Source organism: Anopheles coluzzii, chromosome 3 (genome assembly GCF_943734685.1).
Source record: "Anopheles coluzzii chromosome 3, AcolN3, whole genome shotgun sequence".
NCBI classification, from domain to species: domain Eukaryota; kingdom Metazoa; phylum Arthropoda; class Insecta; order Diptera; family Culicidae; genus Anopheles; species Anopheles coluzzii.
The window spans coordinates 15544010-15616098 of NC_064671.1; the positions used below are offsets into that span (position 1 = coordinate 15544010).

General features: G+C 44.4%; 1 protein-coding gene across 2 annotated transcripts; it reads right to left on the minus strand.

Annotated features, from left to right (window-relative positions):
- Positions 1-4066: 4066 nt before the first annotated feature.
- LOC120957362 (homeobox protein B-H1) lies at positions 4067-37100 on the minus strand. Of its 2 annotated transcripts, XM_040379541.2 has the most exons (5): positions 35503-37100; positions 15437-15613; positions 6588-6697; positions 6354-6500; positions 4067-6278 (listed from the first exon to the last, which is right to left on the minus strand). In XM_040379541.2, the coding sequence occupies exons 2-5, from the start codon at positions 15611-15613 to the stop codon at positions 5126-5128; spliced, it is 1587 nt and encodes a 528-aa protein (XP_040235475.2). In that variant the 5' UTR covers positions 35503-37100; the 3' UTR covers positions 4067-5125. The 2 variants fall into 2 exon arrangements, with proteins under 2 accessions (XP_040235475.2, XP_049465841.1); XM_049609884.1 differs by lacking the exon at positions 15437-15613.
- Between the last annotated feature and the right edge of the window lie 34989 nt (positions 37101-72089).

Genomic DNA, 72089 nt, shown 5'->3' on the forward strand with positions numbered 1-72089 from the left:
ACCGAGCGAGAAACAAACATTCACTCTCGACAGGCGCCGATACCGGCTTCCTTGTGCTGCATTAAACAGTATCCCCTTCACCGAGCATTAAAACGGTACAGGGAACTTTGCGCCACACTGTGGATTGGATGGGAAAAGTTTCAACTGCCTTATGGCAATGGTTTCCCCTCCCCCCAGGCTCACTAGCCGTTGTTGGGTGCAAATGCAAATTCAATGTCCAAAAGCCTGTTTCCACTTTCCATCGAAGGATCGTAGTTCGCTAAGCTGCTACCATGAGCAAAATGCGAATGCACCGGACCAAAGTTCGTAAGCTCGTGGACAAAATCCTGCCTCGGACGAAAGTTGAGAGCCGAGTTCAGCAGCACATAACACGCGATCGTCAATCGCGTCAACAACCCGCGGTGTACCGCGGTGTGGGTTGTGCAACTTAACATGATTGCAGCAACTGCAGCACAAGCTGGGGGAGCCGACGCGAAGGAGCTCCGGCCAGCACCAAACTCGAAGGTTTTCTTTCACGGTTGGCTGGTGTAAATTTGAATATAATTATTCCTTTTTCCACCCAGTGCGGTCCCGTGCGCTCTTGAGATTTCCCGAGCACGGGAAAATTCCGCCACCGTTTGTTAGTTTGAAGAGGTAACTACACTGGCACGGGTACGAACGGTAACGATCGGAAACCCTTGTTCTGGTTAGACGCCCGGGTAGACTAATTGGTAGCCACGGGATGGCTACACCACTTGAAAACGGTCGCAAACGGTTTGCCTTGCCTTCATCGACATAAATTGAGACAAGTGTCGCCGGAAAAGTGAAACAACCCGAACCCTTTTTGCGCCCGGTCCGGCCACATGTTGCCGCAGCGGTTTTTCGGGGTTGTGTGCATGTTTTTGGAAACAGTCACCCGCCCCTGTGCCACTTGGGTGAGAGGTTTTCACTGACTGATGGAAGGATGCGTTGTTTGTTGTTATTTGGCTATTAGGATGATAAATAGCAGCAACTGATATTGAACATCGCTTTGAAATGTGACATGTTTTTGTCGAGTGGGTTTCGGTTGTTTGAATCAATTATTTTGAAAAGTTAACCCAAATGGTCGTTGTACGTTGAAGTTGGCGACGAGAATGGAAACTCTGGCACTAGTCATTTTGGCCAGCTGTACTATCTTACTATTGACTTGCTTTTGCGTTGCTTATTTCTGAGAGTTTTGGGAAAGTTTCAGACTAAGCGATTTAATCAATTATTAACTAGTTTTAGTGCTAGCTACAAACTACGAACTAGAACAATAATATTGGAACTGGATGAACGATCTGCTCATGGCTGTTAAATGATCGTCTGATCCATAATTGGAGCGACGACGGGGGATCGCGAGCAGTAGACGTGGGCGTAGTGGAACCGTTGGGGCATATAGGTCATGTTGCTGAAGCAGTATAGGGCTGTCAATGTTACCAGTTAGCAGACCTGCTACGAATAGTTTCTGAGTTGCAATTTGGCGCCTATCCTTCAGCTGGTGAAGGCAAAGGAACACGAGACGATCCTCATATGGTGGATGCTGACTGCCTGGTTCCCATGGTAGTAGTGAAGCTGCTTAACGGGAGAGTTTACGTTGGATGAATTCTGAGTCTGATAGGCCCTTGTTCGACGGCTTCCAGACCACGCTGGCACACTCGAGCACTGGTTTTACGATGCTGCGATAGAATGCCTTAAGACACATTGGGTCCTTAAAATCGTTTGCCATACGAAGAGCACATCCAAGAAGTAGGTTTCCGCGTTGATGACTTCTTCGGCGTGACGGTTAGCTTTGTATCCAACACAACACCAAGATCCTTAATATAGTTTGCACGTTCAATACAGATTCCGCCAATGTTATAGTTGTAGTGAATAGCATCGCGAGATCGGCTGAATGATATCACCTGACATTTGTCGATACACAACTTAAGATGGTCTCGGGTACACCAGTGGTAAAAGACGCTTTAGTGTTGCTGGAGTTCAAGATGATCAGCAATAAAGATCTAAACTAGATCGAGTACATAATTGTTACCGTGAACTAGAGATTTCAGGCTACAGACAGAAGTTCCTGTGAACCTCTACCAATCCACAATTGAAAAAAAAATCGTCAACTGATAGCAGAATCAATACAAGACCTGTAGTATGCAATCTTAGAAATCCTAAATGAAGATTCGGAACAATAACATTGATCGCAACATGATTGGCCGCGCATGACAGGCATAATCAATCAAGCAAATTGTATCCTTTTTAGAGTGGCTAATACATTTATGAGTAACCTAGCACCAGGATATTAAAGCCCTTCAGACGCCTTCATTCTAAAGCAACGTGATTTTGTATTGGTTTTCATTATTCCATGAAGACCTGGTGATGCCGTGCCATGATACCGGATTACTCCAGACGATGCCTATTGCTAAATCTGAGGTCTAACTCTCAACAAGACGAAAAACTCCCACCGTTACTATGTAGCAGGTTTGATCAGGAGACATATTGATGTGCCAAACTTGCTCAGGGTTGTTACTCCGTTAAGGAATTGTAGGCCTAGCTAAAGAATCATCGAGTCGTATTATAGAATTAGTTTTAGTCGGCCGGACCAGATAATCCGTATGATGGGAGCCTTCTTTGTTTGAGTATTAAATTTGTATGATTTTGTATGAATGTCTAAGAACCCGTTTTGAAGAGTTGTACTTGGCAACACAAACAACTGCTGGATCTTCGGGATCGTCTTGTTCATCTATACGTATTTTTTTAAATAAAATAATTATCCGATGTGTTGTGGACAGACCGCTGCCTCATCCTGAGGGCTCGTCGTTGACAGCAGGGCTGTCATCCGGTGACGTCCTCAGTGAGGATCGCGGCGCGAGCAGGACCAGTCGTCCTCTCCCCGCATTGCGTGTGTGTGTTGCGTTTATATTATTTATATACGTGTAATACAATAATACCAAAGAGTAGTGATAAAATATAATATATTCTGTTTGTGCCGTACATCCGTCTCATGTTTGTTTTGTGCGGACACAACAGTGGCGACGAGGATGGGATCCTCCTCGCGTAGGGGGGGATCCTACAAAGGACCGACGCAGCACCGAGACCACCATCGCGGTTCCACCATCGCGCAACCGCCATCGCGCAGGATGGGCACGCTCGGGCTTGCGCGAAGCCCCAAAGAGGATCCTCACTCCGCTGCAGCACTATACCGGACAAAGCGAGGGGACATTCCGCTTTGGACCGTCGTCACACGGCATCACCGCCGCCCGCTGCAGCGTCATCGGACACACTGGTGCAGTATTGTCGTGCGCGGCATCACGGCCGCCCTTGCTGCACCAGCATCATCGCGGAGCCCGATAAGGCACAGTGCTGAGGCATTTCGGCTGCCCCCTGTGGACCTTCATCGCCGGCGCTCCAGCTGCACAGGTGCGTCTCGACGGCGACACCACTGTCGCCCCTGTGCAGCACCATCACATGTGTCCCGAGTGCACAGTCGTCGTGCGCGGCATCACGGTCGCCCGCTGTGCACTCGCATCGTCATCATCATCACCATCATCCTGCGCGCCCTGCACAGCAGTTCACCGGCAGCGACATCACGGTCACCCCTGTGCAGCGGTACCGGCTGAGCGGTCCAAGCGCGCGCGGCATCACGGCCGCCCCCTGCTCAGCCGCACATCGACGCCCCAACGGCAACAGCATCCGGAGAGCTGCATCATCAGCATCATCGGTGTCCGGAGCAACAACAACAACACCAACAGCAACACCAACAACAAAAACACCGACAACAACACCGCAGCGGCTGCAACGGAACGAGCGAGTGCAGCGCATCGGCTGCCCCCAGTTGCAGCCCGCAACGCTCATCCAGTTTGAGCGTATGAACAGATAATATGACTCTCTGGAGAAAACGTAAGAAAATAAAAGTCTAAAACATTTAACACAAGATAAAAGACTGAAAAATCCAAACGGAATTGTATAAAAACGGATTGTCAGCTTCAACCTTCCATTTCAACCATCGCAACTAGAAAAAACGTGACATTTTCTTTCTTTCATTTCCAATACACAATAAACGAAGATACCAAAATAATGCTTCATGCTCATAATATCTTTACTTTATATTTGAGGTTTGATAACTTACTTACGAGTTAATAAAATACATCTGATAGACACTTCCATTGCATAGGGAAAGATAGAGACAAAGTGTTTATAAAATACATTCGAACGAGATAAGCGATAGAGTGTTTTTTTTAATGTTCTAAATGTAACAAATACAATTCTTCGAATACAGCTCCATGCATAGTGGGATCTTTCGACCAAGTGGGTATATTAAAAAAATAAACAATAATTTCATGCACTTTTCATGAGACAGCATTAAAGGGACAGTGTGGATGTGTGCGGAGAAAAACAATAGAAAATCATAGAGAAGGCAAACTGTGAGTTCGTTCGCCGCAGGACACATTCATTTGGTATTTCTATAGTTTTGCTGGCTGGCGAACGGAAATCCGGGCCAGTACCGGCGCTCTGCATATGTCGCAGCTTTGTGTTCCGTGCCGTGCGCACGTCGTTTGATTTCGTTGGCTTTGGCTAATGGTGCACATATGATTTGTAAAACTAAACGTACGTACGCGGGCTCTGTCGTGTCCTACAATAATTTCTTATACATTTACAGCGTTAAAAACTCTTTGGCATGCAGCACAACACGCCGGTTCACCATCCTGCCCGGGTTGTAATGATTGTTTCTGCCTTTCTCGCATTTCCCAACAAAACCCTTTACCTTTCTCCTGTTTCGTGAACCGTGCGTTCGCCTTTCTGTCTTTTTTCCTTATTTGGCTTCCTATAGCTTCTCGTCCAACCTGTGGTAAGTTCTGTACAGTGGTGTTTCGATTCCGGCCCTGTGCCAGCTTCTAGATACAATACAATTGCTTGCACGAAACGGGCGCACTTTTAATGCTTCCATTCACCGGGCCCGGGGAAGCCATTCCGTGCGGATGATGCTCGTTTGTTTACGATTACAGCTAAGACTAGGATGATAGCATTCAACATTTAAAAACAAAACAAAACCGCTCACAAAACCCCACTCGTGCAAACACGCGCCGGCAATAAAAACTAACTCGTTTGCACCCCCCACATTGCCGACACGCCAAAGCGCCTAAATGTAGACAAAGTTACCGACACCTTTCGCCGGGTCGGTGTTGACGATCTCCTTCAGCAGTGCACCGTTACTGCTACTGCTGCTGCTGCCCCGCGTAGGACCACCCTCGGCAGTGTTGGGCGCTTTCACCCCGCCGGCACTGCTCCGAATGTTGTCGGCCAGCTTCTTGTCGATGGCGAGCGCCGCGAACGACTGACTGATGGAGCGAATTTCCCGTATGTTGTACACGGGATTGTACGAGGGGGCCGCCAGCGTCGAGGCGGGCAGGAGCGAGGTGGGACGGGCCAGTGCCGCCAGCATGGTCGACGATTTGGCTGGCCGCGGCGGAGGCTGCTGATGTTGCGCACTGTTTTTGCTCTTCACCTCGGGCGGTGGGGGCAGCACGGGCGTGTCGTTCACGCCAGCCGTGCTCGACTTTTCCGGCTCCTCAAAGGAAGAGTCGGACGAGAGGGAGGAAAAGGAGGAGCAGGACGAGGATGATTCGGTCGAATCGTTCGAGTCGGTCGAGGCGGCCGAATCGTCCAGCGAGGCCGGACAGAAGGTGCTGGTCTCCTTTAGCCGCAAGCTTTTCGCCTCCGCGGGCAGATCGTTCAGCGAGCTGAGACCATCGACAATGTCCGAGATGAAGGTGTTGGTGGGCGTACCGGACGGTCCGAGCGAGAAGCTGCCCGAATGAAGCGACAATCGATGATGATGGAGGTGATGATGGTGATGGTGTTGTTGCTGCTGGTGCTGATGATGCAGATGGTGGTGAGCGGCCGGGTGGGATGCGTTCGACGAGTCGAGCGATGTGTTCAGGATAAAGTGTTTCGATTCGGCAATGGTGGCCAGCAGTTGCCGGCGCCGGGGGTAGTTGGGATTGCGGCGCACGAGAAAGTGCATAATCTCGCCCTTCTGCTGGCGCTGGAGTTGCGTCTTGAGCGGCAGGTCGTCCGGGTGCAGTTTGCGCTGGTACTCCTGGCCGGGGCAGACCTCGTAGAGGGAGAACTGTTCCACCGGCTCGATGGAGTTGTAGCAGGAGAGCAGCAGCGACAGCAGCTCGTCGGACGTTGTTTCCTCGGAGATGAGCAGCGACTTGTACTGGGAGTTGGGCTGGAGCGCGGAGGTGTGAACCCGTATCAGACCGCCGGGCTTTTGCTGAAGACAAAACCTGAACAGAGGCGGAAGTGGACGAGACATTTAGTATTGTGTTTAATTTGTTGCACCAACGCTTTGTGACACTTACCTGGAGTCACCTTTCGGGTGGCAGGCTTGTAGGAGCGCTGGCCGTGCCTCGTCATCGAGCTCCAGCACGGACTTGACACCCGGTCGACGGACGGTGACTTCCATCGTGAGATAGAAGAGCCTCGGGTCACGATGGCGCATCTTGCACCTGAGAAGAAGAGAGTCCGAAATCAATATAAGTCCGAAGGACCTCCAACAACCTGAAGCTGTCTCCCGCTGGCAGTACGATGCTTACCTTCGCAGAACCTGCTGGACGACGCTCTTGCTGGTGGCATCATACGAAATCCCCAACGTTTTGTACTCGATGTCCTGCCGCAAACAGGCCGTGTAGATTTTGATTGTCGTCTGGGGAAGATACGAGCAAGAGAAAAAAAAAGAAGATCAGATAAAGGAATCAAACAAACCAGCTCAAGTGTGTCCAACACACCCGAACAAAACAGATGTTTTGAAAACAAAGCAACAAATTCCCACCACAGTATGTTTTTTCGCTCCAAAATTTGTAAGCCCATCCCAGCTCTAATGAACCTCTTCGCTTCCCCATGTTCTGTACCGTTACCGACAGCTTAGAGCAGTTTATGGCCGGTTTTTGGGGTAAAAAGGGCGACCAATCCGAAAAGGACATTAATCTCGATTTTTGCAGGTAACGCTCAGGCTGAATAGGGAGTCCCCTTTGTCCCGCTGAACCTCTAATCCCATCGCCCATTGCCAAACCAAATAACTGTTCACAAAAAGGGCAAAAAGGGTAACATCAAAGTGGGGCAAGCTTAGGGTATTTTAGTGCGGCCGTGTACACCTTCATTACGACATTCGGCTCCGAGACAATTCCGATCCGATTATTGGTTCGGGGGATTGGAGGGTTCCGAATGGATTTAATTTGCACAGGATAACCTTTTTCCCCGGGCGGGCCCTTTCCAAGGAACGTTGTAATAAATCTTTAACCGGGGAGGTAGTCGTGGATAAGACGATACAGTTGTAAGCACAGTTAGTGCTATAAACGCGAGTTTGCTATAAAATTTAAAATGTTGAGATTTATTCGATTTTTAAGAGTTATGTCCTCTTCGAATCTGAATTACTCCAGACAGATGTTAGTAAAAAAGACACTTAACAAAGTTCTGCATTGATTGGATGTTGTTAATTAAAACATTCCAGCCATGAACCTTAGCTTTTATAGGAAGTTGAAGTGCCAAGTCTCCCTTTGAACAGGCAGTCACTGAAAGACATATTAAGTAATTGTTTATTTTCCACCTCCAATGTTTTATGATGCATTCTACTTGGGCGCACAGTTTTTTTTTCCATGAAACGGATTTCCCATGTTTTCCTCGCACATTCAAATGATATCCTGGCTAAGGTTCAAGCTGGTTAATCAGCGAAAGCGGTTCCCATAACACTGCAACCTGAGCAATTCCTTATCGGAGAAGCTCCCAGACAAACAAAACACAAAAGGGGAGACAATAAAACAAGTGACTGTTTGCACTGAAACCGCGAGTTTTGCTAACTTTCCACGGAGCGGCTTGTGAATTATACGCCGGCCCGATAAGCTCCGGAAAGCTGGCCAGTTCCGGGCGGCCAGGCGTTACACGCCTTGCACGCTCCCGTAAATCTTCACACATTTATTGCCCGTTCCGGGGCGCTCGGCGAGACGAAGATCAAGCGCGATCATGATCGACCGGTGTGCGTCTTGTCAGACCCCAAGAGAAAGCGCGGGAAACGAATCCACCAGCACACGAACGATCGTCGACCTGAAAGGAATCGCGTGCCGCAAACTGTACGCGTGATCATGCGCAAGCGGAGGCGATTGTGTGATGCGCGCACTGCACTGTTGTGATTGTGAGAGAGCCTTTTGTTTCTTTCCTATTTTGCTCCCAAACCCAAACCGGGTGTAAAGGGAAGGTTGTGTGCCTCGAATTTTTGCCCATCGGTCGGGTCGAGTCGGGTGCAATTCCGTAATTTATTGTCGCAATAATCGCACCCCGCCCTATGCCGTCAAACATTCCACGCGCGTTCCACAGCGTGAAGTTTGCGTGTGATATAGAGGAAAACACAATAGAAGCAAACCGCAGCCAAAGGCAGCAACTGGGAAATGGAAGGTTGACTGAGCCCGCAAGGGAAAATGCTCGAACTTAATTAGACACATTTCCCCGGTGGCTAAGATCGGATGAGCAAACTGGAGAGAAAGAGAGACAGAGAGACAGATGGATGGAATGGGATAATTGTCTCCAACGCTTCGAGGCAGCTTTTGGTTGCCGTTGGAGACCTTTACTCGAAGAGTCACATACTCGACACTCAACACTTTCACCCTTCCAAGGCCAACTTGGGGGGAGATAAAAACTGTCACCCCGTTCCCTAGTCGCTGTAAATCCACTCAAACTCAACTCCGGCTAAGATGGGGGAAGGAGTTGGCAGAAGTCGTCATCACTTACGTTCAATTTTCGCACCCATTTCCACACCGCGTACTACCATGGGAATACGTTTCAGATGGTGCGTACGCTCGCAGGAACAAAAACACACTCCCGCTAACGCGCTCAATCGTTCGACTGGAAGAACGCGTGCTGAGGCTTTTTTCTCGCCCCAACCCGTCCCCCAAATCAACTGAAGCAATGCATCAGGACCGCGAGTGGTTCAAGGAAGGCAGGCACGTTTCCCCCCCGTTTCCACGAATCTTAAAGTCGGCACAAACGTGTGCCGTTGTTCCGTAGTGGGGACGAAGAGGCTCGTCAATTAGGATGGCGGCAACCGACAGCCAGACAACAGACCGATATGCCCAACCCTCCCGGCTGTTGGCCACACAAAACCGGCGCGAAACGCGGTGGTTCGTTTTTCGGTGGAAAATGATTTTCCATACGGTTGCTGCACGGTACGGTTGAAAGCCATTTTTCGCTTCCAGTTTTGACAACGAATCTCGCTAAAAGCTGCTATCTTTGCCGTTCGTCGTGCTGCTGCTGTCGCGCTGCTGATAACGCTTTTCCTACACACCAAATGAGCATTTTCCATTTCCGAAAATATCCAGACCAGGCAACAGGTTGGTCGGTGGAAGAGGAGAGAGAGAGATGGGGGAGGACGCGGTAAAAACAGCCACAACAAAGCACCTTCTCGGGGAGGAGTGTTGGGTGTCGAAAATGGGCAAGGGAAATGGTTCACGCATCCTTTTCGATTTAATTTCCATTTTCCAAGCTGGTGCGCATCATCGTTTGTCAAGGTCTGTAGGAAGGTGTTGTGGTGAAGGAAAATGTGTTTTTTCTTGGGGTGGAGCTCATTCTTTGTGTGTCTTTGAGATGCTGTACCGTCAGCTCATCGACCAGAACGCTCTTAAAGTGCGATTGAATCACGCGAACCGCGTGGCTGTAACCGTGTCATGGGCTTCCCTTTTTTCGGTGTACTGTAATATTGATAACCCGCGTACTGGTGGAAAGCAATTCAAACCTGATTCGAAGTTACGTTTACGACAATCGCAATCAGTACGTTTTGTCTGAAATTGGTGAAATTGTTTCTAAAACAGTCAAACAGTGAGCCAGCAAGTACACTACAGTGTAAGCAGTAAAACGTAACGACCCTTACCCACTGGCTGCGACTTTCGTCCTATAATCATCACGGTGTGTACTTCGAGAAGGCAACCATAAGCCACATAAACTCTTATCAAACCACGCACACACAGACACACCAACCACTACAGGTAAATCCCGTCCTATCAAAACGAATGTGTCTGGCAAAAAGGACATCGTGTCGCGGCAAGCAGAAACCTCACAATGCAATCATCGGCGTTCGCACCCTCCTCGCAGTCCAAAGCTCGTTTAAAGCATTTCGAACCCGGTGGTGGCAAGTTCAAGGATGTACTTTAAGCTCAACAGCAACTACAACAAAAAACCTCTGGAGTCTGGAAGCTATCTGATTGATTGGTTTTAGGTCTCTTCAAACCGTCACCACAGCACGGTTAAAGGTGTTAAAAATAAATCTCCTGCCCGGGTGTTGCTGTAAGTTTATGCCTTTTTGTTTTGGTTCCTCTTCTGCGCGCGCCACGCGCAGACATATTGCGTCGTAAATTTAAGCCCACTAACGGCATGAAAATAAATCGCTGTCTGGGATGGAAAGTTGTAAAAGCTTGAAACGCGCAAAAAAAACGGCACGTTTAAGGGTACGTCAAGCGGTGCCCAATATTGTGTTCGATCTTTTGCCTTTTTGAAATGACAAAAAATGAGAGTGAAGTAATATTTTTTTTCTATTTTATTGTTTTACTGTCCAATTGTTATTTTCAAAGTTTCTTTGAATGATTAAAACAAACAGCAATTCCCAGTTGAATTTGGGGCATTTTTTTAGACAAAACAAAACTGTAACATAGAGCCGAACAGTACGCTGTAACACAAAACGCTGAATACAGAGTGTGGAAAACGCTTTCCCCAACACCCAAAGGATCAATTCGAAGGACGATGACAAATGAAAAAGTGCCCAAAGTCACAAAACTAATCTGTTTCACCGTGTGCCACCGGTTTTCTCCCCATGCTAGCTGTCAATTCGGGGGTTGAGAGAGTTGAGCTTTTCTATCGAAATGAACCTACTATTTGAGATACTTCATTCAGCTTTTAAATGTTTTTACTTCCTACATTTTATTCATTTTTTTGCGATACACACATCCCCATCAAGTGAACTCTAAAAAGAGAACACACAGACAGACAGAGAGCGAGAGAAAAACGAGTAAAGTTAAACTTAAAACAACGCCTGTTATCAAACAGCAATTTATTTGAATCGCCCAGTTGGGGAGGATGTTTTTCTTTTGCTTTCGGAAGCACCATCGTGCTTCTGTTTTTGTTGCTGCTGCAGCTATTGCTGTTGCGTCTCTCTGTTTGCAGTGCTTTTCACTTTTTTGGGTGTTGGGTAAGTTCAGTTTCACGCATTTCGTGTCCAGTTATCTATGTTTGTCTTTGCCACTGTTTTTTTCCCGCTTTTATGCACAGTTGACAAGTGAACACACACACACACACAAGCACAAGCACAGGATGTTTGGCTACTGCAATTGTATGAAAACGTGGAAAAAATGGAAGCTTTTGAGGTTGTGGATTTAGTGCCCTTTTTTAGCACTATTTGTAACATTAACAGGTACGTTGATTTAAAACATTAAAGACATTTACAATGCAACGGGATCGTTGCTGATCTGATGACGATAACAGCATGAAACTAGTGTAAATCAAACTAAAAACTTTCAAAATTAATATTTTTAGAAACAGAGTTTTGAGAGTGATGGTATGGCCGCCGGCACAAGAAACCCCCGAAAAAGGGGTGTGTGATAGTGAGAGTGATGATGATCGGGGCTCGCCCCGTTTGGGCCGGATGCACGAAGAGAAAACAGTTCGATTTCCGGTGCTAAGCTTTAGCTTTAGACGGAGAGGAGTTCATCGCACATGCCCCGAGCTCTGGTCCAAAAAATTAATGAAGCACCGGTGGTCATATTTTGTGAACCGGCACTATACACTCGAAATCGAAAATTGAAACTGAAGCTCGCGCATCAAAACAAACGCGAGGAACCGGAGAGGAAAGCAACGAAGGAGCGATCGGGCCCCGCGAAGGGCGGATACCGGTATCGGTACCGTTTTGTCTCGGTGGAATGCGAAAAAATGCACATTTCCGAACTAATTTAAATAGCGACGATTGGGGTTTGGGGGGCTACCAGGCCTTTCGAATTTCTTTCCCCAAAAAAGCGGGATATTTGTTGAAGTTGGAATAAAAAGGGGAGCTGTGTTGTCACTCGCATTGCAACAGTTTGGAATCATTTTGTGGAAGTAAAGAGGGTATGCAAAAATGCAGAATAAAATGTGTTACAACCTACTGTAAAAGCGATATTTATAAAAAAAGGGTTGTCAATAGGCTTTGTCTTACTATTTGAGCTAAAAAAGTAGCAAAATTCACTCTCTAGCAGTAATCCAGCTCTATGATAAATGGCTACAAACAGTGGGTTAACCATGAAACTCATCATTTGGACAAACAGAACAAGCTGACTCTGCACATTGGCAAACGTTTTTCTCTCGCCTAAAGCAACTTTCAACCATGCGTTTTTTGTACAAAAATTAGTAAAACACAAACAGTATCTTCTTTTACCCTGCTCTGTCTTGTTAATAAAATGCTTTACATAGAAAAAAACAACCACGAACCACTTTTGTGGCCAAAGAACACCTTTCGCTTTTTATTCTTGCCCCTAATTACCCGCTCGAAATGAAGTGGGCTGCTGGGCTACGTAAAGCGTTGATTAAAATAGTTGTCTAATGAAGCTCTGTTTGCATTGCAGAGCGCTTTTACATCCTCCCGAAAGTAGCTCCAACCGGCAACCGGCCTGCTGTAAGGAACTGTTTATGATAAAAGTCGGAATTAAATACAATTCTCCTGGGCGCACACATAAAACCCCGGCAACGAGCCCAACCACACCGGTCTGACCCGGAGCATATCCTGCAGCCGCGTGTGCCTCTGCTGCGGTTGTATTAAGAGACTAAAACCGTCCACTGAAAGAACTAAAAAAAAAAGTGAGCAAATAATGAACCGCAAGTAATGTTTATCCCGTGGCAAATCGTATTGTGTCCCTTTTTTTGTTGGGTGAGCACCGGTACACTTTTCGGTTTCGGTGCTGTCCGGTGGAGGGACATTCCATTCTCACTTCAGAATACTTAATGAGCAGCGGAGCGGACCTTCTGCTTTTCGGGGCGCATCCTTTTTCGAACAAAGAAGGAAAATCACACTAAAATCAACGCCAAAAACGGAAAGAAACAACAAGCACCTAGATCACCTAGAACACTCCTTAAACTGTTTCTGTAAGCAACCGGAGCGAAAGGTAAAGAACAAGTTCACCCCTCATCCCACACCGGCGCACGGTAGGACCTCTTTTCGTTCACTCGAGTGAGGTTTTGTGCCCGAGCATCTTAAGCTTGTTAAACATTTTCCATTCAAGAAAACCGCGTAATCGCACCGCTGCGCTAGGCACTACGGCCCTGCTGAAAACACGCTCTCCTTTGCCTGCCAAAAAAGGAGCATGCGAAATAAGGGGGCGAAATCAGCATTAAAACGGAAGCAAACGTAAAGTTCGCTCCGCCGGCACCGAGCAAAAGCCACTTAGAAGGTTTCCGTGTGGAGTGTGTGGACTCATAAGCAGATATTTTTGGTGTCTGTGTGCTGCGCAAAGGGCGTACTTCCGGGGCACGCGAGTCATATGGTGGTGGGTTTCGGGTTACCCGGTCGCGGCGACGCACTCGAAAGGAAGTAATTCCGAAAAAGGACGGCCTGCGGCTCTGGAGGAATAAGGGGCACAACGACTTCCGATGAAATGTTTCCAGAAATAGGTAGAATGTGTGCTCGGGAAGCAAGGAGCACGTTTGTTGAGTGCTTTTTTGGAGCAAAATTAAGCCTCTAAAGCCTCAAATTGTTGTTCACTTCAGCATAACAGTCTCCTGGTAACAACACCAAACATCAATCTTCTCTATGATTAAATGGAAGAGAAATGTTCTTTTACATCCCCCGAAAGGGAAAAACTTTCATTTTCTAAAATGAACTGAAGCCCTTCACACCAATCTGCTTACAGTAACCTCTCAAACCATGACACATATTCGCAGGGAAATCACATCATCACATCCATAACAGTCAGTGCCGTGCTTGATGCATTACAACCTTTAAAAAAAGGTCGAAGCTTTAATTGCCCACCATCACTGTCTGTGCTCTATTGCATGCCAATCCAGCACATCAGCTGCTGCATGCGTGTGTACTGTGTGATTCCCAATAGTGCACACATCGGCAACACACGCAACGTGCAAGTCGAGTTCTGCTCTCCCACAACAAACGGCTCGGCGGCTGGGGGTTTTGCATACCAACAACAGCAACGGTACGGTTCAACCCGGCAGGTTGTTGGCGCCGCGTTGTGGCGTTACAGAATTTAATTAAACCCGTGCCCGTGGCTTGCCCTGCACCTACGGGGGCGTGTAACGCTACACAACGCTACACAGTTAGAACGGTTTTGCAAGCCCGCCGCCCGGTTGCAACCAGCGTGCGTTCCTATCGGGCTGTTCCTTGCGTTCCCGTTGTTTGGTTTCGTTGTTTTTCGCTCTCCTTTAAAACAAACCATGCAAAATTCACCTCCAATACGGCGTTAGTTGCAGTTTCGGTTTCGCGGTTACGTTGCGATATATATGTATCGCGGAATATCTGGCCCACCAACAGATGCTGCAACAAATAACACAGGCAGCAACCGTTCGGTACCGGGCGACTTATGGGAGAAAAGCATGTGCAACACCGCTGCTCGTATGCGGGGGAAGTGTGTGAACAATCTTAGGAAAGAGATAGAATGAAATAGAGAGAGAGAGACGGAGACATCACCACAGCAAGTGAAAACTTCCAGCACACGCGTTCGGTACACACGGTATGCCCGCTAGCATAAGCCCAAACACAATACTTCATTAAAATGAAGATGATTTGCTAACCACCATCGCCTTCACCCACGGCGGGTGGTTTGTTTGTGGTTCAGAATATTTCCCATCCACCCACCTTAGCGCTGGGACGCAGTATGTTACAACCACGCGGCTCTGTGAGAAGGGAGGGAGTAATGACAATAATTATGGTCCCGCTCTCCCACCACCCCTCAAAAACACACGGAAACGGCAGCTTTGCGCCGTGGTTTCGTCAAACAGTCGACAAAGCCTCCCGAAAAATTGGGTGTCGAACCACTTCATCTTAATGAGCACCTCATCATCATCAGCAGCAGCAGTAGCAGACCGCCCTCAGCCATCGCCCGTTAAACTTATTGAAAGATTGGCAAAGGGACAGGGCCTCGGACAGGGCTACGGAGCGCAGGGAATGAGAAGAGCAAATAATGAAGTTTTCGGCAAATTTCGCTCGCTCGCGCGGGTGTTTTTGTGTGCGCCCCAAATCAGGCACACTATTGTTGCAAGTATTTGCGCCATTTTATGCTGTCGCAATTAGATGCTGTTCGCGCATAGTTTTTTTTTGTCGTTTCGTCGTTTGCCTAAACTCTTAGTACACAGTCAAGTGAGCGGAGAGTCAGATTGGGATTAATTGAATTACAGTTTGAGCGGCGGCAGCATAAATGAAGTGACCACTTACCTGGGGAATGGTTTCGTTCAGGCTGGAGTAGCTGGACGCTCGCGAATGGCTGCGAAGCGGATCGCCCCCGGGTGGCTCCGGGCTGCCGCACAGCGACGACGCACAGGACGTCGACGACCGCATGGACAGTGAGTCGGCCCGGCTGCGCATCGGCGAGATCTGCACGTGCTTCAGCATCTGCAAGTGTGGAAGAGAGAAGGAAGCCGTTCGATTTGCGATTAGTGGGCTGCTGTGGAGGAACTGGAACATTGGTGCGGCGGTAATGATGGATAATTTTCGCTCAAGGTACTGTGATGCGTGATCGAAACCGATCCAGCGAGGTGTGTGTGCGTTTTGAGGCACCCGGGCACCCGGCCGGACACAGCTGCGGCCGCGTGTGCTCGAGTCGGAAGCTAATTGATCAATTATTGGACGTCACCGAAGAAACACAGCGTGCGCTCAGTTTCCGACGTTCATTCACCGTTTGGCCCGGTTTGTGAGTTTTTAGTGCTGTGCGTCTTCTGGAATAGTGCGAATATCCAAGACACAAAGATCGCTGAAACTGTGTGGCCTGATAACTCCCGGTGTCCCGTTCTTTGTCCGTTAGAGTAATATGGACGAGCGCAGCAGCTTCGATGCAGGAGTTATGCAAGATCATTCAGAAGAACCGTACGCAATAGAAAGCAGCACACACATAGACAGCTCGATCGATCGATCGTTCGTTTCGATCGATTGATAGCGGGCGCGGAAGTTAAACAGACATTAAAGACCCAAGTCCCATCCCGAGACGAATCGCGCAAGAATTTCACTTCTCACACGGCTGACGACTGACAACTTTGTTGCCACCGTTAGCACAAGCGAGTGTGGGATATCATCGGCATCGGAAGATCATCACCGCTCTCGAGTCATCGCTCCCGAAGGGGCACTGTGGTGGGTCTGCGCCGGACAATGCGCCATGTCTGCGGTCTGTACAACACTTCCTATTCCCGGGCTAGTTGCGCAACTCGCACGGGCACCCATTACGTGACGATTTACGTTAATTAAAATGCTTCCTTTTTTGCCTTCCCTCCTCAGTTTTGGTGACGAGCATCGAGCAGCAGCACCAACAGCAACAACCAAATTAGACAAGCCCCAACAGAGGCTCTAAAGATGTGGGCAAAAAAAAGAGAAAGATAAACTCTGCCCAACGCACGTCCGAAAACGCGAGGAGACACAAGGGAAATAGATATGCCAGTGTTCAAGAGATAGCAGAGGACGGGCTGAGACCCCCAAAAAGAGGAAACAAAATAATAGAGTCAAGCGATAGGAGTATAACATGATCTTTCTCGGCGGATGATGATCCTCGGTGATTTCGTTTCGAGTCTTCCAACAAAAAAAAACTGGCGTCTTGTGGATCCCAAGCTCGATGGCGGCTCTCCACGAAACGACCTTAGAAAGAATGCGTCGATCTCGGACCACTGGAATCCTCATTAGGGGCCTAGCAGAGACCGTAGTTCGTGTGGTAGGGAAAGAGAGAGAGAGAGAGAACGAGCAAAGAGAAAGATCATGGATGGCGCACGGGAAACGATCCCGTTGTGTGTCCGTCGCTGCTCTACATGATTACGACATTCTTGCGATGGTTCACAGCCGGTGGACCTTACACGCATTCCAGGAATTGGATCGTCCATCCGTTTGGGATCATTTTGTTGCGCCCGTGTGCGTGTGTTTAGTTTTCTCATCCTCCCTTGAGTTTAGTCGGAGTTTTTTTTAAGTCTATCGGATCACACTTAACATCGCACAAGGGACGCACACTATCATCTGGCTAAGAGGTCCGGGCAGTGAATTTCGCCAGATTTGCGAACGGATGTCGGACAGCTTTCTCGGCTCTTTTGTGCGAGAGAACAGGTCAGGTGGATTTTGTTTATCAGCGTCCCGTGTATGCAGGGGAATCGATCCCACATGACCCAGTTACTAGCTGTGTTGCTGAAAGAAGGTTTCGTTTGACCTTCGGCCGAACTCCAACAACGCAAAACTTCCTCTTTGTTGTGAAACAACTTGTCCAGAATTCTGTTCACGGTTTCAATTACTTTAATGTGGCAGGCTTTGCCTGCTACGCTGCGTTCCCCAACGTCATACAACCACGTCCGGCTAGAATGTGGCTTTGCGTCCCTCAGTTCACCCGGTTTCCGGTTGACTTAAAACCGATCCCTCTCTTTCCACTGTACCCTTGGACCTGACCACTTCCCACCGACGACAGCGCAGAAACCTTCAGAACCTTATTCGGATATTTGGTTCCCAAAATTTACAAATATGTAAATATGCGTGCCGGAATCGATCGCAAAACATCGAGGGAAGGAAGAAAGGGACAACCCAACGGCAAACAAACTAACCACAACGGCGTGCGGTTTTTTGTTTTGTTTGCACTCCCTCTCCCCGGTACAAAACGGGGGCCACTTGTGGGCTTCGGGAGGGCTTCGGGATTTCACAACAATGCCAAGCTAAAAACGCCGTCAGACCTCGAAGTCTGCGGGCGGTGAAAATCGTGAAATTAAACCTTTTCCAATAGAACACCGGATGCGTTATCGGTTGATTAACAGCCGGAACGGCCCGGAAGAATGCGAGACTGGACCACGCGGAACGGGAAGCATAGAACACGGCGCACGAGACGGAAGCTGTTGTGTTTTTCCGGCTGTGTGTGGGGAGTGGGAGCTAGAATGAGAATGCCAGGAATCCGGAACGGGAAAGCAACGAAAAAGCAGGAAGCCGTGTTTTGCGGTACGATCGCGCCAACCATCGCTTCATGGGAACGGAGTTAGCAGGTTCGGGCGTTTCGGTTTCGGCTAATGCCGAGAAGGAATCGATTTGTGTGTGTGTTTGGGAGGGATTGGATGTACCATTACCGGGGAGAGAGGCCTTCTCCAAAGGGTTCCGGGGCACAATCATCAACTCCAGGTTCATGCTTAGGTCCAGCCGAAAAGGGGGCGAAATTCTAACAATGGAATGTTGAGCTGTGTTCTACGGGCTGCTGGCGCAAAGGGGAGAGCCATCTCACTTAATTAAATTAATTTACGGTCATTCTAAAGAAGAACACAACAAAAAAAACAACCCACCCTTCAACGGAGAACCTTTGCTCCAATGCTCTCGCGGTGAAGTATTCGCCGTTCTGTGAGGGTTTGTGTATGTGTGTATTACGAATAGAATAGTTTTTGAAGATGTTGGGATGATTCTTGCCGCTTTTGTGTTCTTTGCCGGTCACTTGTTCTAGGGAGAGAGAGAGAACGAGAGCCATCGAAGGGGTTCGGTCAATGGGGAGACTTGTTAAGCAGGCAATAATTATTCATTCAACGTCCTCAGACCTCCTCCAGCTCAGCCACTCGTCACTGCTTTTCCTTCTCTTTCTCTTCGTCGTGTGGCTGGTGTGAAGCCCAATCGTCTGAAGTTCTGCCTCCGTTGTTTGGGATGCCTGCCCTGCAAACGCGTGCTCGAGAGCCACTGAAGCGTGAATTGGATTGGAGGAGCTCCACTTCATAAGCTCAACACACACACACACACACACACACACACACACACACACACACACACACACACACACATACAAAACCCCCTCCCACTAAAGCTCGCGACCAGTGCAGCAGAGCGCTAAGATGGCTCTTTTAATGGGCAGCGATAACATCGTGCTTGAGATTAAAAATTAGGATCTTTGATAACAAAAAAACGGCTAACGTTTGAAGGAATAAAGTTGGATTTGTTACTTGCCTTAAGGTGAGAAATTGAATACGTTTTCATGTGCATTAACCTCAATGCTCTCGGGCGGCATCAAAGGTCGTTCAAACGTCAGCTAGCTGTCAGAAAGCGTCAGGCTAGCAAGCGGCTATTAAATACAACTGTCAAAAGCACTGCTCCCGCATGCACTACACGGCGAAATCGAAACTGACACTTTCGTTGACATTGCCATTTCTCCCACTCAGGCACTCTTGGGGGGAAAATCCAGCACACCGTGTCCATGCTCATACAAAAAAACGAGCAAATTTGTCAACCATCAGGTAGGTGAAATTGCATTTCATTTCAATCAGACAGCTCGTTCGGCGTTGCTAGTGCGACTGAACTCTGTAGCCGAGTGCTATAAACGTACTCTGGTGGCAAAAAGCTCCACTCAACACATTCACCAACACCAACCCCATTCTAGAACGCACACACAATGCTCATTTTCACAATACAGAAATTGCTTTATAGTTGCTTTTTGGCTGCCACCGGGGCTGACGGGACCGTCAGCTCTCCCAGGCGTGCACCGAATGGTGACACATAAACAAAAGCACCTACCACCCCACAACACTCACACACACACACACACATAATCTGTACAGTTTCCCTGCTCAGTTCGCTGGGAAAATAAAGGCATCAAAGCTTGGGCCCCTTCATTGCTTATTGTGCGCCTTTTTAAACTTATTTCTCATTTATTAATATCCCGTGTGCCTGGTTTTTCCTCTGCAAAAGAACAGTGAGCGGCGGAGGCCCCTTGGAGGCCACCCGGGGAAAGGGAGGCCACCATCACAGCTGAAGCGCTGGGAAAACTGGGGCCGGGCGGATTTTGCCATTTGCCTTTGTCCGGTTCCCGAAACGCGCAACACACCGTGCACACGCAACACGCAGCAGCCGCTGTCGTACAGCGGAGTACAACACAATGGCCACAACTCCAAATGGGTGGGAGACTGCGGGCAAGAAATGTACAAGACAAACCAACCAACCAACACGACTGGGTGGGCAAACACACAATCGTTGCGCTTCGTTGTTTGGCAGTGCCGCTATGTCACCAGGCGCGTCGGATGGACGCAAAACCTTGGAGTGCTCACGCGAGGCGCTCATCGAGGAAGCGGACGACGAAGACGAAGACGACGGTTGTACGCTATTGTTTCATCGTCAGCCGCCTCTCTGCCTGCGGGGGTGACAGCTCCCTGGGAAGCCACGGCCGTCGGAGAAGCTGCTGATGATGATGCAAACCCAGGTAAGTCACATTGTCTTCCAATGGCCGTCCGCGGCATTGACGCAGGCTCGTTTTCTCACCGAATCACAAAAAAAAACGGAAGCATAAAAGGTAATCCACTGCGCTTGATAACTTCATCCCGAAATCGCGTGTCTTCCCCTGCCACAAAATGACCCCCCTCCCCAGTGAGCTGCTGATGAATTGAAATTAGTGTCCAATTTCCTCTTCGTAGCAAAATGCGAAACCATCATTCATGCCCGCCGGTGATGTACACTACTGCCCTGTGCGGGGTCAGGTTCTCATTAGAGAGCAGCGCCCCCAGTGGCATGCAGGGGGAGTCTTCAATTGCAGTGCAAGTGTGGATCGTTAGCAGTGGAAGCTGGAAAGCTGTGGGTGAAAGTGAAAACAGAATAATTTCACCACGATCTCGTTTCATGGACCTCCCCCTGGGCGCTGGATGGTGGTGCAGCGTAAGTAGTATTGCTTTACTTCCTCATCCAACCAAACTCATACGGTACACATACAGGTAGGTTGCGCATTTATGCAACCACGTTTGTACCATGTGCGGAGATCTTCGTTCGTTCGGTTGCTCATCTCCGGTGCATCCGGAAATGATGCATTTTTGATTGCGCAGCACGGCGAGGTTCGTTTCAATTAAAACTGCATCTTTGTACGGTGCTGTTGTATGGAAGTCAGTAATCTAGGTGGTTGTATGTTTCGGAGGTCGTTACCGATGCGAGCACACAGCTGGCAGCAAGAATGGATGCACATTTTTAATCATTTCTCGAATGGTTCTGTGTAATGAGCGTTTTGTTTCTCGTATCCATCCAGAATGATCGAGGCAAAAATTGGACACAAATATCTTTTTAATAACCGCAACCAAACGCAATCTCAGCCTTGCACTGAATTCTTCAATAAGTCTTAATACTTAAATCACCTTACTTTATCATTCCTTGACTCATTAACAATTTCACATCATTTAATTACAACCTTCTTTGTAGTGGAATTCCAACAATCATTCGCACCAATCGAGCTTTCTATTAAATCTTCAGGCTGGACTTTAAACACCTCCAACGACAAAACATCACACGCTTTCCCACGCATCTTGAAAGCAAAACGCGCTCTGCCTCACTTTTACTGGGCAACGGCGATGGCTAATTAAACAATGCATCAAAACAAAAGCTGCTGGGACCGGATGGTGGCGACGATGGTGAGAAGCAAAGCGCCCAAGAAAGGAAAAGTGACCACGTCACCCACCATTCCAGCAACGGGCTAATGAACGGTCCAGGTCCAATATTGATGCGGATGTGCGCATCTCGGTTCGGCTCGGCGCGGCTTCTCCATCATCGCAATCGGCATCACATCACAGCGCCTTCCAATCATAGCCCAATTCCGGGGTTATATGCTTTACAATCTGTCTGCCTCCCTTCTCTGCCTCCGATGCTTCTCAAACATCCGCGCTATGCGCCAATTCGTTTGCAAATGCATCGCCCAGCACTCGGCTCGCTTACGTCTACTCCAAAATGATAGCCTTAGCCGTACCCCGTCTGTGGGCAATAGAGGGCCGAATTTCGCTTCCGAACAAATGTTTGCTATTGATTTTTATGCTTCGCCAAGATGATGCTGCCCGCACCCGCACAGACGAAGCAGGAAGAGGAAATATTTTATATCCAAATCCAACACTCACACACGCCCGGCTCGAGCATGGGCGAGCTTTACAGGGCAGAATGTGCGAAATCGGTGAAGCTAAGAGCTATGTTTTTAATCGTTAAAAATATCCCGAAAGGCACAATGCAACGAATGTTTGACAAATGGCTGCTTAATGAGCCAAGGGAGACCTACTATTTGAACCGATGAACCCCCTCACGGGAGAATGTTCCTTCTGCCGTCGATTTGACCCGAGGCAGGAGGATGCATAACTCATGCAAACGCTAATCACACACACCGACAAACCATAAGAGACACAGATACACACACTCTCCGACGAGCGGAAGCTGGTTAACCTACTTTCCAGCCAATCTCCAATGAAGATCTCAACGCGCTCGGACGCACTCGGACGATCAGGTGCGTGCTAACTGTCCCTTCGCATTATGCATTCTCACTCCAACCAAAGAATGGAAAGGGGGATATGGCAGAGGGCACCCCAGTGTGCATCTTCCTGTCCTACTGGGGAGGGGGAGTGAATGGTAGAATGACGAGGGATGTGTGTGTGGATGGGATGTATAAATTTATAAACCCGTTTTCTGCGACCCTCACAAGATCGCTGGAGATCGTGAGCGAGCTCGAGGGTGAGATAGAATTCCACGGATGCATGAAGGGTATCGTTTTTTTTTTGCGCAAAGACACAATCAAGACAAGATCCCGATTTTATGGTGCGAACATTCCTACCAAAGGGGTTCGACCTTGCACAGACGAAGATCTTGAGGGCTGACAATGATGATGAGCTTGGGATTGTAGCACTCAAAATCCCGTCTCCGTTGGGTTCGGATTTGTCGATGGGCGGATGAAACCGATCGCTTGCATCCGTTCCGCAGGCTCTGTTGCTACTGTGAGCGTTGGTTGGAGTACACCAAGCAAAGAGAGGTCGTGTTTGTTTCGCAATAAGCAAAAAAAAAAACATCACACAGCTCACATGCTAAACGAGTCGAGGAGTAGGCCTCACGGGACCTTACTTTTGAACTCTTGCTGCGACTTGTTGCCCTCGTCCCAAAGCTTCCTCCGGCGGCTTGTAATACGGCACCCCTCGGCAAATAATTGCCGCTCAATCGAGTGTGTGTGTCACTTCCAGCGAATACAAAACTGAGGCCCTTGCAGAACCGGAAGGATGCCATCAGCGAAAGATGACAACCTCGGGTTGTTTGCCGCCTGGAATGAAAACTCCCGCCCCATGGGTTGTGTTTTTTTGTTTTGTTTCGCTCTTCTTTCTCTTTTAATTAGCTCACGTCATAAGCAGACTAACACATTGAACACTTCATAAAAAAGCAGGCTGCTAGAGCTTCCGGAGCCTATCAAGAGTTAGCGTGCCTTTGTGCCAAGAGGGCGCACCACTCCCTTTGTAGCAGTCAGAATTGACGACCAACCACGGCTACCGTTCTACACGGTGACAACGAAATGGAGTGCTCTCGGTGTACAACAGTGCCCATTGACGAAGTGTGGCTTGCTTTAGGCTGGGTTGGGTGGTACGACGACAACATTACAGCTTCCGGTTCAGGTTCAGGAGCTTCATTGATCCTCCGGTTGCGTTCAGAAGCGCGATTGTTTCAACAACTCGTTTCGGCTTACTCCGTTCGCAGGGACAGGGAAAGGGCTTTCCGGTTTAAAATTATGATTTCCTCGCCATAATTCTGATGCTTCCTGTTGCTTTACCCCCTTTACAACCGATGGACAGCTCCCGCTTTTCCATGCTGGAAATAAAGTTCCATTTCATCCACACACACACACAAACACATGCGTGCGTTTGGGGCGGATTTAAAGCGAAACAAAACGCCACAAAGGAATGCGTCCCCTTTCAGCGCGTGTTTTGCGGAACTGAGCGGAACTGATGGAACGCGATTGTTTACAATTAAATTAACATAAAAATGTAATGCGCACCCCATACATTCTTTCTCTCTCTCCCTCTCTACCCTTTCTTTCCGTCCCAAAAGAAAGCCATCCCTCGTACCGGAAACATTACACAGCCACAGTTAGAGCCCCGTACCGGGGCGTTGCAAAGTTCTTTTCGGGCAGCGGTGTTGCTGCCGAGACTGTGGCTGTTGGCAACTCAACACCGGATACGGCAATAGAACTTTCATCATCAACGTCATGCACGTTCTGAACGGAACATTGCCTGGTTGTGGTTGTTGGTGGCGAGTTTCATGCCCGAATGGGTTTGCCGAGGAACATAGAACGCGCCCAGCCCGACTGTTTGGGATTTATTGAAATTATGAAACTGCACCAAACCCCCAAAAAAGGCGTCCACTCATCCATAAGCCAGATGCGTCCGTGTTTGTGTCCAGAAATGGCGGAAGGCCACACCACCGCGAGACACCGTTTTGATGAGGCCATTGTTTATGTTTCGGGGCGCTTCCAGCGTACCAGCCCGGACGCACTGAGAAGCTGAAACGCACGGAAGCGTAAAACAGTGAGCCGGTCGCTCAGTCCATAGTGTTCGCTCTTCAGAGAACTACCGGAATTTGGGGAGAGGAAGTACCCGTTAAACAAAAGCCTGAAAAGCCGGAAGTATCGTATTTTAAATCTCCTACGAAGGCATTGCCGGTGCCCGGCGCCCCATCGGTGCTAGATTGGGACTTCCTCTCGCACGGGAGGATTTGCGCTTGACGGAGTTTGAATAGCTCGTTCGATAGTGGACGTAGGCACGGTTTGGCTTTAAGCCTCTCCATGGCATCGACCGAACTCTGGATGTTCTGGAGCTCTCGGGAGCGTCTATGTGTGTGTGTCTATAGGAATGATCAAATTAACATGCAATCGATATTCTGAATCTGGAGCCTGCCTTGAAGGAGAAGCTGTGCATGCAATTCCAATGCTGTCAGCACCAAAAACACATGCCACCGAGAAGCAGCTTCAGGAGACATCTTGAACCGTACAACCGGTAAGAAAGAGAAGAAACAAAACATAGGAAAGCTATTTTAAATTACATTCCAAAGAACTGTCTTTCCACTGTGCCGGATGCTCTTTCACATCCGTTCCCTTTCTGTTGCCCCGAACGCTCCGAATTGAAGTGTCCTGTTCACAGTTCGCCATCGCCAACTGGCTGCGCTTGGGTGTCAGCTGGTGCATCGCACCCTCTCACGGCAAAGTGCTTCGTTTTTTTTTTGCAAGGAAACAAACAAATTCAAGCATATAAAAACGAAATTCCCATGCGTATGCTCTACACGGTCCACGGGGAAGGGTCAGAGCATTGGTGAGCATACACGTACAAAAGAAGTTCATGTTAACAGTGCCAAAAGAGCGGGTTTGGAATGTGGTCGGGCTAGAGCTCAGCTCTGGTTTCGGTTGGCTGGACGGACGGACCGTACGGAGGGTTCTGAGCTTGCTGTTTGACAGCAAGGTGGAAGGTGAAAATTGCATCACCTCAACGCGGTACAGGTAGGTGAACCAAGTAAAGAATTTAAATTAATGCAGGTGTTGAGAAGCCATTGTTGCTTTTTAGCCTGCGCCGGCTTTTGCACACAACAAACGCAAGCAGCCTGATGTTTGTTCACCCGATGTATGTGCTCTTTGCGTGCAATTGGGAGACATAAATGATCTCCAATGCTGGAATTGAGTTCGCAAAGGAGTTGTGTCGTGCAAAACCATTCCAGTAAACGATAAGAAAGCGATACATTAAGGCATTAAGGCGTACTACACTCTCGAAACGTTCAAAACTCATCGACCTTGCCCCGTAATGCGAATGGCCTCCCTTTCTGCTTCCAGCAGGTTCATCAATCCAATGCGCTTTGCGTTTGGAGTTCGTTGTCCGAGGTTCATCCTTCCAAAACGCACCCCGAAGGAATACCGAATCAATTCACACTCGGGTGAGTTTGCAAAACGATTAAGTCCGCTAACCCAAATCTTAGCTGCTACTCCGTCTTGGCAGCTTTCGAAGGTGCACCGGGCAGCCAACCTTGGGATACATTATTCCTTGGAGAGTTGCCGACCGGGCAAGAAAAACGAAAACAAAAAATGATAAACAACTTTCCGAGGGATCTCAATGAAATTGGCACTTCAACTGTTGAGTTTGTGCTAAACCTAAAATCGGGTGCAAGTTCGGGTGAGGTGATTTATACGTTTACAGCCTTCTCAACCCGTTCTGTCTGGCGGGTTCCCCCAGCTTTTAAGTGCTCAATCAAAGACGAATGACTTTAACAACAGCAACAACAAAACCCCATCTCGTCAAGCAGAGCGAATCCTATGGGTACTGATGAACGTTGTTCAAGATTTGAAATCAAGCAGGTCACCGCGAAAACCCGAAACCGTTTCGGTGGTGACTACCCACTAACGCCGTCCAGTGCTTCTTTTTTTGGCATTAAAGTCTTGCACAATGTTTCTGGGCCCTCACAATTTGCACCCCATTTTTGGTTCCCTTTTCTGGAGCGTACCGAGAAGAAAGAAGAAAAAAACACACACATACAAACCGAAAGTTGATACTTTTGCGCAAAAGTGGCCACAGAAGCAGCGCCGTCATCCGATGCCTCCCTTGCGGCGGCCCGTACGATTTTCGGGAAGGGCTTAGCAGAGAGGGATCGTTAGCCAAACACACGGGGACGTAACATAACCGCGCAACAGCGAAAAAAGAAAACATGCCTTTGGTTAAGGAGGAAGCAAAAGAAAACCATAATTCCTTGTTGACCGGTGGAAACCTTCCTAGAATGCAACCGCGAGGTGGCGTTTTTTTCATGCGCAAACAAATTTCGCTTGGGAATGCAAACATCGTAGAATGGGGATGGATGGACACGCAAAAAAAAATCGCCCATTCACACACACATACAGAGGGACTCTCAAACTCTTTGCCCCTGCAGGCTTCAACGCGTGCTCCTCTGTCCAACTGGCAAGGGGTTGGCGGGGAACCCAGGGAGGGCACCACCCATTGTACAAACACGTTCATCCGTGGAGGGCCGTTATGGCGATTGATTTGATTTATGACCCTGCCCGACCCCATCCACACAGCTGTGTGTTTGTGCCGGTTCTTCTGCCCCTGCTTGGGAGTGCAACACTCGCAAAAAGGGCTCCACCGATCGACCCAATCCGCAATCCGGTAACCCAACTCCCCGCGTTCGTGTGGTGGTGATGTTGCACCGAATGCTATGCAAATGGTATGCTAAGCATATGCGCACGCTGTCGCTGCTGGATTTTTCTCCCTTATTGAGCCGCTTCTTATTGTTTTCTTAAGTAATTTCTACACGCTCGACTGCACACACTCGGGACTCATGGTGGGTTAGGATTTGGCGTATTGCTCGGTAGAAACGATGGAAGCCAAAGGCGGCAGCAGGAGGGCAAAAACAACGCACCTACACACGCATTTGGCCGGGCACAAAGCACACAGCGTACGGTGGGAGTGCCATCAACCCGAGCTCCTTTTTGCAGGGAAGCTCGAAAAGGAGGTAAGAAAGGCAGGGAAAGGGTTTTGGTGAGCTTGATTGGAGTGACACTGCGATGTACAACATCTCCATCGGTTTGAGCGACAATTAAGTTGTATAGGGGTAGGGCATGTATAAATAATCAAGAAGCTGCACCTTGGGACGGAGACAATCGCGCAAGCGAAGGAAGAAAGCAGACAATCCGTCCGCTTGCTGCCTTCGTTTGCATCGACTTGCCGAAGCCGAAGTCAGAGGTCGAAAACGTATTAAAGAAAATGATTTAATTTTCATTAATTTTTATGTCACGCAACAGCGACCGTGTGGGGTGACAATGTTTAGATAACAGATTGTTATGTTTATTCAGCAAAACTAAATACATTCAATTAAAGGTGTCGCTGACGAGAATGGCGAAAGCAACACAAAGCTTGTCAGCGTCTGAAGGTGGGGATGAAATGAAAATGTTACAATAACAAAGTGAATTGATTACGACAAAACTAACCCCGTGGTGTGTATTGCGAATCAAAGCTTTGTGCGTCTTTTTTTCTTTCTTTTCTCTAACTTTAATCAAAGCTTGGAGTGAAAGTAAGCTGCTCGAGTTTAGCCCACGAACAAACATTTCGCCCTCTGTCTGGTCTGCCTCTTTTTCTGCCCAATCATCCTCAATTCAAACTACGCCAAAGTCCACACCCGCGAATTGAATGTCGTCTGACAGCCAACAAAGCCCCTACGAGCTGAGGTTCGAATTTTCACCTTCCACGAGATTAAGTAGCCTCTTTTCAGCCTCCACAACATACACATTTACACACTGCTTTTGCGACCGATCCCGGCGTTACAAATGCCATTCAAATTACGTTCCCGAATCGGAAGAAAAAAAAAAAAGAAATAATGGGAGAGAATGTGCGACGGTAAAATTGAGCTTCAGCGCACTCCAAAAACCTCGTGGCGTATGTGTTTGCGTATGTACTCTTGTATTTTTGGGGGAACACTTTTTTTTCTTTTTCACACATGCAATCTGCGTACTTCGCAAACACCAAAAAAAACCCCTCACAAATGCGAGGAAAATGGGCGGAAAATGACATCGATCAACAAGCGTGCACGCGGGCGCGTAGCTTTTGTACGGCACACACACACACACACCCGATGGAAATGATCCATTCACCAAGTTCCACCGGGAAGGCTTTTAGGGGGCCTTCCCCAACAAGCACACCATACGGTGCTGTAAAAGGAGCGAAGGAGGAAAAAAACGCACAGAGTATTTACTCCATCACACATTAACGATGTAAAAATAGCACCATTCCTCCGTCCCCACCCGAATACGGAAAGGGTGAAAGGGACGCAAATTAACTTCGGCTGTCGCTTCCCCGGCTTCCCATTGGCATTGTGCCAGAGCTTATCGATCGTTATCGTCATTTCGACAGCCGTGCTGCGACGCCGCGACAAGTGCCAATGCAAAAACCCAATCAGCTGTCAGTCAATGTGAGGTGAGCGCCTTTTTGCATGCTACACGGAACATGGAAAGCCACGTTTTGCACGCGTATCGGTGGTGTATTGTTGCTCTGCTTGCTTTGTTGTCGCTCCTTAAGTACACACACCGAAAAGGGAATTAAATTGTTCACACTTCCTGTCTTTACGTGGCCTGTTGGGTGGCTTGTGGGTGATGTGAGTGGCTCAGCAAACATCCCGGGATGCAAATGCGGGCATTAAATTTAGAACATTGCGCAAAATACACGCCATATGTACACCCGAGCAACATATGCCAGCATTGGGAGTAAAGGAGCCAAAAATAAAGGATTAAATTTTGAGAAATACACTCAGACGTGAGACAGAAAAAGGAACCAAAAAAACGGGAACTCGTACCTCCCAGAAGGCGAGCGCAACCTGCGGGTGGTTTCACTACTGTTCCTCCGGTTAATTACAGGATTTGTGTGGCTGTATACGGTTTTGGAAGGTTTCATGTTACAGGTAGCGGCGTGAAGAGGGTGATTCGGAACAAAGCGTTTCCTTTCTGCCCGAAGTCCCGGGAGGTCCCGGGTCGCTTCGAACGGGGTGTGAAAGACCACACGAAGAAGATCATCATAATGATGATGATGATGAGGACGCCGATCCGATTGCTAGAGGGCACCCAGTAAACCCCGGCCTGGAGAGTGTCACATTCAGTTCCAGATAATAGCTGGGACGGAAATGGGACCCTCTCGCTTCCTGCCTCACAACGGTTTGATACCAAAAAAATGCTGGTCCACAGAACGGAAGTTACTCGCGCACTGGTTGGCATCTCCCAAGACAGCGCCACGACAAATGTGTCCGGGATTAAAACCATTAAGGTTCCGGCGGTGTGTCTCTATGGGTGTGTGCGATACCTGATTTCTCTTTGCAGGCCAAAAACACACGCTCCTCTTCCACGCTCGTTCTCGTATTGGTTCATCTACATAAATCCCTGCCAGCCCACTAGCTGTCCACACATTTCCGGCACACATTACCCCCCCGGCCAGCTTGGGTGTGTGTCACGAGAGGGAAGCAAAAATGGGGAAATGGTACCTTCATCATCTCATTTGTAACGTTGCTCTTGGGTGCTTTTTTTTTTACTCGCTTTCCACAATGCTGCTCACTGATTATCTTTTATGCCATTTTTTTGAACCAATGCTGCAAATACCGAACCAAAAAAAGACCCGCCCCGGAAAGCATACGCTATGGGAAATTGTGTGATCATGTGTGTGTTTAAGGGGGAGAGAAAGGAAGACCAAACTCCACTGTGTTCCTCAGCATAATATAAATCGTCGTCACAGGCGGCTCTTTCTGGTGTATGTTGGCATGTGCGAAAACAGCTGTAGCCAGAGTCATCCAAGCGAGCCCAAACACACACACAGACAAAAAAGCGTACACCTTGAGAACACAAGTAGAGCACCACGGCCTACGGAGAGGGCTTTGGTGGTCTAGCAGCAACTGGCCACTTGAAATTCGCACCCCTCCCCTTCCCATCCCCTTGCCACATTGTGATTAATGTGCAGACCTTAATGAGACACACGTTCATCCGGCAAGTGGCGGTGTGCGCTACTCTTGTTTTTCCATTTGCAGCGGAACGATTTTCCCTTTTGTGCGCACTTCCAATCTTTGTTTGCAAAACCGTTTAGTGTGGTGGAAAGTTTGCAACCCAAATGAGTTGATCGCGAAAAAAAAAGAAGAATTGTGGAAAAATCCACACCGAACCAAACTAACCAACCATCAACCTTGAAAGGGAAAAAGCGCGATGCAGTGCGAAATTTATCTCCCTTTTTGGAAGTTGTTTCTAATGAGCGTCACTTTCCGGAGGAGTGGGGATGTAGGGAAAAGAGGGTGCCAAAATTAGGCGCGGCACGTGGGAAGTGATCATAAATCAACACACACACACACATGTACTCCCTGTCGCATGCGGGATGAATTCAAAAATCTAAACCCCGGTGCAGAAGACAGTACGACGAGGGACCGTACTAACGAAGGAAAGCTAATTTTCCTCCGACGGGGCTTGATCGCGTGGAAGATTTTTGGGGTTCGGTTGCTAAATTTGGCCCCCACCTGAAAACGGGACTTCTGCTTCTCGGCCTAATGGGAGGAAAATGGGTACCCTTTATACACACACACAGGCACAAAAAGGCGCCCGCCGAGTTCGTTCCTTGACCTCTCGCAGGGTTTGGCTCAAGGTGGAATATGGACATGAAAACTTTACGCACCAAAATCACGGAGCCGATCATTAGAATAATTCCCTACTCTCTACCCGGTGCTGGGTCGAAAACGTTCCGCCGTGAAGCCCGAAACGTTTGCTCTAATAATCCACCATCGCCGAAGACGAAGAAATTCGGGCTTCATTTGGCCGGTGGGATACAGACCATGGCAAGTACCAGCGCCTCCCCGCACCTCCCAAGAGAGAGCCAACGCGAGAGAGAGAGCGGGGCAATCATTATTATCGTCATCTTCATCGGCTTTCTACCGTGCTTCGCGATCATAATCAAGTGGAATTGTCCGCTTCCTCCCGCAGCTGATTCTTGGCTGGTTTTGTTGTGTGATGTGTGTGCGTTCTGTCCAGCATTCCAGCAGTGCGCGTGTGTCTGTGTGATCTCCAGTGCCCCGTTCTTCTCCCTCTTTCTTTCAGTCGCTTTAAAAGGCCCTCACTCAGCTACAGTGTTTTTCTATTGCGACTTCCGCCTAACGCTAGTCCGAAACGAAACGAAAACGGAGGAGCCCCGAAAAACTCTTCTCGCTTTGGATGAGAAATTGGAAAACGGGCCCCGGGAATGATCGTAAAGATGTTTAATATCAAAATTCCACCCAATGTTCGCTCTATCTCTCTCACTCTCGCTCTCTCTCTGTTCTGTTCTCTTCTACTCTTTCTCTCATTGTCTTATGAGGTCGATCGCGCGTTCCTGCGGGACGGAAACGAAATCGATAAATTTCCAATAACCCCGCCGGAACGCTCGAGGCAAACGCACGGGGCGCGTTTTCGTGTGGTTTTGGGAAGAAATTCCAGCAAACTCCCCCTTCCCGTCTATCTCAAACTCAACCCAGAGGGGACACAAAAACCCCACCGAAAACAGTCATTCCACCCTTTTCTTTCCGCACCGCCCTGAGAAGGTGGGAAAGTCCGTCCGTGCGCCCGGGAGCCTTTCACGGTAAAACCTTGTCGAAATTCTGTCCCAATCGTCACCAAAGTCGTCGCTTTGGAGCCCATGCCAACGGAACGGAATGGAACGAGTGACACGAAAATCCGTATAATAATAAAAGAAAGAAAGAACGGTTGACAGGAAGTTCCAATTTATAATTTACATTTCTACACCCTACACCGTCCGGCGGGGCAGGCGACATTCGCCGCATCGCGTACGACTTTCCGTCCGCTGGTGGCGTTCCAGTCTCGTTCGACTCTTTTATTTTCACATTCTTGCTGTTTTATTTGTCACCCCGAGTACCCCAGGGCGTAAGTTCTCGTGAGCTGTCTGGTTGTCCGGAAGCGGACCCGGATGGCACAATCGATTGGCTGGAAAAGCTCGCAATCCGACACTCCTGCTGACAAGTGTTTTTGTTCTTTTCGATTGCCCGGCGCTTGGAGAGCGGCCGGAGCTCCATTTAGATCGGTAAATGCAAGTGATTTGCCCTTTTTGTAATGATAATTGCTGTAGAAAAAAACCAAATGTGCCCACTCACACTCAGACTTCCAGGTAGGGAAAGCATTAGCCACCCAAGAAGAAGCCTGCTCAATGGAGCCATCCCAACCACAAACACTTTCGACCGAAAAGACGTCGTAATGAAGCGGAACGATTGCCTTCTTTTCCCGTAAAATCGAACGATCGTTTATCGTGTCATTACGGAGCTGCTTTTCGTATTCTAAAAATATGCACACGTGCATATCGCGGAAGATGGATTGGGAAAAATGCAAGTCCCTTCCCGCCTGCCTTCGACTTTTCTTCGTACGCAATTTTCCTCGGCTCTTGCTGAGCTCTAAAATCCTAACACTCCTAAATCCTAAAGCCTCTCGAGCGTCTCGACCGCAGCATAGACGCCGCTAGAATTGGAAAAGTCATGCCACTTAGAGGGAAGGAATTTTTTAATAATTACCTTCGAATTTTCTCCCAAGCAAACGAAGAACCGAGGAGCACGGAAAGAAACAAAAGTGTTCTTGAAAGAAAATAAAAAGAAGAAGGGAAAAAACAACAAAACCCCGGAATTGGAATCGATAATTGAAGCGAACCGAACAGCGCGTTTTGGGATCTTTTGGGATTACGGCCTGCACCGACTGGCTCTGGGTACAGCATCCAATATATCAAATCGTCGGCACAGTTGTGTCGGCGGCTTCTTCGCCTCCTCTACCCAACAAAACACATTCCAATGCCCATTTTGACCCATCATCATCATCACCATCATCAGCAGCAACTACATGAAGCTCATGAAGGCCTCATCAGCGCCACTAGAGAGGGAGAGAAAGAATAGCGCCAGGTCAGAAGTTAAAACAAATGACCGGAAAGGAGGTCCGACCGATCGGACGATCGATCGTTTGGGCAACCACCCCACCAGCAATACGAAAGAAAATGATCCCAGAAAAAGAAGAACCTTAAACATCTTCTCGAGAGATGTAAATTAGAAATCGTAACCGATGAAATCGTTTAGCCGGGCCGACGAACCATTAAGCGAGTGGAGCGCGAGTACGGAAGAGAATTCTGGTGAATCGTATATGCACATATATGCGGATCATCACATCCCCTTTCAATGATCCGCAGGCAGGCAGGCTGGTAATTACACTCGCACACGGTGATCGCGCAGCGGCCAATTTCGACATTCCACTGTACGCGCTCGCGTCCATTTGTGGTGTGCGTTCAGCGGCAGATCACCGGTTTTGTGCACTCTTTAACTCCAAATTTCGACGTCCAAACGACGCACTGCCGCAGTTGCAGTGCCAGTGACCTCCGAAACTTTGCGCACCATCTAAGGGTGGCCATCACCGAGCGATCTTCAATGGAAACCAACAAACAAAGGTTGAAGGTCAACTCGAGTGTCTTCGATTGCATTCGATTGCTTGCGTCACTCCGGTCGAGCGCATTCGGTCGGTCGAAGGGCAAGATCGAGAACGAACGGCGGTGCGTGTTTGTTCAGAATTCGAACGGATGTGTAACACCTGGAGTTGAGCGTAAGGGTACCGATCAAAGGGTTGCGTGAGCGCTCGACCACTCAACACTCTGCCCAAGCCCGAGCTCCCAATTAAAGACGGCCACGGCTTTATTTACACCCCGAATGTTTGAGAATGTTGGAAGCAGCGAACGCTGCGGGCGTCCATTTTCCACGCTACCGATCCTCGAGCAATGGATAGATTGATGGATCTTCCATTTCTTTTGTTCGCTGGGAAGGGGCTGCGTCTTTGAAATATGAGGCAAGATTTACAAAAACATTGCCCAAAACAGGGGGCGAAAACACCAAAGACACTGTTTAAATAACAATTTACCAACAACTTTTTCTTTAAACCATCTCAATGTCCGTTCGTCGGGAAGAAAAGTTTTTGAGGACCATTATGAGCAGGGTCGTACTGCCGACAGCAATCAAGAAGGGCTTTGAGGGCGGCCTCCTTTGCGTCCGAAACTGGACCATAACGTTCCGTAATTTATTCAATCAACACGCGTTCGTGGGGCCCACGGCTCTCGGACACCTTCGGACAACTTTCCGGCGTCTTTCTTCACGACATGCTCCAGCTCATAACGCTCCCCACCACTCTGGAGCACTAGAACCACGCGCAAACGGGCGTAAAGAGGCCACGCCATCCAGATGGAGAGATTGGCGTGTGTTTTATTGCATTCCGTCCACGGTTCACGAACTTCAACCGGGTGGCTGGGACGCACACATAGAGAGTGTATCTGTCCGAGAGAGAGAGTGAGACAGCACGCGTTACATCCGGTGAGGCCACTTGTTCGTTCATTTTCTAATGAAAACTGCCCAGCACCATCGAAAAAAAAACCTCATCCGCAGGTGAGTTCTACGCGCTCTCACTAACCTCGGGCACACGAACCTCGGCGTTCTTTTGGGCCTGGGATGGAATTTTGGCCCCGCATAAATTACCCATAAATTACGCACCAAACACGACATGGACACACATTCCTTCGGAGCGGAAAGGTTCACCTCCAACCGACCACCGACCATGGTGTGTCCATTGTCTTAAGTTCTCGGTGCTTGTGTTCTACCCGCTGCCACGCTCGCGTCTTCAATCGAGAAAGAAACCACCACGGCTCACGGCTCGGTACCAACGCGACGGGGCGTCTGAGAACAGTGAGAAAATGAAAAACCAAAACTAACAGAAACCCATTCCACCACGAAAACCGCAGCCGGCGCACGATGTCATAACTTCGCGCCTCAACCCATCGGCAGGGTCTGCTTCGCGGCTCGTCTATGTGCAGGTGTCGTCATACTTTGCACGGTGGCGCGTGCGATACTCACAGAGGCCAGACAGACAGACAGACAGACACGGCCGGACAGCAAATAGCGACATGATTCAGCTTCCGCGCAGCTTCCGTCCCAATAAGGCGCAAATAACATAACAGCCAATCGTTCGTGGCAACATGACTCACCTTTGTGTGTTGTGTTGCTGCTGGTGCTGCTCCTTCGGGTCTGGTGATAGAAACCGTTTAATTGGCGGCTTCGTTCAAAGCCACTTTACGCTTCGCTTCGCTTGGATGTTTCGGATGGATCACAAACTGCGGCTTTTTGATAACACACAGCTGTGGCCGCACGACGAAAGTAATTTTTCAACAATTTGTTCTCTTTTCAATTTGGAACTGAATTTGCGCACTTAAATCGCGACTTTTTTTTTTGCGCACTTTCGCTTCTCTTATCAGCACAAAATTAGAACACTTTGCTGGTGTTATTGTACACTTTTCACACCACAATCAAACTGTAACTCACATCAGGGAAATTTTGCACATCCGTTTTGATAACCTTCACTTTGGGATGGTTACTTTATTATTACTGTGTGTGTATTGTTGTAATATGATTTCTTTCTTTCTACACATCGCTCGATTAGAGTTGATTGCACACAATTGCTTTTTTTTTTATTCTCTTTTTAGAGGTATGATTTTTTATCAACTGTTTGCCAACTCTCCCTTGCTGTTTGATTGTTATGTTTCACTTTGATTTTGGTTTTGGACAAACAATGCACAAATACACAAACACTCACATCACCCGAAAGGGACGCTCCTTTCAAATATGTTATTATTTCTAGCCAACCACTAGCGGGGCGATAGCGATTTTCACCAACATCTGCTGTACAAACAGTGCTTTTTGTTTTACTTTTATGTTTTTTCTTCTTTTTTCTATTCGTTTTGTTACGTTTTTTTAACTGCACTTGTTCACTCTGCTGCGATGTCACCGCAACAATCGTTGCCTTCTTTGTTTTCGGAGCACAGCTCTGCAAAACAAACTGTTATAGAGCTTTGGTACCATCTACTTTTTTTTGCTTTATTTTCACTCACTATGTTGCACTGATTTCTTGCCTTTTGTGGTCAGTTTGCTTTCGACCGGTCTGCGACCGGCGCCGAATCGGTGGGCACAACGCCGATCATCAGCAAACACCAGCCACCGTATCGAAGGGCAGCCTCAGCAGCAACGTTGTTCGCTCACCCTTATCGCTCTTGGACACTGGTCTGGACCTTTATTTTCCGTTTTCAATAACCACCGGCAGAACTTGCACCCCGCACAACCTTACACAGGACACACAACTGCTCTTGCCACGGAACGGGAGCAACGGGAGACAACCGGGAAGGTCAGAGCGAAAATAAACTGCAACTGATAAAGTGTGCAGCGCGCGCCCGGCACAGACGATACAGTGCAATTGTTGCACACTCATAGAGGCAGGCGCCACCCACTGTCACTATCGCGTTACTATCAGAATGGAACGCGAACGGTAGTGCGACTTGATAGTGTTGCTTATTTCTTTGCATGCAATTAAAGCACTCCATTCAGCACACTTCCGCAGCAAAACATGATCACACGCACTGTACACCAAACGCACACGAGAATCGAGAATGTTTCAATAGCAAAACAAACGGTTTTTGTAGTCGCTGCCCGTTGAAATCGTTCGTTTAGTTGAACGCGCGCGCGCACATATACACGGACTCTACGCGGGCACGTTAGCGCGCTTCGATCGACTTAAGAGGAATGAGGATGGCTTAGCTGGAAAAGCAGGCTTAGCCCCGGGCCCGGCTGCTCGCCTGCGAGTCGGCTCTCTCTGTCGAGTAAGGGCTCGCTCTTCGCTCACACACCTCGACTCAGCAGGCTCGCTACGGTAGCCGTAGCGTTGTGGAATTTTTGTATGTTGCTTCTCCGCTCTTTCTCGTTCTCTCCATTGCTGGCTTAAACATAAAAATATGCTACCGAGCATGGATCGTTTACGGGCAGGCGTGAATGCAAAGGGAACCTGAAAGAGTGCAAGAGAAAATGCTCAGCTCTTTACTTCTCTCTTAATCGATTTTTTATTGTTTAATTGCTTCTCTCCCTCTCTCGCTCTCTGTCTGTACCGGGCAGACTAACATGCGTGCGGTTTCATCGATTTTGGAATATGGGGTGCACTATGCTTCGTGTACAGGGTAAATTCCTTAGGTTCCATTTGACTTTTAGGATTGAATTTTTCTTAAAAACTCAAGCTATTTGATTGTTTTTTTATTAGTTTGTTTTCATCCTTTTGTATTTAATTTATAAAATTACCTAAACATTAATAGGACAAGAAATGTGTTTTTGAAAGCTATTAGAATATAATCAATGGCAACTTTGTTGTCAGTCAGATTTAAAAAAATACTTGAATTTGGTTTAGAGCATTATTTCTTTTATTCATTTTTTCATTTCCAGAATGGTCAGCAACTTTTTAACTTATTTTATTTCTTTTTTGTGTACTTTTCTCAGTATAGTTTTTATTTGTTAATGCAATTATTGCTGTTATTTGTTTTTTTGTTTTATTTTTTTAATTTTTTAATATATTTATTAATTAATTAAATTTAGTAAAATTTTAATTTAGGTTTAATTTTTTAAATATTGGTCTTATAGTTTATTACTTTAATTTTCTTTCATAATTTTCATAATTTTCTTATTTTTATTTACACAATACAAGACTCCTTACAAGACTGTTTTCTTTATTTTATTGTTTCATTATTTGATTTCCTTTAAATGTATTTTATTTTCTTTAGGTTTAGGTAAATGACACTTACACATTTTTACACTGCCTTTAAATTATGTTACAATCATCTTAAGCTTATATTGCTGTTGATTTATATGAACAATTGAACACTTTTTCCAATGCTTTTGATAAATCACCGAGCTTTACGAAATAAAAAACCGGCTTTCACATTCAACTTCGCTCGTAATTATTTTAAATTGAAAATTATTATTCGCTCGTAGCTGCTTCATATGCCGGGCTTGACTTTGCCGCTGTGTATTGCAATGAAAATATGATCCCATCAACCCGGGCTGGACAGATTTTCATGATAAGTTTATAATGATGCCGGCTTCATCGTGTGCTCTACTGCGTTCAACAAATTTATCCACCGGTGTTTCCGGTTTCTGTCCGTTTCGTCTGACGACGACGACGATGACAACAGAGCGGGGACAGAAATAAAAATTGTCTCTCTCTCTCTTTCCTTTCCTTCCCACTCTCCCCCTCTGTTTGAGATGGTTGCGTGCGTAAACGGCGTGGAAAATACCGGGTCTCCCGAGTGTGCTGTGGTATTTATGTTTTCTCTAAACCGGGTATGGTGCACATATGCGTCTGTGTGTATGTGTGCGTTGAAGCTCATATACCATCATTCTAGAAGCCATTCTACCCGACCGATAGAAGCCCTGTTGGGGATAAACAGACGGGGAAGGCAGTAACAAACCAACACAAACACACACGGCGACGTGCATTGCGTGGCATATTATAAAACATCTTTCCACAACAAGTGCGCATATGTGCAGTCACCCCCGTCGCATGTGCATAAGCAGCGCAGCTCGCTGCACTTGGCCGCACTGGCAACTCCCTCGTCACATCATCGCTTAAACCGGCTGCTGCTGCTCTGATGTTTGCGTGCAGAAAGAAAGGCACTGGACAGAGAAGAGAAGCAAAAAATGACAACAAAAACATGAAACGATGTCACTGCCACGCATTAACTGCCCCGGCCGTCCCGGGCACCGATGGCATGCGAGGAAGGGAACCTCCAAGCAGCAAGCAGAGCAACGCACCGCACCGTTCGCATGCCTTTGACATAATGTTCCAATTTAGATTGACGCTGGATTAATGGCGCATGAACTACCGCAAAACAATTTCGCCCGGGCCACGCCACTACTACTGCCACTGGGCACACACCGCCTGATGATTGCCAATCATCTTTTGCGCTTTTCGGTGCGTCACTGTGCGTCCGATTTACTCCAGCGCACCATCGGCTGGGGCGAGCCGGTGTACGGCGATTTTCGTGCAAATTGTTTCGCCTCTCGGACAAAATGAGCCAATTTCGGTGCTTTATAGGGCAGCGTGGCGAGGCAGCTTTGTAAGGTCTCGGCAGGGGGAGAAAAGTAGTAATCAAAGTGGGAAGATTTGAGAAGAACAGCTTACAAGCTAATTGGAAAGCATTATGAGCATTCCGAATGGGAATCATTAGTTAACTGTGCTGCTTTAGCTATATTCAATCGCACTCAAACACAGCTTTTTGATATACAAAAGCGCTACAACGTTATCAATAAAAGACCCGTTTATAAAATTGGGCTTACTTAAATGGCCATCCTATCCGCTTATCTATCAAACAACAACTCAGCTCGCCAGCCTCCAAAAAAAAAGCTCATACAAATTAACTTCCAGCTTATGGCAGCTGCGCGGAGCGAGCCGCAGGATTTACGTATCGAAGATCTTGCACCATGAACGCGCGCAACCATTAAACGCTGAATGCGCGCTGGCCAGGTCCAGCCCAGGGCTTATAATAATCAAAATCGGATTATCGTGTGCATGGAGAAGGAAAACAAATAAACTTCACCCACTGTTCCGCCAGGAGAGTTGATGTTACGGTTGTGTTTTGGCAGACGAACCCCATCACAGCTGTTGGGACATAAATGTAGATTTATCACTTAAAGAACCTGTTAGAGAGTTATTTGGAGGTAAAAATGACTTTTTATTGACAAAATATTATCAATTTAATGTTCTCCACTAATGTAATTTCTTTCCCTTCCCTTTCACGTTGCAGTAATGCAATTAGTCAAATTAAGCTTCCCTTATCTCTCTCTGCAGCATTTTGTTTATTAAAGTCGCGATCTTCCCCCTTTTTGTTTGTTTGCTTCGTTGGAAAATGGTTTTCCTTTACTTTCAACGTTTGCGTTTGCCGAACGTTTTCGTCTTTGTTTTGCCACTTCTCACTTCACTGGCACGCCCTTGGTACAGGTAGGGGATCCCCCACAGTGGGAATACATGAACCCACCCGGGATGTTTACCCCTCCAATCGCACACACACCCATTAGAGGAATTGGTTTGTGTTTTCTGTGTTTTTTCATTTTCCGGGACGCTCCCGTTCGAGCGTGGTTTTGGAGCTGGATTCGTATTTCATGCTTCACGTGCCATCGCACGGGTTTTCCCTGTCAGTGCGTGCAGTGTTGGGAAGCGTGCCCGAAAGAGGAGCATGTCCCGAAGGGATTTCCCTGCTTCCCTTGCTTCAACACAAAGAACAATCCTCCAGTGTAAGATAAGACCAAACTAATAATATTCCTCCTGCTTCAGCTTTATCCAGTTGCAAGGTGCGGAACTGCAGTTCCGGCCCGCAATGGATCCGGATCGCTTGTGACTGAGCACGTGACCAAGCCCACCCGACTGTTGGGCGCGTAGGCAGACGGATAGAGTAATTAAAGCCCACGCCGAAAATGTCGTTGACGTCGCCGTCGCCGTTGTCTAGCCCCGTTCCGGTGTGGTGCGAATGATGAAAACAACAGCACAGGGCACATCACCGTGGGCACATCTGTTTTCATCTCCCACGTCCGCCCGCCAGGCACATGTGGGCTCGCCTGCTCTAAGCTCCAAGGTCGGCGTAGGACGATGTGCTGACCCCGTTCTCGCCCCCGGGATGCATTGACTAATGGTGGGTGGCCAGCCTAGGTGGTTTGGATTATGAAACGGAAATCTCCATCATTTTGGGAGAGTAAATTTTCCGTAAGGTGTTAAGCTTTGCATGATCATCATGGATGTTGGGACATGTTTTCAATGCGATCAGCAGGACATGTGATTTAAGGTGAAGGGTTTTAGTGAATCTAAATAAGTAAGAGACTTTGATTATAATCTTACAATCTTGAATCTTCTTAAAATGGCTTTCAGGCGAGATACAGTTCCACTTTAACTATTATTGGCTTTAAATATAGAATACACCAAAGCATTTTAAGAACATCAAAACCATTCACTAGTTTAAAATTTCCAATTTTTTTAACTAATTCATACTATTATATACCAATTTGAAATCTTGGACCACAGGAAAGTTATTATTATCTTTAGCTTTTTTGATCGAATTCACGCCTTTTTTTTAATTTTTTTATTCAGGAGTAATTTCACGCCTTTTTAGAGTTAAAATCAATGTTGAGAAACATTGCCATATTATTCTAAATACCTTAAAAAATGGTAGTTTTAGTATTACTTACAAAATCCTTTTTCCAACATGAATTATATTTGCAAAAAATCACTTTCACAAATCAGAAGGATACACCATTTGACAATATGAGTAATTTATTACGTTATCAAGGATGAGTTGAATTTTTTTTGCCAAAAATGCAAATTTATCTTATGAAAGTTGTTTTCGAATTTAGAATTATAAAAATGGAAAAATAATAACATTTCTATCAATTATAATAGATTATCTTTGACAAATGAATTTGTCATGAAAAATAAGAAAAATGGAACAAATTGAAAAACACTAAATTTATTTCAATTTACAGCAAACAATTAATTTGTTGTAAAGGCACCACAACATTGGTAAACACGGGAATGAATTAACAAGGCTTAAGGCACTTCCATTTTATTTGCAATCAATCGAGAATAAATTCCCCCGCAAAGCTTTATTCTTATCATTAAAACCAACCGTTCGTAAATCTCACCCGCCTTAAACCAGCCCACAAGTCCCACTGTAAAAGCTCCATAAATACGGAACCGAGTGGCAATAACACTGTGAACGACACGTAACAGTGCTACCCGAACTTGTATGGTAATTTATGATATTGGTAATAAAATTATTTCATCTCATCTTCGTCCCAATCGAACGCGGGAAGTCCATCAACTAGTCCCGTACCGTACGAACGAAACCATTCCAGTAGGTCTAAAAGCTAATCGGTTCCACCCACAGCATGACCGCAGCCGGATGACGATGCGTTGATAATGGCCATAAAGATGCTCCTTCCCATGACAAATCACATCGCAACAGACGGGACAGGAGAGCAAGCTAAGGAAAACTCACGCTGCATACCGAGATTGCTTATTGAAAGCTCATCGCCAAAGCTTGGCTGACATATTCCAACCGTTCGCATACGACTTTAATCTACTGCCTGTGTAGCTCATAATCGACGATTAGTTACGCCTGCCTGTGGCTCGTGGTGGGTGGCTGGAATGGGCCGACAGCACGCCCTCGGCCCTCTGATGGACTTTTATGATGAACCCATCGGTTATGCTAATCGGGCTCGGGACGGGTCATCGCACGTGGGTTGTTCCGACGGCGGGAGCTCCGCCACAGTAAACACGGACACACCCAGGAAGCTACCACGCTGCGGAAGGTGTCAAACGTGCTGACTTGTCAAACGCCCTCCCATCGTTCCGTGCTACAGTTAACCGATCGCCGAGCGAGGCATGCTTTATGCTGCCGTTTGCAATCTAACCCGATGCCCGAAGACAGAGCCGATCGGGTTTGGCGTGAGATTTGCTGATGGATGGAAACATTTTTCGACACACCAACAGGGTTGATCTTTTTGTCGGCTTGTTTGTATGCTTTTGTTTTGCCCGGTTTAAGACGTTTTAGGATTCGGGTGTGGTGTTGCTTTATTTTTGTTTCTTATGATCTGACTCCCTTCCTCCCAAGCAAAAATGGGTGCCAAACTGCTGACGTTCGTTTGCACCATTTGCCATTTCGGCGGTAATTATATGTTCATTTCGCCGCTGCTTACGCGGTGCCCGGTTTGTTTGCCGTCAATTTTCAATTTTAATGTGTCCGACGGCATTGTCAAACGTTTGGCTGGTGTTTGTATCTCCCCCGGTGCACGCTAGTGTGTGCGGCGAATGTTGTTTATGTTTCGTTTCGTTAGCTCTTTTGTTGCGGCTTGGCACCAACGGCGCAATTTTGACGGCTTTCGGCGTGGGTTTAGAGGTTCACTTTATTCGCCGACTGGTTGATGAAATCATCGACCACTGGCGCCAAGTGAATCTATCTCGGGTGTGGGAACGTGCGCTTTATCATGTATGATATCGCACCAGCGCGGAGGATTCGTGAAGTTTCGTGTTCCACCCACCAGCAGGCTATGGTGAACGGGCGTATGGGGGCGAAAATCGAATGACAATAGCTCAATTTAAGTTTTGACGTGGGTTTTGAAGTATATGCAGCATACGCGCAGGATTTGGTGAGCTGGATCTATATTCATGCATATCGGCGTATTGATTTTGCCACTAAATGTTGGCTCTAAAGCATCCCATTTTTACAGTGCGCATTAAGTTTTGGCTCAACGACATTTTTATCTGTAAGGTAATAATCTCTTACTCTTACAGAAAGCATTATAAATTTGCAAGGTATTTGAGGAGTTTTATGACAACTGTAATTTCACAAAAAGCTTCAAAAATTATATGAATTGTTTGTTGTGTTTTTATTTTCAATAATAAAACTTAACATAATCTCAAGACCTTGATTATGCCTGAAATTACAATTACAAATTGTCATCTTTTTTCACTTACTGGCATAACAATTGTTAAATTTAAAAATATTTCATTTAAATTATTAACCACTTATCTTAAAATAAATAATACTAGAACGAACAATTTCAAACATTAGCTATAACTTTCTTTAAAAAAAAAACAATTGACACACTACGATATTGTAAAATGTTCTCTAGCCTTTTACCAAGGATTTAAAAATGAAATGGGGCCATTCCGTTTCTTAGTGACCGAAAAATACATTATTTTGTAAAAAAAAAATCCAAAATCGTTAGGATTTCATAACGATACTCATATTTTTGTTAACGTTCTAAATGACCACATAACAACGCAATTATTAGTTTTTTAACATAATTGTTATCAAATGATAATGTTTAATTCATTGGCTTTTGACCATATTTACGTATCTTTAAGTGTTTTTTACGATAGTGCCATTATAGGTACTCCAAACAGGCATGTTCCTATAGTGGTCCTAGTTCTAAAATTAATAAAAACAGCTAATTTTAGATTTTTTTCGACGACATTTTAGACATGTCGTACTGTTTTCATTAAAATAAGCAACAGAAATGAGTTTTCTGTAAGTATTTTACCAAACAAAGGCCCAAATTCGCTTATTTGGCTGAGTGAAAAATCGACTTCAAATCAAGCAAACTCTTCTGGGTATGGGTTGACGACAGGTGTTATTCAGTACTTTAGTCAATATTTTCATCAACCAAATTCATACATTTTTTACGATCAAATTACGTAAGAAACCAATATTATGGCAGTAATCCATGCTATTCATACGAAAACAGCTTCGAAACTAAGTTTCATTGATATTATACACGGTTTTTTATACATCTTTGTTTACCACCACTATAGGAACACAATACGACGACTATAGGAACCATACCACCATTATAGGTACAACGAAGCAGCCACAAAAATTTGTATTTTTTCGTAAATTTGATGTATATCATGGTAAAAATGGTTGTGATTGCGAAGATAAAACATATTCCAACTGTTATGTGTTAAAATATTCAGAAATTGTCATTCCTGACACTAAGTCCATTAAAATTCATCTGTACTACCACAAATTGCACCACTATTGGTACATTTACCCTATATGTCTAATGCCTTGCAGGGATCCTTTAAGGTTTAATTAATGTTTTGCGTCTCAATGCGAAATGAAGAGATTAGAAGAGCATAAATGTAAAACTCCACGCAAATTTACATGTGATTATTTTTTAAGATTGTTAAAGTTTGAATTTGAACAAAAATTCAGAAGTTCAAGTTTTCACAAAAAACCGATATCGTTTACTTTAAATATTGAAACAGTTTTTAAATAATTTCTCCATGTTATAAATAATTTCTTATTTCTTTACACGAAATATGAACCAATTTTTAGTACATCATTGAAGAAAACTTTGAATTACAACATATTTACTATTAAACAACGATTCAATACTTAATTTATTTCACAATCCATCATACTGAATATGAACTCGGCTCCTGCTGCGCCACTATCTCGCGCATTTATAGAAAATCAAAAAGTAAAAGCATTATAAAAATCAATTGAATTAAATTCGATGCATCTCACTGTTGAAACATTTATCAGCCAGTGGCAGTAGAAAAAAAAACATCAAAATGCCAAAAAGCTATCCCATCAAAAGTAACCTCATTTTACCAAGAGCTGGGCAGGAAGAGAAAAAGCTGGCAAAACGAAACATTCCCCAACATGACCACACATATGGGCTGGGGCAGTCGGTGTAGTTGATGCAGTGAATAAAACCACACCAAACATACACAGCGGCAGCAGCAGCAGCAGCAGCAACAACACACAGTGATGGATGCACATTATCGCATTCCCTTCACCCTGGGTCAGAGTATTCGACCGGTTGATGCACATTTTTGCAACCGTTGGCTATAAAAACTGACCAATTGCCAAAACCTGGCTTCCCATTGCTTTCGCCCACCACCGGTTTGGAGCAGCAAAAACAACGCAAACGTTTTTCGATGCACGTGTTTATTCACCTGAGCCAGCAAAAAACAGGCAGTTAAAGAACAGCTCGATCCATCGGTGGGTGTTTGGTGTTTGGATGAAGAGGGAAACAGGAGTTGGAAGGGAGAACCATTGCACCATCACCAAAGTTAAACTATTCGAAAACACCAGCAAAAAAGTGGTTCTACCAGGCAATGAAACTCAACTTCGTTATCGATGTTCGATAAACCCCTGACCTCCAGGGCTGAAGACGTGCCTGGACTCGGGTTTAATACGTTCTGGTTCGGCAATAAAACACACCTTCATGTAAAATGAATGCAACAATTTAAATAGCACCTACCTGTTCCCATTCTCGATCACTCACCGTAAATGCACCGGCATACATTTTGAGGCAAAGGAGAGGAATGCTTTCGTATCGACAATGAAACCTGTTCCGAGCGACATCTCAATTTCGACACCTCCAACTTCATTCGCTTTCCTACCTGCACATCAGGACATGCTCCCGTACTACTCTCTGGGAATCTGACTATCTGCCCTCTGTACGTTGCTGCGGAAGATGGCTGCGGTTTGCCACAGAGTACGTCCGCCCGAAACCCCGAACGCCCGAACCAGCCCCAGCGTAAAACCAATGCCAATTTAAGACACTACCCATCGAAGGACGTTCCCATTCACACCGTAGAACAATGTGCCCTAGTGGGGCAAGAGCGTGCAATCCTATTCTAGAACGCTCTCCGGTGGCAAACGATAACGGGGACTGATTTGCTTCCCATAGGCAGCAGAAGCAGCAGCACCACATCGGATCGGACCTGATTTCGCACGAATTATTCGATCAGGGTAAAGGAATGCGAATCGCTTGGTTTGGTTTCTCGGCCTACACACACACTCACACCGGTAGGTAGCTCCCGGTTTGGTTTTAGTCGGACAGATGTAATAATAATACCGGTTTCTTTACAAATTTGATAGGCTCCGGCATCTTTCGCTTTCGTTCCGTGCAGATGCTGATGCAAGCGTATCGATGAACAAAAGGGCTGGATTATGTGGCAGCGTATGCCTCTTACGTTTGTCCTACTGATTGGGCTGATTAGATTGGGAAGCAGTAGCACATGAGTAGCATGGATTTTTATAGGTATTTTATTCATCTGTAAATATGCTGCCTCATCACTTTGTTCTTTGAAGGGGTTGTTTCTATCTTAAAATGGAAATATTTGTTTTATTAAAGTATGATGTATTCCTGAGATTCCTGGGAATTCTAACAACTGTAATGCCTAACAAAAGCGTATGCCTCAGATAGTATATGCCTTTGTCTTATCTCACTGTTGCGGTATTTGCGGGTAGGTTTGATGCGATTTTAAATTGCAACGAAAAGTTTCATTTGCCGTTAAGTTTGGGTAGAATTTGAAACTACTGTCACTTATCGTATGAGAACAAGATCGCTGGCCTAAATAAACATACATTTTTGGGAACGGCCCGTTCTTGAGTTCTTCGATAAGCGTAAGAAACACGGACAAAGCGTGAAATTAGGAAAAAATGCATGCGGCACGAAACGTGCATATGCACCAGGTAATGAATCCTTTCAGTTACCAATCCAAAGCGAGGAGGTCCTACAATTTCAAGTTAGTTTAGGATCAATCTAGAATGCGTGGAACTGAAGCATATACATAGCTGCATACGAAAACGTAAGGAATATAACATGGAATAAGGAACATGTATTTCCGGAAAAAGGCACAATATTTTCACACGCACTGGCACCAATACATTCAAACAACGTGTACGGACACATTTCAACACCATCAAACATGTTAGTATATAAGAACCAATTTTTGTTAAATAAACGTTAGATCTATTTCAGAACCTGAACGGAGAACGTCTCGATTTTCTTTGAACGTCTTGGCCTTTCCTAGGATTTGCTTTAGGTCTCTTCCGGGCCACTCTGCCACATCCGAAAAGTTATTGTATCAATTGTGCCACTTTTGCAGCATAGATTCCAACGAACCGTGAATACTAGCGGAAAGTTTAATGCACAATTGATTATAATAACTGCTTTCGGGCAGAAACCCATCTTTTCCAATAATTTTGTTTTCGGTTGAAACTTAGGACAATGAAGGTCTTTCCTTCGCGTGGCCTGGCCCGAGTTCCGCCGTCAACTCGGTTTGGTCATTTTATGTAAAACACTGTCAAATCCTCGTATTTGTTAAGGTAGTTAACCAAGTGAAATAAAGGCAGTTTTGTTGTGAAGCTCTGTCAAAATTAACAATAAAACAAAAACATATGCAGGACATGCAGGATTATAATTGCTATAATAAATGTAGTAAATGCCTTAATGTGTCTTCAATCCAGCTTTTCACGGCAAAGCTAGGAAAACCTTGCATACATTGGCACAAACCAATGTAATACTGAAGGATTCATTGGCTAAATCACTACAACCCCACAAATCAGAAGCAAATGATTGATCCTTCATATCCTAATCTCAATATATCCCAAGCAGCTGACCACTTCCTTTCGAACTTACTTCAACATTACTACCAGACTGTTACTAACTCACGCATCACGTATGAAATTTTATTTTCTTCAATCAATGAACACTCCAAATGAGCTGGAAAAAGTCTGTTCTGTTTCATTTTCGATTTCGATTTTCTCTTTTGATTGATTGCATATTCCTCGACAAAAAAAACTTCCCGTCTGCACCGAAGCACCACATCCAGACGACATTGAAACTCATAATCAAACCGAAAGCCGCCCAGCGTGGGGTGATCGATTTTACTCCACAGGCTTGGGGCACAGGCACCGCAGCCGCATCATCAGCTCTATCGCATCACGACGATCGCACATAAACTTTGTCAACCAGAAACACAGACGCTCTTGCGACCCTTCGGTACGAACTCTGCCCCATAATTGGATCGAATGCACTGGCTGTGGGTAAAAGTTTCATCTTCGTCTTGCAGCATGTGCGGTGTGAGTTGTTTTTGGAGGAAGAATTTCTCAGCCCTAAGACCAGCTTCCTCGTCTCCAAGAATGGAATCCACCATTCCACACGCCTACTCGCGGAAGAGTTTTGTGTTCTATCATAGTACCAAACCCAGAAAAACGGGGCTAAAATATTTCGACAGAAAAAAAGGGTCCAGTTTTTTGTCTCTTGCCCACCATCATCGGCAGACATCCCTTTACAGTAGAGCGGGAGGCTCAGGTTTCGGATGTTTTTAAATGTATTTCTCCCCAAACTCAGAGACGAAAAAAAACCAACATGCTCATCCCTTTCTCCCTTTCGTTTGACCCAATCTCAATCGCTCCTCGTCGCGGTTTAACCCGTTCACTTCCACTTTTCATTTGCGGTGACGGAGACGACGGCAAAGAAAGATGCTTCGTCTTGAAGTCCGGCCGGGGAGCGACGTGTTCTTCAGTGTTCCGGCACATCATCGACGGAGATGTAATGCAAAGCCGTCAAATACGACCCATAAGAAGGGCCATCAGGGACCGACAACCACCACAACAACAAAAAAGCAAAACACGAAAAGAATCTCATTCCATTCGGCGCTTTTAACTCGCTCAGCATTCTTCCCGCTGTTTTTCACTGCGCGCGGGAGCGGACATTGCGCCATCTCACCATCCGCAGCGTGTCCCTGATCGTGTCCATATTTTGGACGACAAGAGCGCATCGCTCGCTGGCAACTTGTGGCCCCACTTTGCTTCTTTTGGGGGGACTTTAGCTTCCTCTTTTTCCTCATCCAGCGCGGCTGGTAGATTTTAAATATGAGAGAGCAAGTTGTACGTATTCTTCGATCCCTGTTGACCCGCGTTTGCGACCGCATTACGTACGGAGCCAGGGGCGTAAGCGCAAACCACGCTAACTACCGCGCTGGGAAATTGGTTGCCGCCGGAATGCTTACCCTTGTGCGACAAAAGGGCACAATGAGAGCGAGAGCAAGAAGAAAAAAAAATGTGACGCGTTTATTGCAAACGCGAATGTCGCCCAAGATTACGGCCAAGAGGCGGTGCGAAACGAATTTTTGCTCCACAGCAGCCAGCCGGCGATAGGAAGCGTCCATGTGGTAGTGAGGACGAATTTCGCTTCGCTTTTTACAATGTTGCAAGCCTTTTCTTAAGCACCTAACCCATGCCAGGCGCTTGGGAGGCTGTAAAAGTGTCCTAAACGAACAGCGGCGCATCGAATCTGTACCGCAAACAGACACCATTGCCGATCGATTATTGCAGAGGGAAGATGATTTTAAAATATAATGGTTGCAAATAATAGTAACAATTAAGTAAGAAATAACAAGACAAAATAGGTAACAAATCACGCAACACAACAAATAGTAAAATAAAGAAAGATTCATGTGAAAATTACTATAATTTTCACCATTGTACTCATTAAAAGACTAAATAAAAAACAAAATTGAAACAAAATTGCACAATAAATGTAAAATATCAGTAATAAAACACAAATAGAAAAACTGGACTAAAATATGAAATAAAATTAGTTCAAATTAATATGAAATAATAAAGCAGAGTAGAAATATAAGCTCAGTGAAAAAATCTGAAAGAAGAGAAGGAGGAAGTAAGTAAGTAAGTAATAAAATGATAAGGTAAGAATATCAAATAAAACCAACGAATAAAAAAACACAATATTAATGGTATTATCTATAAAACATAATGTGAAGCTGAGAAGTGAATATACACCAGAAAACCTCCTTGAAATACAATAAATGTCTCATAATGCTCATCTGAAGCCCGCAAACATGTGACAAAGTATGTGGCCCATTCTCCATTTCCCTATAATCAGTGTCATATTGTAATTCCGCCCCACTGTTCCCGGTTCCGATCGATCACTGTCCCATCGAATTGCATTGCATTGACCTTTGGTCAGGGAATCATATCATTGGTCGAACGAATTTCCAACAATGGAAGAATGGATATGGATGCTCGTGCACCGTCCACTGTGAAGCTCGCTTATCCCGCTACGGAGAGAAGGAAATTACTTGCCGTATTTCAGCTATCGTTGCAAAAAGGAAATAAAAACCACACACACATTGAACCACAGTAACACACACTCTAAATGATCATGGAACCAGGGCATTTCGTTTCCATTTTTTTCATTATTTCCGCTAGCCCATACAACGGACCGAAAGTTTGCATCGAGATATTCTCATAATGGTAGTGAGCTTAGCCGGTTTTGCTACATCGTTTTACCCCCTTTCTACTAACCATTGAAAAGTCTAATAACAACATGATACCGGGTAAAAGGACGCGACTCTTGACCTTCATAATTTGCCATCGATCGGATGAAGCGTATTCATGCAATCAGGCAGGATAACGAGATGATTTACTATTTATGTTCGCAAGCTTCTACGAAAGGAATAGCATGATAGAATAATAGTTTTTTAATTTGTTTTCGGTGCTATAAATCCCGTTCAGCAAGAAGAATAACATTTTTTTCATGTGAAAACATCCACAGACATTGATTACATTTGAAATCAAGATCCAGCAGACCGTGAAAAAAAGGATTTTAAAAGTCCATACAATGATTAGAATCCAAAAAAACGAATCTGCGGTAAAATAGTAGTACATTTTAGACTATCAAAATATTGAGAATAAAATAAATAACGAAACATATGGATGCTTTTTAAAGAGACAGTGCGTTCGCTATACAGAATGGTTCATGCAATTTAAGTGTGTGATAGGTTAGCAAAACCAAGAAAAGTAATCTACGTATGTTGCAATGTATAGCTTCAATATGTCATCAATATTAAATATAAGTTTATGGGACGGTCCCGTGGTACATTCGTCAACTCGAACGACTCAATAACACGCCCGTAATGGGTTCAAGCCCGAACCGTCCCCCCGTAATAATCCGGCAACGTGGTATTGAATAAAGTCTTGAAAGCCTGTATTGGCCGGTATGTCCGCGTAGGACGTTTACGCCAAATAGAAGAAGATTAAACATAAGTTTAGTTTAATCACGAATGTTGGATGAGTATCAAGAAGTTTTAGCTGACCTACACATAGCTAATAAAGTAAAAACTAATCTTTTTTATTTTTTATTCAGAAGTAACGGTCCAAAAAGGCCGTATTGCTAAGTGTAAAAACTAATCGTAATGTCAAGACAATTACAAAAATAATTATTAATGAAGGAAACAATAAAATTAATGAAAATATATAATTAAATTACAATATAGAAGTAAAATACGACCAAATATACAGAAAACGATAAACAGATAAGGAAAATGAACAAGAGACATAACAAGACTTTCATAGAAAGTGTTAAAGCAAATATGAAAGATAAGAAAACAGGAAATATTAATTTTAACTTTTTTTTAATGTATGAAAAATATCATTAAGATTTTTATCAGGTTTTGTAATGCAAACTCATTGATGCATCTCAATTTCAATCTACTATAAAACCCGTTACAAAGTACGAGCCCACTTTGTATTTATTTTTAAACGCACTCCCTCACTGAACTTGATTCCGTTCTGTATGCGATAATGGCATTTTGCGCAAAGCATCGCAAACATCACTCACAGCAGCAGCAGCAGCAGCAGCAGCAGCAGCAGCAGCATGGAATGTTAATTCCTTTTACGGCCCTGTAAGTGGATCTATTGGTGTAGTTTTTTTGTTGTTGTTACTTCTTCCTCCTCTTCTGTTCGATGTTTGTTTTTTTTCTGCAGCTCGTGCTACTGAACGTGCTCTTTTTTTAGTTATACCCATACCGAGCCGCATTGAAGCGATTTGCGTCGCGATTTGGAAGCCAAAAGAGACGTAAACATTACCCAGACGCCATCCATTTCGTATGACATCATCTTAATCATAGATTCATCTGTGCGTTTGGAGGAGGGTTTTTTTCTTTGCTGCTGCTGCTGCTTGCTGGTGCCTGTTGTCGCGTTGTAGTTTTTGCTGACTCTCTTCCACTGGTTTCACTGATGCGTTAGGGGCCCTGATGCATTACTTCATTGCGCCACTGGATGATAAAGCGGTCGCCAGAACGCTACTACTAGGCGGGAAGTTTATTTTTTCATCCTCCCGCTCGATAATGATACAGCGACGATAACGCCACATCATTTGCTCGACTATAGGTCGTCCATGCTACAGTCCACACGGAGACTATTTTTGCTTCCATAGGCATGTGTGCGTAAATGTGGGTTTAGGTATGTTTGCGTTTTCTGTGTGTGAGTTTTTTTTTTTGTTTCCTCATGACACGATACACGATGACCATCTTCTTGACTTTTCCTTACCATTCACTGGGGAGGAGTTGTCCTGACCTTCGTGACGTGTATGCTCGCGTTGTAACATCCTCTGTAAACGGCAGCCGCAGCGTCAACAGGTGGTACGCAAATGTTTGAACACACTAATGAGATGGATACCCGTACTTTGCCACTAAGGTTGTATAATTTTCTGCTACACTTCGTGGAAAGGTTCGGCCACTTAGGCTACTGGTAAATTTTGTTCGTTTTTTTCCTTCCCAGAAATTTACCAAAAATTTATACAACCTTTGTGGCGCAGAACGTACAAATGTTGTACAAAAGTGGAATTTGTTGCACGTATTTTTGAGTACGAAATTGCAGCACACTTGGCCAGTACTTGATGAACATCAAACGATCCACCGTAGTTCCGATTTGCTCTATTCGCTGGGGTTGTTTTTTTGTTTGGTTTGTAAGCGTTCCTAGACAAACAGGCCATTTTACGATGTTTTATGACCAAGAACAAACGGCTGAACATCATTTGAAGTATGAGTTCTAGGAAGCAACAGAATTAGAAATTAAACCATTTCCTTGATTTTACGCAAATGAAAGCAAATTGTAATTGCAATACAGAAAGTAGAACATCGTGTGACAACGTTTCGTGCTATGTGCTCCTTTTTCAGTGTCCATAATTTCAACGATTCAGTGAAATAAAGTGAATTAATGGAATGGTGAAAGTAATAGCTTCTAAACGAAAAAGCTGTGAGAATTCTTATTAACAAAAGAAGAAGATTAAATTAAAAGAAGATTTAAGTAAGTAGTAAGAGAGCAATTTAAAAGTAATAAATTAATCATGCAACAAATCATAAGAAAAGGAACAAATGCAAAAAAATAGAGGAATCCATAAAATTGAATAATGAAAAAAAAAACAAGAAAATAAGTCTATAAAAAAGTAAAATAAATAAAACTATTATTGAATATCGAATAAAGTTGTTTAAGAAAAACAAACCTCAAAATATTATTAATATTTCCCAAAAGTATGATCAGTCACATTGTGCAATCATGGTTAGCATGGTTGGCAAAACTCCAGCCGGTTTACCAAGACCGTTCACGGCCATTAAAAATCATTTTATTTATTTGTTTACTTTGTTCTTCCTGTAGCATCATCAATGAGCATTACAACTATCCTGTAACTTTCCATTCTCAATTTATCTGCAAACTTATGTTTGCCAAATGAAGCTTACAACACCAACACCGACCAGAAATCTGCCAGCCAGATCATGGAACTGTTTTTCGAAAGAAACAAGAGATTCAGGAAAAACCGCACAGTACCCAATCCTAAAAGCGCTCAGTTTGTTCGTTCCCAGGATCCCAAACCAGCATCCGAACCGATCCTTGACGCCGCGGTCAGCTTCTCAGAGCACGGTAAAGAATAACCTTTCGGAGTGCCTTTGCCTGCTTGCAAGCATCTGGAGCAGGGCACCGCAATCGTAAGCACAGCAGCATAACGATGAGAAAAAAAAGGTTGCATCTCCCGGTGTTGATGCATAAAAATCATGCCAACCACTCATAAGTTCTCCCACGCCGGGACGAAAGAAAGGAAGGAATACAAACTATCTTGTCCTCGCTCGGTTGGTTCATCCTTACGGTTTTTTTGTCTTCGCATTCGCATCCATTTGCTGCGTACTTTCCAACCTACTGGCGAGCGATGGCTGGGAAGCTGTGAAACATATGGTTGTTTACAAGGATTTTCTCAACTTTAGCTTTCGGTGCGCTGGTTATTGTTTTTTTTTGTCTTCTTCATTCCGGGTTGGAGTGTGTGTAAGAGTTTTTTTTATTTTCTTCTTTTTCCAATCGTTTCCGCTTTCTATGGCGTTATGATGATAGTAAAAAAGGCACCCACAAATGCATACAGCAGGAAAGTCTGAGCACATGCCACATTTCTAATCAGATCCTTATTTCCTTTTTCCTAAACGAACGGAAGCAACATTACTTCCTTTACCATTTTTTTTTTTTGTAGCTTCCGTTGATTGCTCATGGTTTAGCAAGATAAAAATGGATGTTTCCTTTTTTAAATGATAATTATATCAAAATCTTCCAGATGCTTCATAATCTCCACTTGTTTACGTTTTCCCACAAAAGAAATCAATCTGCCTGTCATATTGCAACTATTATGATTCCCATCGAAACGAACCCCTAAAACCCTTCTACCCGGTACAAAACCACAGCCAAACAATCGTACCCCCCGTTTTACACCTTCAGCAATTATGTGCACCGTTAAGCAAAAATAAAACCAGTACCCACCGCCAATTTGCCATTCAACTCCAAAAACCAGCACCACCACCACCAACCCATCCATATGGCTACCGGCAGCAGCGCGTTTATTATGTGCCCTTGCCGTGCCTTGCCCGAGAGCTTCTTAACTTTTTCGTCACCGTACATTAGAGAGCTTGGTCCCGGTCGGCTGAGGCGAGCGACTTATTCAATTTTTTTCCCAGCCTTCTCACATGGACAAAAAACAGAAGATCAAACCATGCTACCATGCTCATCGTTCGGTCGGTCGTGGGAAGCAAACCGGACCCATTCCCAAGGGCGCAAAGTGTAACGAACGCGCCTTTTTGAGCCGGCTTCACTGTTGGGCGTACAAACAAGGATGTGGTGAAGGAGAAGGATGTGAGAAAGGATCCGGTGCTGGAGATGAGTGTACGGTAGCTTGAGAGAGAGAGAGAGAGAGAGAGACAGATTCTGCAGTGGTTGTGGTGGTGGCTGGGAACCGACATACCGATGCACACGATGGGCTGCTGCTTGCAACGGGATCACCAGATGCAAGGTGCTAACAGATCCTGCCACACGGCACCGTCGCCGGTTTAGCATCTGGTGCAAAGGGAATTTATGATTAACGAGAGCGATGCGGTGGATGGGAGATGGAAATGGCATTTTGTTTAGAAGCCGGATGTTCCGTTGGGATGGAAATTTCAATTGATAGAGCTATGGTAGAGCTACCGCGATAAGCGGTGATGGGGTTGGGTAGGAAAATGAGAACGATCTGTTCCGGAAGTGCGTTGTTGTGAATCGCATGAATTAAGAGCACTTTGGCGTAAATATATTCTATAGATGTTTCCATAATGTTAAAGTCTTTTTGCAGTAAAACTTTCGGATGAATTATGTAACATAACAAGTCCATTATTGAAACTGGGGTTTTCGAATTTTAAACAGGGTTGCTTTCATAATTATTAACACGATTTTGATTCAGACTTGTTGTGATTATTTATTTTCTTTTTTATTTAAATGTTGGTTAAGAACTTTGATTGTCTGCATAGAGCTAAAGTACTCAAATATAATAAAGGACCAAAAGTCACCAAAACAATTGAATTTTTGATCTTTAAATCATTGTTTTTGTTGACGATTTGTGTATGATTTATTTATTAATTTATTTATTCATTTATACAGTTATTTTATTTTGATAATTTATTTTCTATTCCATTCTTGCGTCGTGTGTGCAGCCGTATTCTACCCAATAATACGAATTTACATTGTTCTATAACAAGACATTTCCTTCTTGTGACATGCTTTACACCGGGCATACTCGGTTGACGTGGATTAATTATTCAATTTTTATTCATTAAAATTAAAATAAATAAAAAAATTTAGACATGCAACACAAAATATTTTAATTAGTTTTTTAACATTCATTAGAAAATTTCTGCTAAGATATAAAATTAAAAGTCTCTCGGTTTATAAAAGACAGGATTTTGATTCTCACCGTTCAATGGACTACAAAACAGCAAAGATAAGGGCATTAGTTAAACATTGCGTTTTAATTAACTAATCTCAACGCTTGATGCTAACGCAATTTTATATTCTAACATTTTTTTCTTTCTTTTCTACCATCGTTTTAATACCCTCTCCCTGTATACTATTTTTTATCAGCAATAGCTTCCCCGCATGTAATGTATTAGCGAAATAATTACAATCCTAATCGTATTACGATCGCACAAATCCCAACGCCAACCAGCCATCTTGCGCCCATTGCCATGCCGTGCTGCCTCATGTTTAAAACTTTTCCGATTATCTCGCCGGTCGCATCTTCCTTTCAAGCGTCAAGCGCTTTTTTACATTGTCTGCAAAGGCTAGCAACAACGAAAATTAACAATCTTGTTTTTCCTTTTCCTACTTGCCTGCTTTTAAAAAAGCAAACCCGACCACCACTGGACCGTGGTGACAATCCCGTAATTAAAAATCCTCCTCCAACAACGACAACACTGCCGGCTGGTACGGAGGGAAGCAACATAAAACACACTGTCCCACACACACACACACACACACAAACCCTGGCAATGGTAGCGAAGATCATCAGTTGCATCGTGCATTACGGGCACGGATGGCCGACCCGAGGGCTAGCGCATTGCATAAGACCCACCAGCCCGACGGCCCGACGTTTGCCCAAGGTCTCGAAGGTGTCGTTCGATCGTCGCCCTCGTTCCGGTCTGGCGATGCGCATACCACACAGTTTAGGGTACGGCGGTCCGTACTACCAGCGAGCAAGGTTTCGGTTTAAGGGATAAAATAAATAAAGTCCAAAGTTACCGAAACACCTTCCTACAGCTTTGCCGCATCCGCGGGCCGGTATGGTTGGCAAGGGCAGGATTTATGGAACTCAAGAAGCCCATGAGTTTAACGTAAGTGAGTCCACACAAGTCAGTAAGATAGCTCACGCTTCGCTATTTGATTCTCTTTCTGGGTGAAGTTTTATCAAGTTTTGCTTGGCCCATGTTGTTTCTTCTTGCCGAAGAGAAAAAACACAGAGTGCCCGTGGGCGGTGTTGTAAGGCAAGAAAAAGGTAAACTTATTTCTTTCGGCCAAGGAATGCCGACGATGGAAAGGATTCGGAAAGATGCACACGATGTCTCCCGGGAGAGCAGTAAATTTGACCGAAATTTAGGGAGTTTTCCATAGACAAATCGTTGGAATGTTTAAAGGCCGAGTGTAGCTTGGTGGTCTTTAAATGTAACATGTTGCTTTTGAATGCAGTGCGTCGAAAACAGTCCACGATATGTGAGTTTAAGGTAGAGAAAGTATCTAGATTTTTTCAAAAGGAAAATCAAATAGCAATAATGAACAATAAAACAGCCCAAAAACTGTGCTTCTATCGTTTTAAGCTCTTACGATGAGAGAATTATGTGCCAACAAGTATTTATATACATAAAAATCCAAATATCCTTCTTTTATTTATCATTCCAGTGATAAAAGCCTGTAAAGGGATAGATCGGTTCATTGTTTTCCTCAAACATTTGTAGCCAAATATTCCTCTAAATCTAAAGTAAAACTTTCCTACTAGACATTCACTTTGTTTTAAATCGCCAAATCTCCATTGGGACCTTTCTGATCCACTGGGGAAATTTGCCCCATTATACCGGTTAAGAAATGTTGTTCCTAAAGTGTTAAAAACACACATACACACACAAACTTCTCCCATCCAAACTACCTACACAATTCTTACACTCTTATTAAGCACATTTTTCTTGCTCAGCAAAAACCAAAGCAACACACTCACACGGGACGTGATAATCGGTGTGTTATGTTCTGTGTTCAGTCAATGACACTAAAAAAAACTCCAAACTCCAAAAACCTATCGCACAAAAATGGTGCAATATTTCGTGACTTTGTCGCCCTCCTCCGATCCCTTTTCGAGGAAAAACGGAGGAAAGCAATCGAGCGAACAAATGAAAATCATTTTGTTGGGAAACGAGATAAACTTTCACCATCAACACTTACGGTCAATGGGGAAGGGGGAAGTGATAGTGAACAGAGTGGACAAGTAAAACATCTGTTGCCAAAAAGAGCCTCGAAGCTCGCCAAGCTTTGGTTGAGCGCTGGCATGAGGCTGGTTCGGCCAAGTGTTGTAATGGTAAATTTTATTCCTTTTTATGGGTAATGGGTGTACCAAGGATTAAACAAAAAATAATATAAAAAGAGAGAGAGACGAAAAATAGTTCTGCTTTGTGATACGTAGAAGAAGCTTTCAATGTATTTTGAATGATGAGAAAATCAAATTATAATCGATCGTTTTAGCCTTAAATTTTATTAAATAAAATTCACTGCATAATTGCACAGAAAAGTAACTAAAAATGGTATTTATTATTGTACTATTTTGAGTGATAATAGTACTTGACCAAGCCAAATAAACCTTATGTGCTAAAGTATACCAGCGAAATCCTTTTTCATGGCGAATTTTTCTAACGTGTCTCCTTAAATTGAAAACTGTGGCAATATAGAATGCGACGCACCAAACAAACAAGTAAAAAAAGCAATCTCAAAAAGGATTCTTATCAACTAGCAAAAATGTCTGCTAAGCTCTAAAAAGGGGGAAAAAATATTCCCCATCAAGAACGTGTTCTCGAATAAGATAACTTTGCGCTCGAGACGGTGGTCCACTTGACTGGTCATTCCGGCGACCTTTCATCCCGTGCGGATGCCTTCAAAAGATCGGTCTACGTACCAGCCATCAGGGAAGAAGTTATTCTCGCGATGTGTTGATGATATTCTCACGTACAAGCACACACACACACACAATCATATACACATACGATACACAAGGATCTCGGGGTTTTCTTTGGCAAGTTTTGCACATTTTCATCACCATCGCGCTGATAGCGCTCGGACTGTCACATCAAAGAGACCACACGGACAGACACACGGGGCCAAAGGGCAAACACACACATAGAGAGACTGTGTTGGAGACTCACCTCACTGAACCTTTTCTGCGAACCAGACGCTCGTTTGCTTTCTTCGCTTAATTAATATGAAACATTTCCGTCCTCTTGCCAGTGCCAACAGCGCCTGCGGCCATTGTCTCCGGCTTGGAAGGATCTGCGCTTTGTATCCTTTCCTTCTATTTCCCCCCTACGAGCATCGTGCATGAAAGCGTTTTTCATCTTCTCTGTTGCCATAGCAAAATAGTATCAAACGCAACCATTTTCGGTGTGTCAATGTGTGTGTGTATGAGTGTGTAGCACGACCTGACACCTGCCTATTTCCGGCCATCAATCATGCCACTGCACTGATGAGTTCTTGCTACATCCTTTTTTCTGTTTTACTCAATCATAGAGCTAGAAAGGGCGCTTGTGAAGTTAGGAAAAGGAGAAAAAAAGCAAGTCCTCAAGCTCTACCACCGGATGAAGGAAGTCATCAACATTAGGAGTGTGCTTTTTTGCCTCACTTTTTTGTTTGCTGCAGCTACCACTGCCATGCGTTCGGTCACTCTAAAACGCTCACAAGGATGCACAAATGATGATCCCACCGCCATATGTCAGCCGGAAGTGGTGGAATCTGTATCATATGAAGGAAATCTGGGTCTTTGATACCCTTTCATGGCGTTAGTTGCGCGTCAAGGCATGATGGATTAGCAACCATAGGATCTATGGTTTTGGAAACTGTACGAAGTCATTCGTTGAACATTGATTTATTGGTCAGGTCTTATTTCGAAATCATGCTTTCCCTGAACCATCATGCATACCATAACAGTTAAGAGCAACACAACTAGAATGCTTTTCACTATTGATCTTTGGCTATATGCTGGATCTGGTCTAGTAGAACATTCACCATGTCAGATAAATTAACAACATGCCCGTCATGGGTTTAACCCCCGTGGAAGGTTTAAAATATACCTGTAGCATCTAAAGCTGTAGTGGCAATTATAGTACCGCTTGAAAGGATGGTCAAATTCTGTATAGAAACCATAGTGCATCAATATCTGAATGGGCCAGTACCTTTAGTTTCATTCGACATTCGGGGAGAACCAGGGTTCACAGAAAGTCCTAATCAAACTTTTCGCAGCTTCTGCTAATGTTCATTGAAATTCTTATCCATCATGTCGACCATTTTGAAGCCATAAACCAACCATTTGTCTATATAGTCACATTGATTGAAAACAAATAAATCCCACATATTAAGGATATTCCAGGCATTTGTGCTATTGGACGCAATGTTAAATCAGAATAAAATAAAATAGAATGTTCAATAAAATGATCCAACAAGAATTAAAAGAAAAGTTAAACTACATAGCATCAATCTAAAAAAGGTTAAATTTTAATAAATTCTTGAGCTATGGATCCAAGACTTAGAACAAAACCGATACTTAAGAAAAACAGAAACAAAATTCGGGACATGCTCCAAAGTCCATAATCAAACAGCTATCCAATACCAAAACCTGACCAGGAAGGAGATAGGATCAGCATAAGATAGGAATGAGTAAGTAGAAATATTCTTGTCTTTGAATTAGAACAAGGAACAATAACCCAATCACATGTTTAACAAGGAACAATATCGCAATTTAAATGGAAACTATACATATAGATCAGCTAGGATCAGTTGCAGTACTAAGCTCTATGAAGAAAGACTAGCTTTCTCTACAGAGCTCTTTGCTTAAGACTCAGAAATTAAAGGGCAATTGCTCTCCAGAAAAATACCATACAAGGACAACATTCTTGAAATTACTCTGCAAAACTTGAAATACTAACAGCTGTCCGTTACTATTACTATCAAAAACTTCTTCTTAATTAAAAAAAATATTTGCATGTATTAGATTTATCCCTTTGTCTTTCACTTCAGTAACAAATTTAGCATATTTTTCGCTTCAATTCGGTGCTGTTGCCGCTCAACCTCTTCACTTGACCACTGTTTCGATAAGTGCACTTTCCAAAGTATAGCACCCATACGGTAATGCCATTGACCGTTGGCGATTTATCTTTCGGACACATTCTACGGTTGGTGTATCAGCCCAAGTCAACCATGCGAAAAGAACAGAACAAGTACTATCATCTGAAGGTAAAAAAACGTGAAACTTTCCTCCTCTTTAAACACGTAACACGGGTGCTTAAGACATGCCCGTACTGCTGTATCTTGCAAAGAATTTCGCTACAGGCGCTATCTTGGGCAACCGTCTTCTCACTGAACTTCCCACCCATGTACCAGAAGTACCACTTGCACCCTATTACTTGCGCCACAAGAAGAACACCACACACACACACTCACTCGTTGGAGAACAGAGTAGTGAGAGGTTTGAAAAATCATTTTCCTGACTGCAAAACTGCAGTGGCACGTATGTGCCTGTGTGAATATGGACTCGGTTCGTGCGCCCTTTTCACGCTCTCGAGGGCATATACTTTACTCCGTACAAGTGTGTGGAAAGTTTTCCGTGAGGATTTAGCTTTACAGACACACACACACACACACACACACACACACACACACACACACACACGTGCCGAGCGTGTGAGGTGCACTTTGGTGCAGAAAATGATCCTTGAGCAAAGAGCAGGAATGTTTTATTTAGCAGGAAAGGCAACGAGTAACGGCATGGTAAAGGATTCTGTACGAAAAGGAAAATCATTCCCAGCAAGTTTTGGATTGCCATGGACTGTGGAAATGGTTGGCAAGCTCCAAAGTCTCCCTCGAGCACTGCAGATGTGAGGTGAGCACAATACAATACGTGTAAGTGTGGGTGTGTGCTGTGGGAAACTCATAACTAAAGTTTACAAGTATTAAACGCATGCGATGAAATTAAAAATAAAAATTAATCTGCATGCAGCCACAGTCAGTCAGTCTGTCAGTCAGTCAGGAGCTGCGCGTTGCATTATGGCTTCTGCACGTCCGATGCAGATTGGACCAAATTCCGGGCACCTACCAACACAATGCAAAAAGCCCTAATGAGTTTGCGAAACACTTCAATGCTTTTGTTTTGAGCTTGTTTGTTTGACGAGATGAATATGAATATCTTCAGTCTGATGGAAAATGGTTGCGAAATTGATGGAGCTGAAATAAGTTCTAAATTTCCAATTCGAACGCCATTAGCTTGCCCACATATTAGCTCAATAGGTGGATCAAATAAAACACCTTCTTGATTTCTCGAGCTAACTTCTCAAACAAACACCAGCCAAACTTGCTACCGCCAACGATCGCATCGCAGTGCTTTGTTCTTACTGTCCACATTGGGCTTCTCCTGCCGTGGGGGTTTGGGCAGGTGTTCTACCATCGCACCGTTTCGAGGGCAGGGAACGGAAAGGAAACCTCTTAACCGCATACCGAGCAAACCTCATGCCGGAGAACTTATCCGATGAATCCGTAATGCTTGATGCTTGGAACTTTTATCCATTCGGTACAAATGCTCATAATTTCAGCCTTCCCCGACACCGATGCGTACGGGGCCCGCTTTGATTCGGTTTATCCACCCCCCCAGGGGCCAGATTGCCGGTAACGCTTCAGCTCGTTTGACCTTCCGGTTATTAGGGCACTTTTTTTCGTCTTCTTTACTTTACTTTAACTCCCGCTGAGTTCTAAGAGCACTACTACACAGGCAAGCGTTCTACCTTTGGCGGGCGCTATACTCTCCAAAGCTTGTGGTTTTTTAGTTCAAGAATAAATTCTTTCTTTACTTTGTGGTTTTGTGGGGGAGTGAGGCTGGTGAAGACAATTTTATGCTCCACGCTACACGCACTGATAGTTTTGTTTTCGTTGTTTTATCGCAAGCATGAGATGATCAAGTTGGTTTGCAACGTTTCACACTCGACAGTTTGATGAGTTAGCGCTAGAACTTTACTGTGTTATGAGGATGATAAGCTGATGTTAATAAAATGCATGATGCAATACGGTGTGTTTATTATTAGCTTGTTAATTATGATATATCATGCTTTTAAAATATACATTAAAAATGTTCTGAATGAATATACTAAATCTTATAAAGACAAACAGGGCTTGTACCGTCCGATCAGTAATGCTGTTATACTTTTTTTTCCTCAGACTAAAATTAAATTGCCGAAACAGTAGATCGGATCTTAAAATAATGTCGAATCTTAAACCACTACCAATAAAAACGAAAAAATAGTTATTGCATCAAATCAAAATTAAGACAATATAAACATCTTTGATAACCAGTAATATAAGCTAAAAAAAGACATACTTTTTGCAATATAAGAGGAAAACTAAAACACGTAAAAAACTAGTAAAGTAAAGAAACATAACGGTAGTACCCATAAACTAAAGAGAAAGACAAGACCAACATAGAAACAAAAAAAATGCAAAAATAGTACAAAAAGTATAGGAAACAAAAAGTAAAAAAGCGAATAAAAAATAATATTGAATTAAAGTTTAAATAAGATACTATGGAACAGGGAAATAGGAGACAATTCTAATCGGTTAAATAGCATTTAAATTCATTTACGAGAAAAAAATCAATTAAAAATGACTCAAATTATATAAAGGGCATAAATCAAGTTCTTTTAAACAATTAAGCAGTAGGAAATAATGAAATGTGTAAGTTAAGTTAAATACAACAAATGAAACAAACAAACACAAATATATTAACTAAGGAGAAAATGAATTAGGGCAAAAAATGTAATACATTGAAAACTATAAAATGTCAATATCCACTAGTTTTAGTGAAACAAATACGGTTGTTTATTAAATCCACTTTTCAATTCTTTTGTTTCTGATAAGCTAACAAAGCTTTTCTTCAAATTAAAGAGAGGAATAATACCTCCCTTTGTGTACCCTTTGCTACACTTTTGTTCCGTTGTTATGCATCAAATACACCAACGCAAAGCTAATTGGCCAATGTTTACCGTGCTAATCGTCACAACAATCCTTCTTCTTTCATCCACCTCGCCCATTAACAAACCTCAACGCCTACATCCGTACAAAAAAAAGGATATTCGGTTCATCTTTGCAACACCGAGCCGAGGTCAGCGCTTTGTTTCGTCACCGGACCGGAGCCGGAACGACTATTTTCGGCACGGGGAAGGAAAGTTTCACCCCTGTCCGTGTTTGACTTACGATGGAGCAAAAGTTCAAACGAAAATCAAACAAACTTACCAAAGGTCATCCAAAGTAGGTGGGATATGGGGGAGCAGAGCCAGTGTGAAGACTCGTTGACATTTGAACCACTCAGCAAAATCTTACACCAGCCTCTACCGGAAAAGTGAGAAGGAAGAAATAAAATGCATTGCGGGGGGAAAAGTTTTGCCAGTACGAACTTTGGAAATTTGTTTTCTTCGTATGAAAAATTGATTGTAGAACAAATTTTGTTGCAGGCAAGTCGGTTCGATTGTAGCATTGTGTGAGGGAAATTTTTATTTCGCGGGAACTACCAAATGAAACGAGCTTTTGTTAAGCAATTTTGCTCGGTTTGTGTTGGAAATTGTTTGAGAAATGAATTACACGAAACTAAGGAATTCCTGGTACCTATGAGCGTGGCTGTGTTTCGCTTCCCTAGTTTCCCGAAACCGTTCCCAGGAAAAAGGAGTTCGTCAAACAGTAACAATAATCCGGTTGAATTAATTCCTCCGAAAAGGCTTCTCCTCCTTTACATCCTGTTATTGTGTCACGCCCAAAACTGATGACGAGCGAGCAACGACAACGGACTGGAACGATGTGTGGCATGAACGCCATGCAAGCAAAACAAAGCAAACGGTTCGTAGAAAGGAGTCAATTTAAATAACACCGGTACGGTATGCAACGATGTAGAAGGATTAAATAAACTAAAAACACACCATCAACAGGGTAGGGATTGTGGTAAAACGAGATATCTCTGTCTCAGCCGATAGGGTGTGACATGTAAATGCTGCGCCCTGCTTGACACTTGACTCCTATTACTAATGATGATACCGATTTCCGGTTAAGTACGGGAAATGGTAACGGACGCGACGCGGTAGTACCCATCATCAATCCCTTCTGTCATCTTCCTATGAAGCAGAAGCACACACACACACAACAGAAAACAAAACAAAGCCCCCAAAGAACGAAGTATGGTACCAAAACGAGGAGAAGAGTAAAAAAACGACAACATTTCTCATTCAATTTTCCTCATAATTGTTATTCCATGGCGCGCACTTTCACTGTCACAATATTTTGGGTAACCGGAAGCGTCGCGAACGCCAACCTTTCCGGGAAACTGTGCACGTTCGGCAGCGACCGAACGCGTGGTTTGTCTATTGCTTGCCGTCCCTCTTAATGATGCTGCAGCCGGAGAGGAAGCAACCAAACCCGAACCAACCAACCAACCATCGTTGTTGATCGATTTTTCCGCCCCGGCTGCGATCGTAATCGAACATGTGTTTTCCGTTCCGTTGCATTCCGTTGCTCGAACTTCTCGGTACAAAACCGAAAGAAAAAAGAAAATAACGGTCTCCAAAATCGTCTGGAGCTTCAGTGAACTCGAATGCGGGGAAAATTGACACTAAAATGTGGGAGGGAGTGCAGAGATCGAAGGTTCGGCCCGATGTTTATGGGGAGCCACCCCCTCTGAACGACCGTTGGAAAGTGTTAGCGAAAGTGTTAGTGACAGACGACGTGACATCGTGCACGTTGTCACCGGAACCCTAAACATAAACTCGATGCTCGTGCTCGATGGCGGGTTTGATAGAAGGTAGAACGGGGTTTGTGGTTGTTTTTCACTGTTTAGAACACGCCTTTACCGCCCACAGTGTTTGTTTTAGAGAGTTGAGGGAATCGCTAAAGGGATATCAAATATATTTCATTGAGTGACATTTTTCGGAGTACATAAAATGGAAAAGGGGCAATAGATCAAAGGTGCAGTAGCTGTGAAGATGATCTTTCTGAATGCTTGGCCAGCTATGGTGTTGTTTATGATGATAATAATGGAGATGATGGAGATTACGGAAACATTCCATCTGTAACGGAAATCGTGTTTGGTTATGTTTTGTATCTAGAGCCTGGAAGGGAAATTTAAGATGCTCAACGATCGTTTAATAATCCTTCACTGCTGCATTTGTTAAGTTATTTGCCGTTGTACATTTTATAATGTTTCCATTTTCTTTGCAACTTTAGATAGATTTACAGGGTTTCCCACGATTTATTGGCTGGTTCCCAGGAATTTTTGGTTGGTTCCCATATTTTTTTGATGCGTTTCCACGATTTTTTCACCGTTTCCCAGATTTTTTTGTATGTATTGAAATCCAATCGGACGATACCAATAAATTATGGGAACGAACCAAAAATCTATAGGATATGATGAATAAATCGTGAGACGAGTTCAAAAAATTATGGGAACTGACCAATAAATCGTGGGAAACCCTGTATTTGTTTTTCATGATTTGCTCATTGCCATTTGATGTTTGCATGCTCTGCTATGTTAGTCATAATAATGAAAAAATTATCATAATATTTACACCAGATCCTTATTTTCCAATTATTCAAATACATTCTTCTTAGTGTATAAGCACATTTCGCTCACACACTGAATACGACCAAATGCAATTCACGCACTTTCTAATATGAAATTCTAATGCAATTGCTCTAAATAAACAATATAAATGTAAGCTAATTCATTTTGAATAAAAATGTAAGTTTATTGAACTGTTTACTGAATTTTGTAGATAAAATAGATCGCAATTGAAATTGCAAGAAACAATTCCTGATTTAATATAAGCACAATATATGTAATACTGACAATATTCTATTTTTTGAGAGTGAAATCAAGCCATATTTCCAAAAATAAACAAGAAATGCCCTTTTCCATAAACAATACAGAGATTCATAAAAATAGTCAAGAACTAAAACATTTAAAACTGGTAAGAATTATCATCGTTTTCAATTGTGAAAGTATTATGCTTCTTACGTGAATCGTGCTAGGGATCGATTTAAGACGCAAACGCAAAGAACAGATTTTATAAAAATAGATTTTAATTTCTTCGACTTTGTCTTTCATGAAAGGCTAGTTTTTATTCAACAATCACTATGGGAATGTCTATACAGATACCAAAACTTTGCATATAACATCAGGATACTAAGCGCCAATCTTAACCGTTCATATATCATCGTTACTTTGTTCGCTTAAAAGGGTTAACAAAGAAAGAAGAATGCAATTAGCAAATGCAGTAATTAAAACAATTAAAACAATCAATACTAAACTCATCCTGCGAAGTACCATGCTTTCCTTATGAGCCGCCCTAACGAGCGGGTGATGAGTAAACCTAATGAATTATAAAAATAAGGAAACGCAAGTCGTATTCAAACCTAATCTGTGTGCCCGCTGCGCAAAACTTCTTTCCCGGAACGAAGTTGGCACATCGGGATGGGAATATTCGCATTAAGTCTAATTCCGACCAGTTTACGCCATCCATATGGGCTGCAGCGTATGGTAAAAATATGTACACTTCTTGTTCCTCCAGCCATCCGTCCAGACCGTCCAGAGGAGAGCAAATAAAATCGCAAAGTTAAACTCATTGCATCTTGCAACACACAGCCACACATATGCTGAGTGCTCGTGTGCTTTTTTATCATGCTGCGCCAATCGGCGGGTGTCACTGCATGCCGGCAATGAGACACACTTTTAAGCAGGAAGTAAAAATTAAACGCAATCGACCCGTTCCACGACTTCAACGACCAAACGCCGTCTCCAGGACAGCTCAAAGTGTACGCCAAACTGTGAAGCGACGGGACAGTTTCCTGGAGAAAAGCTGTTGGCTGCTGCTGCTAGGGTGGAAGTGCACTGCCCGCCGTGCAGCCTCTCGATGGGCACACTTTCTCGAGTAGGAACACTTCCGGCTGGGCAGACGGATCAGGCACGGCGAATGCTCCCACACTCGAGAGTTTCCCGTAATGCACGTTCCCGGGTGCTCCTTATTTCCCAACTTCCTTACGGCACTGCAGGATCTTATTCTCATCCGGAGTTCGGATGGTTCGGGGCAAAAGTGCATACAGCGGATTGCAAGGTTGATGCCATTCTCGACACAGCAAAACATCCCACACATCCGGTAATCGCAGCTGGGTGCCGCCGCTCTATGCTACGTACTGTCATATTGTTCATTTGTGTAGCGCTCACGGGTGTCTGCTGTGTCATTGTTGTTTCGTTTTTTCTCTCTTCCGAATCATCTATCGTTTCGGTCCTTTGCCCTTAAGGGAGAAGCTCTCTTATGTTTTCTAACTCTCCTAAGAAGAAGGTCATTTCCGTTTCTTTTGAATCGAAGGATTGGGTGAATCCCTGGTGCGTTCTTACAAAAGATGATTAACCTGGCATACAATTACGGTTGTGTTTGGGTTTGCTAGATGCTGCGATGGAATGGATCCGTTCGGAAACGATCCATTTTTGTGCATTTTTCATTCATGCTCGAGGTGAATTTGTTTCTTGCTTTGTTCAATCCTTTTGCTTTCGGTTCAATGGGATCGTGCTGAATACAAGGCAGATTAGTTTGATTTATGTTTGTTCAGGAGAGATTACTGAGTTTTGTATGACCGAGGTTTGGGTTATACTTTTCCAAATAATCAAACCTTTCTCGTGAACTTTATCATTTGAAACATTTCATTACCAATGTTGTTGTTACAATTAACGTTTTGATTGCTGTGCTGAACTTCTATCGGAGTTTTTTGTGTATTGCATTATCTTTATTTTGCTTAAAAATATTTATTCAAACATTTATATTTTTTTATTTGAGGCTTGCGTTATTAGACAAAATACTGTCTGGATAACAAATTAAATTGTATCATAAAATCGAAAATATCATTGAGATAGTTTAATAAAACAATATTTGTGCAAAATGAAGTTATTGACAATTGACCGATATTATTTTTAGTTGTCTAATTCTGTTAGTTTGACATGTTGTACGATGGTCTAAATGTATTTCTTGATTTTTCTAATTTGTAGCACTATTATTTCATTCTTCTTTCCAAGAGTACGGTTACCTTCAATTACTTTACGAATTTTTGTTCTACATATTATTGAACACATGCATTTTTCACTTTATATTTTTATCCATACAAAAATCTTTATATTTCTCCACTTACCGTGTATTGCAGTCATTGCCGCTAAATTTTGACTCTTGCTCACCCTTTTTGTCTCTAAGGCACCAATTATTGACAACGTGTTACAATTTTTGCCTCGAAGGCATCAATTTTTGGTAGTGCGTTTCAATTTTTGTCTCTAGGCATCGCTTTTAGACTGAGAGCCAACCGCTTTATTTACAAATTTTTACGTAATTTCTAAAACTGTGTGTTCTGAAATTATTGAAATAAAGTTAGTAGTAAATAATTTCATCGCTAAAATTAAAAAACAGTTTTTATATATTTTTTTTCAGTTTTAATGGCGCGAAAAAATGTCATGTATTTTCAGGTGTAAACAATGGCTTTATTAATCATAAAATTTCATTATTTTTTTCTCAAAAAACAATCAAATTAACGGGTTTTTGTGTTGTTTGTGTGATTTTAAATTGGCACAAAAATTGGCAAAAATCTGCTCAATAACCTTTAAAAATTATCAGGATTCCTACAAGAGTCAAAAAGTGATGACTTACAGACAAAAATAGGTGCGTTGAAGTCAGTAATTGATGCGCACTTTCAAAAATTGGTGCCTTATAGGCAAAGGTTTATGCGCACTATCAAAAATTTATGCTACAGAGACAACATTAGGTGGCAACGACTATATTGAGAATTTAACATCAAAATTTCACCTTCGTATATTTGTAAAATATTGTCATTTTCAACACTTTTCACACCATTCATCCTAGCCCCAACCCTACCCCGAGAGCATAAAATTCACGTTCATTTTAAATCTCAACAAAAAAATTCGCAAGCTTTCATCCAATTTGACACCATTACCGTCACGGGCACTCGTTTTTGACACGCATCATCACCCAATTCTCATTAACTCACATTGTCACCAACACACGGGCACCACCCAACGTTAAGTGAGCCTCCCCAAGTGACATTTGCTCGAAATTGTTTTCTCATATCTGCTCGATTAGTACTCGATACGCTTAAAATTGTGAATTTGTGTGTGATCAAGTGTGTTCCAAGCGCCAAGACTTGGTGTGTTGGTAAATTAGACTTGCTTCTATCGATTGACGATGCCATCGAGCTCATTTTACACACATAGCTTAGATTTTTGATGAAAAACAAAAGCTAATTTTGTGTGACGTTATTTTATAAAAAATCAATATTATTTAAGTAAAAAATGGCTACCTGACCAATTATAACGATAGGAAACATCATTTTCGAGTGAATCTAGAAGAAAACAACGAAAAAGCCGCATCACAGTTGATTTTAAAGGCCTTTTTCTAAATTCCCTTAAACTGGTGCAGTTTAAGGGAAGTTTAAGGCTCCAGTTTAAGGGAATTTGCTCGAATTCCCGATTTTTCGTGCTCGAAAATGTCACTTGGGTCGTTAGGCGCAGGCGCAAGCGACAATGGCACCAGGGTTCACCCGCCTTGCCCGCCCATGCCAAGGTCTCATCAATTAAAACGCCATAAAGTATTGTAAAGACGCACCCCGCTGCGCAAAGCGACGGAAGAAATCATGGAGTTCTGAGAATTTTATCATGCCCTCTTTTTCTCTCCAACGGCAAATTTGTCGAGCAGCTCGTCGAGCTGCCCGTCCCTGGCTCCGCCTCATTCCCCTCGCCTGAGCGCGCTGCCGAAGGTTTGGATGTGTTGGTGCGTCAGACGGCCAATCGCTGTCAGCCATCGTCCGTGCTCTTTCCCTCCCTAGCGCTATCTCATTCTCGCGTGTGGACAATGCTCGCGAGCTGTTGTGGCGCCTAAAAATGCCGTTAACAAACATTGCGGCGATGAAGTTGTATTTTCACAAATCAAACCAAAAAAGCGCAATGAGTTTAATCGATGCAATGTACAAATGACTACGGAATCGCTAGCGCACGATGGAGGGTTTGTTGTGCAACGCGCAGAACCCTAATTCGCTCTAACACGTTTCTAACAATAAGCTTTTGCTTTCGTCTGTTGTGGAATACATAGATATGCTAAGCATCCTGCGCATGTGTGTATGCAAAACTGTCGCCAAATGTAATTTCTTCCGGAATGTTATGATCCATCGGTCAAAGAAAGGAAGGTGTGCCTGATAGTGGCGGATTAGGGAAATCGGGGTCCCTAGGCGGAATGACGTGTTGAGGCGCCTCTAAATGGTAACTGATGACAGGGAGGAGGGGGTACTGGCACACAGCTGTTGGGAAATAGAACAGTATACTTATATTGCCGGCGGGGGAGGGGGGGAGGTGTGGCCATAGGACCCCTACGATCATCGGTCACAGGCCCTAAAATTGTTGTCGCCATGGGGGGGGGGGGGGAGGTGCAAATGGTTCTCCAGCC

Excerpts from the sequence above, each read along its gene's own strand:
- LOC120957362 (XM_040379541.2), bottom strand. The coding sequence starts at position 15,613 with ATGCTGAAGCACGTGCAGATCTCGCCGATGCGCAGCCGGGCCGACTCA. Across the intron at positions 6,501-6,587 it reads GTCCAGCAGGTTCTGCGAAG|GTGCAAGATGCGCCATCGTG; the intron begins GTAAGCATCGTA and ends TCTTCTTCTCAG. Across the intron at positions 6,279-6,353 it reads CACCCGAAAGGTGACTCCAG|GTTTTGTCTTCAGCAAAAGC; the intron begins GTAAGTGTCACA and ends GCCTCTGTTCAG.